At 38.4% G+C, this 72089-nt stretch overlaps 4 protein-coding genes across 7 annotated transcripts in view; 2 read left to right on the plus strand and 2 right to left on the minus strand.

Moving 5' to 3' along the window:
- Positions 1-14604: 14604 nt before the first annotated feature.
- On the minus strand, positions 14605-17793 carry LOC131336440 (uncharacterized). Of its 2 annotated transcripts, none has more exons than XM_058372289.1 (4): positions 17397-17793; positions 17163-17270; positions 15109-15310; positions 14605-14866 (listed from the first exon to the last, which is right to left on the minus strand). In XM_058372289.1, the coding sequence occupies exons 1-4, from the start codon at positions 17604-17606 to the stop codon at positions 14820-14822; spliced, it is 567 nt and encodes a 188-aa protein (XP_058228272.1). In that variant the 5' UTR covers positions 17607-17793; the 3' UTR covers positions 14605-14819. The 2 variants fall into 2 exon arrangements, with proteins under 2 accessions (XP_058228272.1, XP_058228273.1); XM_058372290.1 differs by having other exon boundaries at positions 14605-14863; positions 17397-17786.
- Positions 17794-22523: 4730 nt separating this feature from the next.
- Positions 22524-24676, plus strand: LOC131336438 (uncharacterized). Its single transcript, XM_058372286.1, has 2 exons — positions 22524-22946; positions 22998-24676. The coding sequence occupies exons 1-2, from the start codon at positions 22646-22648 to the stop codon at positions 23768-23770; spliced, it is 1074 nt and encodes a 357-aa protein (XP_058228269.1). The 5' UTR covers positions 22524-22645; the 3' UTR covers positions 23771-24676.
- A 1149-nt stretch (positions 24677-25825) lies between these two features.
- LOC131336439 (uncharacterized) lies at positions 25826-28890 on the minus strand. Of its 2 annotated transcripts, none has more exons than XM_058372288.1 (4): positions 28450-28890; positions 28217-28324; positions 26331-26532; positions 25826-26084 (listed from the first exon to the last, which is right to left on the minus strand). In XM_058372288.1, exons 1-4 carry the CDS (start codon positions 28663-28665, stop codon positions 26041-26043), a joined length of 570 nt encoding a protein of 189 aa, XP_058228271.1. In that variant the 5' UTR covers positions 28666-28890; the 3' UTR covers positions 25826-26040. The 2 variants fall into 2 exon arrangements, with proteins under 2 accessions (XP_058228271.1, XP_058228270.1); XM_058372287.1 differs by having other exon boundaries at positions 25826-26087; positions 28450-28867.
- Positions 28891-65836: 36946 nt separating this feature from the next.
- LOC131335953 (toMV susceptible protein tm-1(GCR26)) overlaps positions 65837-72089 on the plus strand; it is a 16936-nt gene continuing 10683 nt past the window's right edge. Inside the window, exons 1-4 of one of the 2 annotated variants that reach the window (XM_058371514.1) lie at positions 65837-66146; positions 69156-69803; positions 70358-70564; positions 72036-72089. The exon at positions 72036-72089 is cut by the window's right edge and continues 162 nt beyond it. In XM_058371514.1, coding sequence (XP_058227497.1) covers positions 66012-66146; positions 69156-69803; positions 70358-70564; positions 72036-72089 — 1044 coding nt within the window. In that variant the 5' untranslated portion in view covers positions 65837-66011. The remainder of the gene's footprint in view (positions 66147-69155; positions 69804-70357; positions 70565-72035) is intronic. The other variant, XM_058371515.1, reaches the window with a different exon arrangement.

Below are 72089 nucleotides of genomic sequence, written 5' to 3' on the forward strand. Positions count from 1 at the left end.
TAGGACCATTAGTAAGCTGGGGGTTGGGAAGAAAAGGCTAAGGCAAGAAGCAAGCCCGGTCCAAGAGGCCTGGGCCTGGGGCCTCAAATTTTGGCCCCAAAAGAGGGGCCTTTATTAGGAATAGTTATATATAATATTTGTTTGCAATAGAAGCCCGCTTGGTTCAGTGGTAAGATGCGCATCCTTCCACACATGGTGGTTGGGTTTGATTCCCACCCAAAACACTTGTTTTAAGTTTTTTATTTTTTTTTCCTAAAAACGAAAGCCTTGTGAAAAACCAAGACTTGTCGCTGTTGGGTTTCGAACCTATGATCACAAGGACACAACAAGACCGTTGAACCGAAGTGTGTTGTCTGTAAAATTTGGTTTGAAAATTTATACATAGAGAAATTATCTCTTATTGTTTTTAATTGTGAAAAATTTAAGGCCCTACTTGATGATTTGGCCTAGGGCCCCCAATACCTTGGGCCAAACCTGGCAGGAAGGGATGGGAAGTCCTTTAAGGAAAAGAGTTTCACGGTCCCTAAAACCCTCAACGGGAAGTTCGTGACGAAAGGAGAGGACTTTCGTAAGCCGAAGAAACAAAAAAAAAATTCAAAAATTTGTAATGACTTTAGATTGTTACGAAAAAATCACTGATAAAAGAAAAACTCTTTGATAAAAAGAATTAGTTTTAAGCACAAGAACATAAACAAAATAGAAGTAAAGGTTAAGAGAGTTGGCATGTGTAATTGTGAGAGGCACGTCGAAGACTCTGTCCTAAAGTCGTTATGTGCTCCCTCCGTGCAGGTTCTAACGATCACAAACGACTCCAAGATTCACCCCAAAACTCAAAGGTATCTGGTATAATGCACAGATGCAATAGATGGATTTGCCAAGTTTGTATCAATCGGCCAAAAGTAGTATGTAAAATATAGAAGAACAAAAGAAACGTTATATTTGAGGGGAGAGAGAGAGAGAGAGACTAACGTTGTGTGTGATGTGGATGAAAGGAATCCAAGTATTTATAGATTCCTAGGTGTCTATTCACAATAGACACACCTCTTCAAAAAAAAATTTCGACAAACAAAATCATCGCATATATAAATATATCAAATAAAGTAAGCACATACAACCCGAACAAAAGATTCCAGTGAAAAAGCACAACACAAAGTAGAAACCGAAACAAAGCTTCAAACTGAACGAACCAATCTGATAAAAAAGAAAACTGAACAGAACCAAACTACACACCCAAACACGACCCAAACATACAACACAACTATAACCTCAACGCCGAACACACAGTCAATAAATCTTGCAAAACAAGGATTAGAAGCAAGCGAAATAGATAATTCAAAGGAATGCACAACGTTGAGGGACGCAATATGCATGAGGGTCAGCTTCAATAATCTGTTCTCGCTTTCGCTTTCTGATGTAGGACAAAAATAGAGAGTTTTTGTATTTTATTTTTATTGTTTTAGAACAAGATTTTGGCTAGGAATATTTTCATTTAGGTCAGAATTATTAACTTTCCGTATTCGGTTTGATTTTGATTTCTACCTTTATTAGGATTATTGGTCGACAAGAATTAGGATTTTATTTTAATTAATTAGGAAATATCTTTTATTTTATGCTGCTTGTTTTAACATGATTTATTATTTCTTTTTCGGTAGGATTTCTAGGGTTAGTGTCTTATAAAAAGGGCTATAACATATTCAATTATGCAGTTTTTTATCAATAACATTCAGACTTTGTCTTTTCTTCTTGTGGATTCAAGAACTGCTCGTGACTACGAGTACCTATCATTCATTTGATTAGTACACAACTAGTCTTTTATGAATCCCACTGCATCAAGTGATAACAGAGCCACGCTTTCCCCGTTCGATGGCATTCGTCTGTGGAAGATACACAAACCCTATTGATGATGATCGTAGGGAAAGATTTAATAGGACTCGCACTAAATGATTTGCCCATGGTCAATTTGTTAAACGCAAAGTTGATAGAAATCGCATTAAGGATTTGCCCGCAACCAACCTATTAACCAAAACGTCTCTGGAGGATATTCTTATTATCAACTTGATAGTGAGGATGAATTTGAAGACGAGTTGTTTAAGGATTATTTTGGAGATCGGTCGAAGAAGCGACATTCAAGGTTTGAAAGGTTTTATCGCACAGATGATGACTTTTCAGGTACAACCAATAATTCCTAGTCTTAATGGATATTGTCATCCTGAGAATTTAATTTATTGGTTTCATAAAGTTGACAAGTTTCTTGAGTATATGGAAATTCCGGAAGAAAAGGAAGTTAAATATGTGGCGCGTAAATTATATGGCTCTGCTTCCACATGGTGGGAGAAATTGCAAGCCAACCAAAGACGAGAATTTAAACAACCTATCAAGATATGGCTCAGGATGAGACAATTGATGAGTGATAGATTTCTTCAATCGTATCATGGTTAGATATTGTATGAAGAGTACCGAAGAAATCTCGAGTCTAAGCGATTGTCCTAAGATAATTTTGACTTGTCTTATTCTTTTTCAAGTAATAAAAATTATACTGTTGCGGCTACTGAAAACTCGAGGACACATCATTGAGATTGTTGGGTTCGAGTCAATCAAGCTTTAAAGGTCAACAAACCCATAAAGATCTTTCAATCTTAGATTTATCACGTTTCAGCTATTATGATGGATATGAGGTAATCAAGCTTTAAAGGTCAACAAACCCATAAAGATCTTTCAATCTTAGATTTATCACGTTTCAGCTATTATGATGGATATGAGGTAATCAAGCTTTAAAGGTCAACAAACCCATAAAGATCTTTCAATCTTAGATTTATCACATTTCAGCTATTATGATGGATATGAGGTAGTAGAAGAGGAATGAGATCGAGTTGAATTCAGCAACGAAGACGAAGTTGGTGATGAAGAAGAAATTGGCAACGCAGAGGATTGTTTGAGTGTCCCTACGGTCGAAAAACAATTTGCTCTAGGTGGAGGTGCAACCAATGAGGTAATTGCAGGCAAGGATGAAGTTATTGCAATAGCGTACCGAGTACATGAACTAAAAGAAGAGAAAATTCATGAATTAGAGCCCACAATTTCTCAACATTATGATGCCTACCCCAAAGTTGAGCCATGTGAGACACTCAAAAGTGTGATTGGTCCTATTGGTAAATTTGGTACAAAATTTTATAATGCCAGATCATTCCTACTTGATGTACCAATTAATTATGTGATGGATCGACATAAAGAGAAACTGGAATTTCAGCATTACGTTCAGTTTGTTGATTTTCTTGGGTTGGAGTAGTTTGAGTTTTCACTCAATTCTCGTACCGTGGATATTGTCAATCAATTGAAGTGCGCAAAAAAACCACCTTGGCGAGTGTACTTTTTTCTAAATTTTTTTTGGAAGACGAACGAGAGATTGAAGTATTCCAAATATCTATTTCTTTGGAATGGAAAGTGACAAGTTTCTAATAAGAACTCGAGGGCAAGTTTTTTTGAAGAAAATGAGACTGATGTAGGACAAAAATTGAGAGTTTTTGTATTTTATTTTTATTGTTTTAGAATAAGATTTTGGCTAGAAATATTTTCGTTTAGGTTATAATTATTAACTTTTCATATTTGGTTTGATTTTGATTTCTACCTTTATTAGGATTCTTGGTCTACAAGAATTAGGATTTTATTTTAATTAATTAAGAAATATCTTTTATTTAATGCCACTTGTTTTGGCGTGATTTATTATTTCTTTTTCAATAGGATTTCTAGGGTTAGGGTCTTCTAAATAGGGTTGTAACCTATTCAATTATGCAACTTTTATCGATAATATTCAGACTTTATCTCTTCTTCTTGTGGATTCAGGAGCTGTTCGTGGCTACGAGTACCTATCATTCGTTTGATTAGTATGCAACTAGTCTCTTGTAATTTCTATCGGATAAGGAAACCTCAAGGCTAAGCTGACAAGGCTTAAGCACTGGAGATGTAGTCACACAACTAGATTGGGATGGGGAAAGAGGACCCCCTGTCATGAAGAAAGGGCTGGTAGAAGAGGGACAAAGAGGTTCTGACATATCACCCAAAGAAGCAACACCATCCTGGGCGCTAACACAAACTTCCTAAGAGGCAACCTTAACACTAACTTCAACAGCTGAGAGGCTCAACATGTAAAAGAATTTGAACTTCTTATTCGGCCCTCGAAGACAAGTTCGGCTAACAAGAAGAAAGTCACGACCCATAATACTTTTTCTTGCGGTTGCAATACTCTGTAGGACTACGGCGCTTCATACCACCAGGTTGAACCGAATTCTCACCGTCCTCTTTCCATAATCCTAGCTTTTCAGGCTTAGCCAATGACCTAGGAGGAACCTTCAGACACAGCTCTCAAAGTACCAGCCACAAGAGCCTCTCATGCCTCCATTGCAGTATTAGACTTCGAAGATTCCCCAACCTCACTGCCATGATAATTTATATCAACCGAAGAAGCATTCCCACAAGACGAACTAACTATCTCCATATCCTCCGCCTCTGAATGGTCTCAAACGTCATGTACTTCTTCCAACGGTTCATAATTCGGATCAAAGATATCACGCAACCTAACTCGGGCAGCAACCTTGGCTTTTTCCATAGCCGAAAGAGAACTCCTTTTGCCTCTGGAGTATCCATGTCAAGAGTAGCAATACCCTTACCCTTAGTCTCTTTGGAGAGACTACGCCCACTTTGGCGCGACCCCATTATAGACCCCTTCTTCAACCTAATCCCCTTAATCAACATAATAACTTGCAGACAAACTAACACACCAAAGCTTTCCACTGATAGCAACTACAAGGTTGTTTTATAGGAATATTCACAAAAGGATAACAAAAAACAAAGCAATCAAAGGCACTAATTCCCCAAGAGCCACTGATTTACACAATCCACTTCTAAAATGGGCGCGGACAAAGACAAAACCTGGATGAAACATAGACTGAAGCATAGAACAGAACCACTGAATAAAGTTTTGAAACTTTTAAGAGCATCCGCATCAGCCTCTCTATATTTTGGAGCAATTTATATTTTAAAAAGCTAATTTATTACTTTAGCTACCCACTTTTAAAATGTCTACTATATCAAACTCTCTATATTATCACTATCCCATTAAAAATATCATTTTTTATTCTAAAAAAAAAAAGAATTATTCTAACATCCGTCCAAAAAAGTTGGATAATAAGTAAAAAAGTGTATTGATATCCGAGAAAGGTGCATTATTATACGTGAAAGTATATTTATATCCGTGAGATATCCATTGATATTCGAACTTGTTTGGAATTATGGGTATATTATCTTCCGCCTAGTGGACGGAGGTTAGCAAAACCGAAAAAAATATAAAAAAGAAAGAAGAAGCAGCAAACCAAACTCAATCCCCAGATTAAAAAAGAAAAACCCTCTCTTATCAGAGCGATGAAGACCAACGTCCATCGATCCTGAGGCTTTCTCGTCTTCTACTTCTTGCGATTAGGTTTTATCGTCTTCGTTTTCAATTGACAAGGATTCAAGTTGTTCTACTTGACGATTCGAGTTCATAATCTTCAATGACGACAACTGCGGTAACCCTACCACCTTCTCTCGCATTTCTCGTGTCTAATTTTCATGCTTTGGTGAATGTTAAATTGGATGGAGGAAATTACTTGTTATGGCGTATTCAAGTAGAAAACGTTATGAGAGCCAATGGCTATTTTGACTACTTAGAAGGCACAGTTGAATGTCCACCTGCTCAGATTCAAAATACAGAAGGGGTTCTTGGCCCTAATTCTGCACATACTCTCTGGAAATTGATAGATTCACAACTTCTGTCGTGTTTGACTGCATCTTTGTCCCAAACCACACTATTATATGTTCTAGGGTTAACAAGTACTCAGAGAGTTTGGGAATCTCTATATAATCGGTATAATTCTCTGTCACGAAATCATGCACAAGAGCTTAAGAATAGGCTGTATTGTCACACCAAATTGACCACAGTGGAAGCTTATATTGACACAATCAAGGACTATGCTCAAAAGCTAGCTGCTGCGGGCAGCCCTCTTAATGAAGATGATCTAATTTTTCATACAATGCGGGGTTTACCTAAGTCATTTAATGGATTTAAGACTGCTGTACGAACTCGCGGGGATACTATCAGTTTTGAGGAATTGGTTACCATGTTGAAAGGAGAAGATCTTCAATTACAACAAGAATCTGAAGTTGATACCACTACTGTACTTGTTGCTAATCATTCAAACCAGTCTCAAGGTTCTAATTCTGGAGGGTCTTCTATGTCACAACCTATGTCCTCATCTACATCATCATTTGGACAGCCTCAAATGTTTCCATCACAGTCATATGGTTCATCTCAGATGTTCTCATCACAGCTGAATGGTCCATCTCAGTTTGGTTTTCCATCCTCACACGCTCAGTTCATGCCTCAACAATATTTTTCTCAATTAAGGAATTTTTCTAGAGGAAGAGGTCGAGGACCAAGGTCACTTTGTGATATTTGGGGAAGGAACAATCACATCACCAACTTTTGTTACTATAAACCGCAACAGCCTTTTGACTACTCTAGTTTACAGTGGAGAGGATCTTATCCCACTAATTCTTCTTGGGGCCCTAATCCTCCTTGGATTCCTATGTTTCAAACAGGTCAATCATTCTCAGGCATACCTATGTTCCAACCAGGCCAATCATCTTCTGGTTCTTCCTCAGGAATACCTATGATTCAACCAAGACAATCATTCAATTTTAGACCTTCTACTTCATCAGTGCCACAGCTGGGCTATCCAAGTGGTTCAGGAGAGTATTCTGGTTTTGGAGGAAGACCTGGGGTATCTTCACAGTCTCATCCACAAGCTAATCTAGCTGAATTTTCTGGTTCCTTTGCTATGCCAGTGTCTTACACAGGATCAAATTATGGTTCAATGGGAAATTCAGTTGGAATGCCTTCTCAAGTCTCTGGTCATCATTCTTCTGCAACCACATCCAGTGCTACACATCCATGGTATTTTGATAGCGGTGCTACAAATCACATCACCAATAACTTGCACAATATTGAATAACCTCAGCCTGTTCATAACATTCCTGGAGTGATGGTTGGAAATGGATCAAATCTGCAGGTTTCTCATGCTGGTAAGGATATACTTCCAATACCTGGCTTTGATACCATAAGGAAAAGTAGAGAAAGAAAGAGTAAAGTAGAGAGAGAGAATTTAGTTGTTGATCCTTTTTGATTGTTATCTGAAATGAGATACATTGTTGGACTTATATCACAAGATGCTAGCTAAGCATACAACTCCACTACTTGTCTAACTAACTGAACAGAAAACCCCCTTCTCGAACCGCTAACTAACTAGCATCTAAACATTATTAACACACACTAATGATTCTGTTTAACAACTCTCTACATGCCTACAGAGTACAGAGGTTTTGTTTGGGTTCGGAACTTCCATGGACGCCACTTTCTCTGCAAAATCCCAAAGTCTCTTGGTAAGTTTTCCCCTTCGCTTCTTCCCCGTCCTGCTCTTCCTCTATTCGGCCCCCTTTCTTCCTTGTCCGAGCTGCTCTCGATTCCTTGGCCTCGTTGAGGTACTCTGATAGAAAGAAGTGGATTTCTCACCAATGCGAGTGAACAGTTCCTCGTTGAAACACACGAGGAATTGTACTCCTGAGGCTATTTCCAAGAGGCTGATAACACACGGGTTTTGGGGCTTTTTTGGGGAGTTGGCTTGCTACTTTAGTTTAGAAGAGGGAGTAAAGAGGGAGATGTGGATGCTCTAAATAAATAGGAATTTCCAACAGCTAACACCAACCTCCATTGCTCCTCTCTTTCTAAAACCTTCATCCCTTTCCTCTCATTCTTCATCCTCTTCATATCCAGCTTCATCCCTGTTGTAGACACCCCAATCTGATTTCCTGATTGTTTTACTTCGTTTTTCGGTTGTTTGTTTCCCCAATGATGATTCAGGTCGAAAACAGTTTTGAGAGAATGGAATGGCTTGAGCTTGGTGTGTGTGTAACCCATCTTTAACCCTAAAGACCCTTAAAATCAAACTTTGACCTCAGTTTTGACAATCGCGCGACCCACTGGGTCTCTTGCGCGATGGTTTACTTGCCAGGTGGTAGTCAAAATCAAAGTTTTGACTGTTGACCTTCGCGGTGCTGGTCAAACACTCACGCAATTGAGCCCGTCCCTCGCACGATGGTCAACACCTGTCATTTTCACCTTTTTCCAGCTGGATTGCGTGATGATCAGGGGCCTATAGGCCTATGTAACCCCGTTTCATCGACTGAACAGCGTTCTGCAGGGCAGCCCTTGCACCACCTCTCCCCCCACTCTCCCATCACTTTTGGCACCCCACTTCTCCACCAAGTAATTGCAACCAGCCTTGTTGGCTAGTTGCATTGCCTTGTTTAGCCACCAACCAACACTTCTTTCTATAAGTACACCCCCCCCCCCCAAGCGCTTCATACTTCACCTATCCTCACACAATCATTGTCCAAGCCACACCACCTCATTCAAGCCATTTTCAAGACACTCAAGCAAAGGTATAATACCTTTCTGTTTACTGTTTAGACCCCTGAGGGGGGCTGGCAGGGTCAAAGCTGGTAATCAATACCAGTCCTGGCCCTAAAGCTAGCAAGGTTTCAAAAGCCGTGGCCAACAAATCCCTCGCGCGATGGTCCTACTCACTCGCGCGACGGTTCTGTTTGCACGAGATTGGACCACGTGGGGCAGGGATGCTGGTCTTTAAGTTTCTGGTCATATTCATAGTCTCTTTCAAGTCTTTTTTTAGTATTAGCTCACTGCTTTGCATGTTAAAAATCATAGTTTAGCTTAGTTTACAATTTCACTTGGTTTGGAATGCCCTTGGGATGCTCTTGAACGTGTCTCAGAGCCCCAAGCATGCAAAGCAGTTCCTGGAAGTCCAGTCAGAACCCTCGCGCGCGTGTTTCACTCGGTCGCGCGATGGTTGGCTGATTTCCAGAGACTGCCCATGCATGGGCAGCTTGGCCTTGGCCTCTGTTTAGTCACCCCCACTGTTTAGGGGTTGTATTTCCAAATTATTGCTGCCTATTGTAATATTATTTACTTTTAAGTACATATAAACTGCTTGGTTTGCACCTGAGTGAGCACTAGTTCTTCCAGAGCCCAAAAGGGGATAAAATTCAAACTGTTGGTGAGGCATCAACGCTCGCGCGAGTGTATGGGACTATCGCGCGATGGTTCATTTGCATGCAGGTTGATCCGTGCATGCAAGTCGGCCATCGTTTGTGCCGATCTCATACAAAGCCCTGTTTTGGTGTTTTGACCATAAGTGTTGGGTTTTATCCCACTTTTTGTTATTATTTAACATTCTATCCATCCATGCTATATCTATCACATCTTGCAAACGTGTTACAGTATTAATCCCCAATTAACTGTTCCCCCGCTCTAATTGGCTAAAATTGATTAATAAAACAGAATCGCAAACAAAATATCTTTCGCAAATGCCTTAGTAGAGACCGATCTCCGGATTGGGTGAGAGGGGTGCCATAAAACCCTTCCCCTCTCGTAACCTGGCTCCCGAACCCAGATATGGTTATGACGGACTGGTTCCTTAACTTTTTCAAAACAAAATAGCGCGGCAAGTGCTTCGAAATACGGTTCCTTGGGTGTCGGACCTTCAAACCCAAGTGGCGACTCTGTATTTTCGAGAGCGCTTGACGTCCAGCTAAAAAAAACAGCGCTCCCGCGAACCGGTATTTTTCTCTCCTTGGGAAGGGAACGGAATCCTTTTCCCAAAAAGAAGAAAAGGGGCACGCATGCCCACACTTGTCATCTTCTGATCCCCTTCCCTCATCTCTCTCTCTCTCTCTCTCTCTCTCTCTCTCTTTACCCTCTTCTACTTCTATTTCTCCTTCTTTCTTTTCTCCCTCATTATCTTTCTGAAAGAGTTTTCTTTTCCATGACTCAGGCACCAATTGCTTTATCTCTGATTCTTGACATTTATTGTGCTAGTATTTCTAATGCCAAGAGTTTTATAATCGGTGATGGACCTCTTTTCTCTATCAATTCTAGGATTGTGGGTTCTTCAATTAAAAAATTTTCATCACTCATGTGCTGCAATCTCATCTTTCATTGAAGCTCTTGAGTGGGCACTTGCTCATTATTTTCCACATATTAGTACTAAAACAAACCATGCTTCTACTTTCCAACACCTTGAAGATACTTCCGAGTTACCAGCCATGGCCACCCCTCTTTTCTATGACTTTTTTCTTGGCTCAGTGTTTTCATTCCTGCAGGATAATGCTCAGCCATCATTTATAACTTGCTGGTTGATTTTAGCCATGGATATGTTGCTTTGATGATGGAATTATGCTTTATCTTTTAGGCTTGTATTGTGTCTCGACTTCTATCTTGTTTTAGGCTTGTGTTGGGCATGTCTTAGCCTTGTATTTTGTCTCAGACTAGTAGTTTAGCTCTATTGTTGCTCTATTGTTTTTTGCATGGGTTTGTACTCCAACTCTCAAACCTTTTGTACCTCTTATTAACTATGCTATTCTCATTTTACCAAAAAAAAACCTCATCCACAAAGCTCGTCAAAGAAAAAGATGACAATCGCTAAAAAAATCTAGAGGTATGGCCACTCAAAAATACTATCTGCGGGGTGTACGGTGGAGGGAAGGAGGGGGAGTGAAGGATGTGCACAGGATAGCAGTGGAAGTGCAGGACGAGAAGCTTGGTGGTCGACTCCACAGGTTAGTCACTCGAGGGGCCCACCTAGGCTTCTCCCTTCTTCTCTCGTCAGAACGGTAAGTACCCTCCCTGCTCTTATTAGGGTTTGACATTAGGGTCTTTGCAAATCATGGGTAAACAAAAATCGGCTAAGAAATTAACTCTAGGGGACTTTCACGACCAATTGATAATGGGTATGGTTTTTCTGATGTTGAAACTGTCTATTAATGAGGAAGATGATGATAAGGCTAATGATAATGATTTAGTGGTGGCAATGGCAATTGACAACATAGTTCAGGATGCGACTATGGTGTCGATGGTCACCACTGATGCATGGCCGAAACTTGGCACAGTCAACTCCAGTCCTGGATTGAAACCTTCGGCCAAGGCAGCTAAGCATGGTGCAGGAGTGATCATGACACTACCTCAAGGTCCGTCTACTAGACCTTCGAGTGTGGTTACAACGGGTGTGGAAACGGACGCTGAGGATGTCGTCACCCTAGGCAATGGTTTTTTTGTGTTCAACTTTAGGGACACGGAAACTTTGGACTCCATTCTTGAGAACGGCCCATATTTTTGTGGGGGCAAACATATTGTGATTAAAAAGTGGCATCCTAGGATGCATCTTACTAAAGGCACCTTCTCTAGTGTTCCGGTTTGGGTTAAACTCTACAATGTTCCCCTTGAATCATGGACCGAAGATGGATTGAGTTATATTGCTAGTTATATCGGTAATCCCCTTTCCTTAGATGATTTCACGCAAAATCATAGTCAGTTGATGTTTGCTCGTGTCTGTATTGAAGTGGAAGCGGCAAAGGAGATTCTCAAGTCCTTTGTTGTTAGTTTGGGTTATGGTGAGCCATATGAAATTAGAGTAGAGGTTCCTTGGAAACCCCAAGCCTATAACATTTGCAAAATTTTTGGCCATACTACCAATGCTTGGCACAATCTAGCCCAAAGCTCCTCCTCCTCAAGTGTGGAAAGCCAAGGAACCAATAGGACAGGAAGTCCCCATTGCTCAAGAGCAAATTTTCAAGGAGCAAGTTGGAAACGAAGATAAAGCATGGGAAGAAGTTAAGAGGAAGAAAGACCATAGATCCCCTCTGAGCATGCCTTTGGTTACCTCCTCTCCTTGCCATTCGGGTGCCTCCTCCGATGTGCTAAGGAAAGATGATATGGGGAATGTGCCTCCTTCGGTGATGGTATCTTAAAGTTGTTTTGATGTGCTGAAGTCGTGTGACACTAACGATTATTCATGTGTGACGGACCAAGTGTCTTATACTTCTCCGATTGTACCCATCCACAATCAGGCTAATAAAAAACAAGAGGTTCCTGTGGCTCCCCGTCGGTCTACAGGTTTCCGAAAGCCTCCAAGTATTCCTTTGGAAGGCGACTTCGTAGGGCCTAGTCATGGCTCAAATCCGTTGGTAGGAGAATCTTCATCCTCTCGAGTGAAAATAAAAGGAAGCTTCACGAGAAGATAAAAATGTTTAAGGCTTCGAGGGCTTAGGTAGTTGGGGCTTAGGTGGTTAAGGCTTGCCTTTTAGAGTTGTGTTGCTTCTTTGAAGTGTGCATTGAGCGTCATCGGATATCTCTTTTACGTTCTTTAGATTTTTTTTTAGTTTTTATTTGCTTTTGTTTGCCTGAGGTATGCCCCCTGTAAACATGAACATTCAGTTATCCTTCTTTAATATCAAGTTAATTTACCCCAAACAAAAAAACACTATCTGCCCTTTGAATACCTAGAGAGAGAGATACATAGTGAAGACTACATGGCCCAAGATCGTAAGAGTACATTGTTGAACACAACATAATGGAGAGCAAAACGAGGCTTTGTGTAAACAATAAAAATGCAAAATCAGCCCTAATTCAATCCTTGCATCTATCTCCAAGCTCACTCAGTCATTTGCTCCATTGGTGGGGTACAAAAAGGGACTCGTCCTAGGTAACAAGCAGGCAAACATAATCGTTGAATGCTAAGCTGACTTCGAATCTACGGGATCTTAGAGCATCTCTAGTGGTGCTTGTTAAGCCATTTGTTAGGCTAATATGAGTCAACTTAGCAAACAAAAAGGTATTCGGCTTCTCCAATGCATATGTTTGTTTTGTTGTTAACGGTGTCAATTGTTAGTTTTGCTGCTACTTTGGGAAAGTTACTAGCAACACCAAATGGGGCCAACTCCATTTAATTTTCTTCCCACTAGTCTCTTCACTTCATAAGGTGCAAGTCCATTGCATTGTGTAAATATGCATACTAGCAAACATATTTAACAAGCCCCATTGGCATACTATCTCATCTTTACAAAACTAGCAAACTCTAACAAATACAATTGGACCCCACATATGCTTAGGTGTCCAGCAACCTAAAAACACTAGTTAACAAACACATTTAACAAGCACCACTAGAGATGCTCTTAAAAGCCATAGACCAAGGGGCGAAGGCTTTTATAAATAGAAGGAAAACACTATCATCAACAACAAAAGAAAGCAAGATTTAATTGAACCCAAACTATCTAAATCCAATTCTTCCTATCGCATTTCCTCTCACCTTTTTAGCTTTTAATTATATTGGTGTGTGGAATGGATGGATTTATGATCCACTACAATAAAAGTGACAAGTACAAACCATAGTTGTCAATCCCGTTCCGTACCGGCCGGTACGTACCGGAATCGAAGAAAACCGGTACCCTAACACCCCAATACCGTTCCGGGCCAAATACCGGTCGGTACCGGCTGTTTCGGGAAATACCGGCCGGAAAACAAATACCGGAAATTCCGTCCGGAATGTTTGCAGTTTTTTTTTTTTTTCCTGTGTTTTCTGGAACGCTAAAAAGGGAAAAAAAATTTGGTTTTTTTTTTTTTTTCTGGAACGTTAATTAAAAAAGGTTTAAGAATTTTAGCAAAATATGGGTTTATCTATAGTACGTGCGCGAGGCTCAAAATCCCGGATTTGCACCCTCCCCTGCGCGCACCCGGTTAATTGGTTTCCGAATCAATTTTTCCAAATTGCATTCGGCCATGGTTTGTTTTCCCGAGCGCGCGAGACCTCTCCTTGGATTTTCATTCACAAGCTAACTAGTGTGCAAAGTCTTTTAAGGTGGAAAAGAGTTTTGTAACTAAGCAATGTGGGACAAAAAGGCAAACACAATATTTTATGACTTCACACCAAAATCCCAACAACAACAATTTATTTATTATGATCGTGAATCAGTAACGTCTTATGACAAGTATTATTGTTAATAGAATTTTTCTGCGCGATTTATACACTTGCAATGTTTGATTTTGGACTCCAAATGGTGAATTTTGTTGTCTTAATATAGATATTTTATGATGAATTTCATGATATGGGAGATTTTTTTGAATTATAATTATATATAATTATTATATATATTGTAGTTGCGGTAAATCCGAAACGGTACCCGGTACCTGACCAGTACCGGTACGTACCGTACCAGTAGGAAAACCGGTACCCTGTCCGAAACGGTATTCAGAACTATGGTACAAACTACAAAGTTCAGAAAATAAAAAAATATTTAAAAAAATCTGCTGTTTTTAGCTTGTTCTTAGTTTCTTAAGAGACTTTTTTACCAAATGTGGTTCAAAGTTTTAGTTTTTCTTTTTCTCTAGACTAAGATTGAATAGAAACACAACTGTTCAATGAAATCATAAAAAACATCACTTTACTAAAAAAGGAACCCGACTTTAAAACGTCCATGCAATGTACGTGCTACTTTTGAATGCATTTTCATTAGCTCGAATAATCAGGTAATGAGATAATGAAGCTTATTTGTTGCTTTTGACTAGCTAAAAACAAGTCTCTCATATATAGAGGACTAAATCACAAACATGTGGCGTGGCAACAATAAAGTAGACTACTGCCACATTTCCGAGCAAAAAAAAAATTGGGTCCAGTAAAGCAATCCTGTATTTGGTGAAAGATATCCTCACATGTATCATAGAGAATTGCTTCAGCTCTTGTGCATCAATACACCAACAACATAACAGGCCATAAATAGGACGATGACATAATTAATTTTCCTCCCAACTACCAAAAACGTCATTATCAGTCCAATAACTTACATCGTACTTCCATGTGATGAAACAAACATAGTAAGCATTAGTGACCTTTCCAAAACCATTCATTCCCATGATTGCCTGAACCTTCTGAAATGAAAAAAGAAGGAAGAAAAAATAAAATCCAAGTTAGATAGTTGTAGAACTCCGTAGAAATTACTTCTCAACACCTACACAATTAAATGAAATACCAGCTTATATTGTGTCCAAGAAACAAAGCACGAAAGAAGATAAGATCTAATTCCTAAGCAAATATACTATCCCATACAGTATTAATGGGTTATATCAGCAAATTACTGGAAGAAGGTTTTGAAGGATGGGATCTGATTTACCTTGTTCATCCTCAGGAGGTTTAAGCCTAAAGGATAGCACCTTCACATCATTTGCCGTCCACCACACCACAGCTTGATAGATCTTAATCGTCCCTCCATCAGCAAGATCCTTGGCCTCGAAGGTTAAATATAACATGATAAAAGCGCATAGCTTAGACAGTGCCATTAAAACCTTCACAAACTCCAGCTCACTATTTGCATCCTGAACAGCACTAGATGTCATCATGAGGTCGCTATTACTATTAATTGAATTTAAAACATGAATATAGGACTGTTTGAGCCAAACCGATGACGAAGTTACAAGCTCCCCCGGCCGTGGTTTTTTCCCCTTTTATATATAGATATATATTTTCACAAAATGGCATCTGACAATTGGAGTAACATTGCCAAAACACGCTTAGAATCCTTAAAGATAGCACTAGCATTGCTATCTCTCATTAACTGTTGAAGATGCTCTGAAAAAGATAGGTACAACTATTTTTAAGTAATAAATGTATAATTATATTAGTCAAGTAATATATAAGATAAAAAGAAGAAGAGAAGCAGCCCATGAGACCATCTGAGTTCTGAGAAGTTTATTATAGCTTTAGCTTTATGTACATAGATTGAAACGAAGATTTATCTTTGAAATCCAAAACCATCGCATAATTATACTGCATTTGTTCTACCATACATTGGACGATCATTTGATACTTCCCAGCTATGCAGCACAGATACGGGATAGGACACGACACAGACAAGCGTACAAGTCATTTCTCTGAAAATTAGGACATAGACACGGACACGTCGGGGACACGTCAAATGTAAAGTGTATTTGTATTATAGAGGTATATTATGATTTCATAAAAACGCCAGAGATATTTTTAGGTGTCCTTAGCATGTTCCAAAATCCAAAAGTGTTGCCAACATGTCCTAGAGTATCTACAAGACTACAATGTGTCTACCTAAAATAAATTCCATAAAATCATTAGAGAAGTATTTAGGCATGTCCAATACGTGTCCGGAGAGTGATAAATTCAGTAAAATCATTAGACAAGTATTTAGGCATGTCGAGCACGTGTCCAGAGAGTATCATATCGTGTCTGTGACCGACGCGTGTTAGACACATACGTGAGGCTAGTAGCCGTGTCTGTGCTTCTTAGCTTCGCAGTATATATTTTCATAGATGTTTAAAAAAATTCAAAGAAATAGAGAAATAGATAATTTTATCTCACATTCTATTTTTTTGTAACTTGAATGCGGTCTGATCATGTGCTTTTCTGATAACCAATCAACTGATTCTTTGCATGGCCAAAGTGGGCTACAATGTGCCCTGATTTGATTAAAAAAAAAAAGGGACCATAATCCAGTCTCCAAGAAATAAAAGGCCAATGTGTCCTCTCTCTCGGGGTGTGTTTGGATTGAGAGAGTTGGAAAGAAAAAGAAGCAAAACTCTTTCCCCCAAATCACTTGTTTGGAAAGAAAGGGAGAGAAATGGAGGGATAGAGTTTCCCATAAACCCTCACTTTTCTAATCTATCCAAAATGGAGAAATTTGGAGAGAAGAAAAGTAATTACTCATTTTGCAAAACAATAATTCTAACACCACACACAACTACACACCCAAATACACACTCAGAATAGAGGTGGGTTCCACACACATTGGGTGTGTAGTGTGTGCGGGCTCCACCCCTATTGTGAGTGTGGGTGTGTGATTGGGTATGTAGTTGGGTGTGATGGTAGAATTATTGTTTGCAAAATACCCAAATTGAGAGAAAACACAATCCTTTCTTTACTTGTCCATCCTAAGTTACCAAACGGACCAAAGAGCTCCAGAGGTAAAAGTTCCTTAGCAATACTATATGTGCATACCAGATTTACAAAACACTATGGGAAACAGAAACAAAGTTATACTTTGGGGATATTAATTGTAAGAAATTTTTTATGAGAAAGAGAAACAAATTCTGTGGGTATGTTATAAGCATTTTCCCTAAGTTTTATGCCTTAAACAGCCAGGGTAATCCATAAAACAGGAAAAAAAGCAAACTGGAAAATAAGCAAAACAGAAACAAAGACCTTGAAGCGACGGTTGTATTCCTCCACCGCAACCTGCGAGAACATCTTGAAATCCAAGCCAGTCTTGTCGCTTATGACCATCCGATAGGCATAACGTACATCAAACCCCTAAAAAGAGTTCGGGGGGGAAGCACCAAATTGAAACAAAACAAAAACAAACAAAAAAACGGAAAACAAAATGGGGAAGAAAGAGTATTATAGGGGCCGCGTGTGATGTTTTGTTTTATTACTTACATCGCTCTTCTCAACTGGTACGGTTATGTCTTCATTGTCACAACCACTATCATCATCACTCCATGAATACGCCCTTGGTGATCCTGAAGGAGGCAACTCCATGTCTGGTTTTTTGTCCCCAAACAACTGAACGAGGCCAAACTCATCGTCGCATAAATTTGAATCTGAATCTGAATCCGGAAAATCCAGATCAAACAATGCATCCCACATTTTCGAGCAACTCACGCGGCAATCAATAAACAGAGAAAACCCTAGCCACCAAGCCTCGCCCTAAAATCCGTGGGGATGGATATATATCTTCTGTCCCGTCTCTCCAATGGCCCGGGATCCTCCGTCCGAGTTTCCCTAACCTACCCTTCTGTCCCAGCCTTTCTTCGGCGTCACGTTGCCCACTCCAAGTGTCTTTAACTTTTATTTCCTTTTAAAGCATCTTCAATTCAATATTCTATTTAAAAGTATCAAAATATTATATTTTATATTTTATTCATAAAATGATTTTAGAGTAAATCACTATTTTTATTTACTTCAACCACAAACTTTTTATTTATACATCTAAAATCACTTTACGAAAAAAAAATCTTTTTTTATACTCTCATAAGGATATAGTTGGTATAAAAATTTAGTAAAAAAAGCTTACAAGGACAAAAATGTCTTTTAAAAAAGTGAATAGTGTTATAGAGATGATTTTCTATATTTTCTTTTACTCTCTAAATATAGAGGATCAAAATCCAATACTCTCAAATAGAAGAGAGTTGAGAGAATGGATTAGAATGCTTTGATACTCTCAAATAGAGATATATAGTATAGGTAGGAGATGCTCTTATAATTCCTTTAGGGAAAAAATCAAAATGATCCATGTAGTTAAGTGTTTGTGTCAACTTGGTGCCTGTAATTTTAATTGGCTCGATTTGCACTTTATACTTTCCATTTTGTTCCAATTGCTAACTGCCGTTAAGCCTTTTTAACAACAATTAGAGGTGGAGGTAGGGGTCGAGGCAGAGATGGATGCAGAGGTGGAGGATGAGGCAAAGGAAGAGCCAGAGGCAGAGGAGGAAAGGCAATGATCAGTAACAGGCCATTGTTACCAACATGGGACTACTCAAAACTTCAACATTCCTAGTTAGGAATCAGTGCATGGGCCAATTGTAGAAAAATGAATTGAATGACGGGGCACTATTTTTTGTAACCACTTGGGTTGTTAAGTTAGATTTATTGTAACCTAGTTGGGTGGTTTGTTATGTCTATATATTAAGTTATGACTTGCTAAATTTGGAACTGAATTTATATAATATTCTGACTTTTGAACATAATTCTTTATCATGTTGTGACTTTTGGATCTATATCATGTTGTGACTTTTGGATATCGTTCTATATGCATTTTCAGTACTATGCAAAAAAAATAAAACATCTCAATATTTTTCCACAAGTTGAATGGTAGACAATATTAGTGGTTATGTTGTTTCATGGCTGATCATGAAAATGCTGAATTGGAGGGCAATTTTTTGCAGAAAATTATAACCAAATTTCTTCTCAAGTGCCTCCTTATCAATGGATTATGAAAAAATGAGCTGTATTTTGGTTCAGAGGTATATTAGGGAAAGAGGGGAATGAGAGAATTACTGTTTTAACCCCCAAAAAATGGGCCATTTGATTTTGCTGTTAAAAGAACTAACAGCGAACTAACGGCAGTTAGTAATTGGACTAAATTGAAACAAAATAGAAAGTACAGAGTGTAAATCGAGTCAATTATAACTACAGGGATCAAGTTGACATAAACACTTAACTACATGGACTATTTCAGTTTTTTTTCCCATTCCCTTTTAAATGAATCAGAACACGGCCAAAAACTTCCCACGAACGCCCAGGTTCATCCAATTAACAATTTAACACCAATTCTATTATCTTGATGCTGATTTCGGAGGTGTGCACTAATCAATCAATTGGGCTTATTTGGCTTCAAAAGTCAAATAGTAATTTTTTTTTGTTTCAATTCAAATTTTTTTCTCATTTGTTAGTTTTGTGTGAAATTTTTGTGACTTATTGATTTGTCTCGACGAGAAGAATCGGAAAAGTAAAAAAATTTGATTGAAACTCATAATTTTTAAATAAAAAAAGGAATAAGTAAAATAAATTGTCTTATTGATTTATTTTTATCTTTATTCAAAAAATTATGAGTTTCGATCAAAATTTTTTACTTTTTCGATTTATTTCGTTGAGACAAATCAATAAGTCACAAAAGTTTAACGCAAAACAAACAAATGAAAAAAAAATTCAAATAAAGACAAAAAAATAAGTCACCCTACTTTTCAATCCAAACCCACCTGTTCGAAATTTAAAGAAAAAATTAACTTTGGAATGAGGAAAAATTTCCCAATTACTGCAACTGAACATATGCACTATTTACCAAAAAAAAAAAAAAAACTGAACATATGCATTATCTAGAAAGTGCTTTGATGGATCTGAGCCAGTTTACGGGTACCTTGACTAATCCTGGGGAACCAATCCCACATCCACTTGCGAGAGTCCCAATTAAAGTCAAAACAAAACTATGTATGGACTGACCCTAAAGAAGTTGATAGCACTGAAGAGTTTCGATAAAAAAGATCTCAGTGCAGGTTAACAATTAAAGGGTGGTTTTTGTTTAATAAGTTAAGTAACTTTTTTTTGTCTTTATTCAAATCATGATGCATTCTTTCAAACTTAATTTTCTTCTTTATTTTGTGTGTTTTGTTCGTCGTAATTTTTTTTTTTTTTTGATTAATCATCCATTTCAACGAGAGGGTCTAAAAAGTACAAAATTATGACTAAAAGCAAAAAAAAAGTTTACTAAAGACGAAAAAAGTATTAAAATGGTTGCCTTATTTGTCTAAATTACCATCTTATTTGAATTCTTTCAACATCGGTCTATACTTTTATATTTTTTCGATTCCGAGACGAACTGTTAATTCCAAAAATTATGACAAAAAATTAAACAAAAACTTACAAAAGTAAAATATATCAAAATAAGTTTTAGACTTATAAGTTTAAAAGAACACAGCTAGTCTTTTTAACTTATTTTTGTCTTTTTAAAATAATTATGAGTTTCGATACAAAAAAATCTACTTTCTTGATTCGTTTTGATAAGACGAATTAATAAATCACAAAAGTTGATGCAAAATTGACAAAACAAAAAAAATTGAATAAAACCAAAAAACTAAGTCATTATTTAGCCAAAACCACCCAAATACTCATTAGAATTTTTTTATTTTTTTACAAAAAGTGCCGAAGTGTAGTTTTTCTACTGCACTTGGAACAAATATTGTTTCTCTTGGATGACAGGTGATAAAGAAAGAGGTCTGATTCATTTAAGGGAACTAATAAAAGGGAATAGAAGGGAACGGAATGGGTTAAACTAAGAGCATCCCCAATGTTATAATCAAATAAAAGGTTTTTAAAGTTAATAATGTTGGTGTAAAATATGACTCATCATACTATAATCAAACTTACCAACCTTCTTAGAAATAATCAAATTTTGGGCACAGAGATTTTGTTTGGGTTCGGAACTTCCATGGACGCCACTTTCTCTGCAAAATCCCAAAGTCTCTTGGTAAGTTTTCTCCTCTACTTCTTCCCCGTCCTGCTCTTCCTCTATTCGGCCCCCATTCTTCCTTGTCCAAGCTGCTCTCGATTCCTTGGCCTCGTTGAGGTACTCTGATAGAAAGAAGTGGATCTCTCACCAACGCGAGTGAACAGTTCCTCGTTGAAACACACAAGGAACTGTACTCCTGAGGCTATTTCCAAGAGGCTGATAACGCAGGGTTTTGGGGCTTTTTGGGGGGTTGGCTTGCTACTTTAGTTTAGAAGAGGGAGCAGATAGGGAGATGTGGATGCTCTAAATAAATACTCTCTCCGTCCCAAAATATTTGTCCGGTCCGCAAAACGGGCTGTTAAAAATAATACAATTTTTGCAAGAAAAAATCAAAAGTTTTTTAACAACTAACTAGATATCAATGAGTATTTTTAATTTGTGAAAAAAGTTTGAATTTTTTCTTGAAAAAGTTGCATTATTTTTATCACTCCGTTTTGTGGACCGGACAATCATTTTGGGACAGAGGGAGTAGGAATTTCCAACAGCTAACACCAACCTCCATTGCTCCTCTCTTTCTAAAACCTTCCTCCCTTTCCTCTCATTTTTCATCCTCTTCATATCCAGCTTCGTCCCTGTCATCTTCTGATCCCCTTCCCTCATATCTCTCTCTCTCTCTCTCTCTCTCTCTCTCTCTCTCTCTCTCTCTCTCTCTCTCTCTCTCTCTCTCTCTCTCTTTACCCTCTTCTACTTCTATTTCTATTTCTATTTCTATTTCTACTTTTCCTTCTTTCTTTTCTCCCTCATTATCTTTCCGAAAGAGTTTTCTTTTCCATGACTCGGGCACCAATTGCTTCATCTCTGATTCTTGACATTTATTGTGCTAGTATTTCCAATGCCAAGAGTTTTATAATCGGTGACGGACCTCTTTTCTATCAATTTTAGGATTGTGGGTTCTTCAATTAAAATTTTTTCATCACTCATGTGCTGCAATCTCATCTTTCATTGAAGCTCTTGAGTGGTCACTTGCTCATAATTTTCCACATATTAGTTCTAAAACAAACCATGCTTCTACTTTCCAACACCTTGAATATACATCCGAGTTACCAGCCATGGCCACCCCTCTTTTCTATGACTTTTTTCTTGGCTCAGTGTTTTCATTCCTGCAGGATAACGCTCAGCCATCATTTATAACTTACTGGTTGATTTTAGCCATGGATATGCTGCTTTGATGATTGAATTATGCTTTATCTTTTAGGCTTGTATTGTGTCTCGGCTTCTATTTTGTTTTAGGCTTGTGTTAGGCATGTCTTAGCCTTGTATTTGTCTTAGACTAGTAGTTTAGCTCTATTGTTGCTCTGTTGTTTTTTGCATGGGTTTGTACTCCAACTCTCAAACCTTTTGTACCTCTTATTAACTATGCTATTCTCATTTTACCCAAAAAAAAAACCCTCATCCGCAAACTCAAAAACACTATCTGCAGGGTGTACGGTGGAGGGAAGAAGGGGGGAGTGGGGGATGTGCGCAGGATAGCAGTGGAAGTGCAGGACGAGAAGCTTGGTGGTCGACTCCACAGGTTAGTCACTCAAGGGGCCTCACCTAGGCTTCCCCGTTCTTCTCTCGTCAGAACGGTATGTACCCTCCCTACTCTTATTAGGGCTTGACATTAGGGTCTTTGCAAATCATGGGTAAACAAAAATCGGCTAAAAAATTAACTCTACGGGACTTTCACGACCAAATTGATAATGGTATGGTTTTTCTGATGTCGAAATTGTCTCTGTTAATGAAAAAAGATGATGAGGCAGATGATAATGATTTAGTGGTGGCAATGGCAATTGACAACATAGTTCAGGATGCAACTATGGTGTCGATGGTCACCATTGATGCATGGCCGAAACTTGGCACAGTCAACTGCAGTCCTGGATTGAAAACTTCGGCCAAGGCAGCTGAGCATGGTGCAGAAGTGATCATGACACCACCTCAATGTCCGTCTGCTAGACCTTTGAGTGTGGTTGCTCGGCATCCTTCTGTTCAAGTGGACAAACCAGAAGGTGAAACTACTACTTGGACAAAATGGAAGATTTTACTTACCAATGAAGTTAAAATTGGAAGGCTAAGTAAACACCTTAAGAAGGCTCCAATTGTGTATGAGAACGGTCAAGTCATGATTCCGACTAATATTTTTGAAAATGGGGCTATGAAATGGAAAAATGTCATTGTGAGCTGCTTTGTTGACAAACAATTATCCTACTTTCAAGTTAGATCCTGGGCACAACAGGTGTGGAAAACGGACGCTGAGGATGTCATCACCCTAGGCAACGGTTTTTTTGTGTTCAACTTTGGGGACACGGAAACTTTGGACTCCATTCTTGAGAACAACCCATATTTCTGTGGGGGCAAACATATTGTGATTAAAAAGTGGCATCCTGGGATGCATCTTACTAAAGGCGCCTTCTCTAGTGTTCCGGCTTGGGTTAAACTCTACAATGTTCCCCTTGAATCATGGACTGAAGATGGATTGAGTTATATTGCTAGTTATATCGGTAATCCCCTTTCCTCAGATGATTTCATGCAAAATCATAGTCAGTTGACGTTTGCTCGTGTCTGTATTGAAGTGGAAGCGGCAAAGGAGATTCTCAAGTCCTTTGTTGTTAGTTTGGGTTATGGTGAGCCATATGAAATTAGAGTAGAGGTTCCTTGGACACCCCAAGCCTGTAACATTTGCAAAAAATTTGCCATACTACTAATGCTTGCACAATCTAGCCCCAAGCTCCTCCTCTTCAAGTGTGGAAAGCCAAGGAGCCAGTAGGACAGGAAGTCCCCGTTGCTCAAGAGCAAATTTTCAAGGAGCAAGTTGGAAACGAAGATAAAGTGTGGGAAGAAGTTAAGAGGAAGAAAGACCATAGATCCCCTCTGAGCATGCCTTTGGTTACCTCCTCTCCTTGCCATTCGGGTGCCTCCTCCGATGTGCTAAGGAAAGATGATATGGGGAGTGTGCTTCCTTCGGTGATGGTATCTTAAAGTTGTTTTGATGTGCTGAAGTCGTGTGACACTAACGATTATTCATGTGTGACGGACCAATTGTCTTATACTTCTCCGATTGTACCCATCCACAATCAGGCTAGTAAACAACAAGAGGTTCCTGTGGCTCCCCGTCGGTCTACACATTTCCGAAAGCCTCCAAGGATTCCTTTGGAAGGCGACTTCGTAGGGCCTAGTCATGGCTCGAATCCGTTGGTGGGGGAATCTTCATCCTCTCGAGGTGAAAATAAAAGGAAGCTTCACAAGAAGATAAAAATGTTAAAGGCTTCGAGGGCTTAGGTAGTTGGGGCTTAGGTGGTTGAGGCTTGCCTTTTAGAGTTGTGTTGCTTCTTTGAAGTGTGCATTGAGCGTCATCGGATATCTCTTTTACGTTGTTTAGATTTTTTTTTAGTTTTTATTTGCTTTTGTTTGCCTGAGGTATGCCCCCTGTAAACATGTACATTCAGTTATCCTTCTTTAATATCAAGTTAATTTACCCCAAACAAAAAAACACTATCTGCCCTTTGAATACCTAGAGAGAGAGATACATAGTGAAGACTACATGGCCCAAGATCGTAAGAGTACATTGTTGAAGACAACATAATGGAGAGCAAAACGAGGCTTTGTGTAAACAATAAAAATGCAAAATCAGCCCTAATTCAATCCTTGCATCTATCTCCAAGCTCACTCAGTCATTTGCTCCATTGGTGGGGTACAAAAAGGGACTCGTCCTAGGTAACAAGCAGGCAAACATAATCGTTGAATGCTAAGCTGACTTCGAATCTACGGGATCTTAGAGCATCTCTAGTGGTGCTTGTTAAGCCATTTGTTAGGCTAATATGAGTCAACTTAGCAAACAAAAAGGTATTTGGCTTCTCCAATGCATATGTTTGTTTTGTTGTTAACGGTGTCAATTGTTAGTTTTGCTGCTACTTTGGGAAAGTTACTAGCAACACCAAATGGGGCCAACTCCATTTAATTTTCTTCCCACTAGTCTCTTCACTTCATAAGGTGCAAGTCCATTGCATTGTGTAAATATGTATACTAGCAAACATATTTAACAAGCCCCATTGGCATACTATCTCATCTTTACAAAACTAGCAAACTCTAACAAATACAATTGGACCCCACATATGCTTAGGTGTCCAGCAACCTAAAAACACTAGTTAACAAGCACCACTAGAGATGCTCTTAAAAGCCATAGACCAAGGGGCGAAGGCTTTTATAAATAGAAGGAAAGCAATATCATCAACAACAAAAAGCAAGATTTAATTGAACCCAAACTATCTAAATCCAATTCTTCCAATCGCATTTCCTCTCGCCTTTTTAGCTTTTAATTATATTGGTGTGCCGAGTGGATGGATTTATGATTCACTACAATAAAAGTGACAAGTACAAACTACAAAGTTCAGAAAATAAAAAAATATTTAAAAAAATCTGCTGTTTTTAGCTTGTTCTTAGTTTCTTAAGAGACTTTTTTACCAAATGTGGTTCAAAGTTTTAGTTTTTCTTTTTCTCTAGACTAAGATTGAATAGAAACATAACTGTTCAATGAAATCGTAAAAAACATCACTTTACTAAAAAAGGAAACCGACTTTAAAACGTTCACTTTACTAAAAAAGGAAACCGACTTTAAAACGTTCTTGCAATGTACGTGCTACTTTTGAATGCATTTCATTAGCTCGAATAATCAGGTAATGAGATAATGAAGCTTATTTGTTGCTCTTGACTAGCCAAAAACAAGTCTCCCATATAGAGGACTAAATCACAAACATGTGGTGTGGCTGGCCTGGCAACAATCAAGTAGACTACGGCCACATTTCTGAGCACAAAAAAAAAAAAATTGGGTCCGGTAAAGCAATCCTGTATTTGGTGAAAGATATCCTCACATGTATCATAGAGAATTGCTTCAGCTCTTGTGCTTCAATACACCAACAGCATAACAGGCCATAAATAGGACGATGACATAATTAATTTTCCTCGTAACAACCAAAAACGTCATTATCGGTCCAATAACTTACATCGTACTTCCATGTGATGAAACAAACATACTAAGCACTAGTGACCTTTCCAAAACCATTCATTCCCATGATTGCATGAACCTTCTGAAACGAAAAAAGAAGGAAGAAAAAAATAAAATCCAAGTTAGATAATTGTAGAACTTCGTAGAAATTACTTCTCAACACCTACACAATTAAATGAAATACCAGCTTATATTGTGTCCAAGAAACAAAGCACGAAAGAAGATAAGATCTAATTCCTAAGCAAATATACTATCCCATACAGTATTGATGGGTTATATCAGCAAATTACTGGAAGAAGGTTTTGAAGGATGGGATCTGATTTACCTTGTTCATCCTCAGGAGGTTTAAGCCTAAAGGATAGCACCTTCACATCATCTACCGTCCACCACACCACAGCTTGATAGATCTTAACCATCCCTCCATCAGCAAGATCCTGGGCCTCGAAGGTTAAATATAACATGATAACAGCGCATAGCTGAGACAATGCCGTTAAAACCTTCACAAACTCCAGCTCACTATTTGAATCCTGAACAGCACTAGATGTCATCATGAGGTCACTATTACTATTAATTGAATTTAAAACAGGAATATAGGAGTGTTTGAGCCAAACCAATGACGAAGTTACAAGCTCCCCCAGCCGTGCTTTTTTCCTCTTTTATATATAGATATATATTTTCAGAAAATGGCATGTGACAATTGGAGAAACATTGCCAAAACACGCTTAGAATACTTAAAGATAGCACTAGCATTGCTATCTCTCATTAACTGTTGAAGATGCTCTGAAAAAGATAGTTACAACTATTTTTAAGTAACAAATGTATAATAATTATATTAATCAAGTAATATATAAGATAAAAAGAAGAAGAGAAGCAGCCCATGAGACCATCTGAGTTGTGAGAAGTTTCTTATGGCTTTAGCTTTATGTACATAGATTGAAACCAAGATTTATCTTTGAAATCCAAAACCATCGCATGATTATACTGCATTTGTTCGACCATATATTGGACGATCATTTGATACTTCCCAGCTATGCAGAACGGACACGGATACGGGATAGGACACGACACAAACACGCGTACAAGTCATTTCTTAGAAAATTAGGACACGGACACGTCGGGGACACGTCAAATGTAAAGTGTATTTGTATTTGTATTATAGAGGTATATTATGATCTCACAAAAACGCCAGAGATATTATTAGGTGTCCTCAGCATGTTCCAAAATCCAAAAGTGTTGCCAACATGTCGTAGAGTATCCACAATGTGTCTACCTAAAATAAATTCTGTAAAATCATTAGAGAAGTATTTAGGCATGTTCAATACGTGTCCAGAGAGTGATAAATTCAGTAAAATCATTAGACAAGTATTTAGGCATGTCCAGCACGTGTCCAGAGAGTGTCATATCGTGTCTGTGACTGACGCGTGTCAGACACAGATACGTGAGGCTGGTAGCCGTGTCCGTGCTTCTTAGCTTCGCAGTATATATTTTCATAGATGTTTAAGAAAATTCAAAGAAATACAGAAATAGATAATTTTATCTCACATTCTATTTTTTGTAACTTGAAGGCGGTCTGATCTTGTTCTTTTCTGATAACCAATCAACTGATTCTTTGCATGGCCAAAGTGGGCCTAGAATGTGCCCCGATTTGATTAAAAAAAAGGGACACAATCCAGTCTCCAAGAAATAAAATGGCAATGTGTCTCTCTCTCGGCGTGTGTTTGGATTGAGAGAGTTGGAAAGAAAAAGAAGCAAAACTCTTTACCCCTAATCACTGGTTTGGATAAGAAATAGGAAGAAAGGAAGAGAAATTGAGGGATAGAGTTTCCTCTAAACCCTCACTTTTCTAATCTCTCCAAAATGGAGAGAAAAGAAAAGTAATTACTCATTTTGCAAAATACCCAAATTGAGAGAAAACACAATCCTTTCTTTACTTGTCCATCCTAAGTTACCAAACGGACCTAAGAGCTCCAGAGGCAAAAGTTCCTTAGCAATACTATATGTGCATACCAAATTTACAAAACACTATGGGAAACAGAAACAAAGTTATACTTTGGGGATATTAATTGTAAGAAATTTTTTATGAGGAAGAGAAATAAATTCTGTGGGTATGTTATAAGCATTTTCCCTAAGTTTTATGCCTTAAACAGCCAGGGTAATCCATAAAACAGGAACAAAAGCGAACTGGAAAATAGGCAAAACAGAAACAAAGACCTTGAAGCGACGGTTGTATTCCTCCACCGCAACCTGCGAGAACATCTTGAAATCCAAGCCAGTCTTGTCGCTTATGACCATCCGATAGGTATAATGTACATCAAACCCCTGAAAAGAGGGCGGGGGAAGCACAAAATTGAAAACAAAACAAAACAAAAAAAGAAAACGGAAAACAAAATGGGGAAGAAAGAGTACTATAGGGGCCGCGTGTGATGTTTTGTTTTATTACTTACATCGCTCTTCTCAACTGGTACGGTTATGTCTTCATTGTCACAACCACTATCATCATCACTCCACGAATACGCCCTTGGTGATCCTGAAGGAGGCAACTCCATGTCTGGTTTTTTGTCCCCAAACAACTGAACGAGGCCAAACTCATCGTCGCATAAATTTGAATCTGAATCTGAATCTGAATCTGGAAAATCCCAATCAAACAATGCATCCCACATTTTCGAGCAACTCACGCGGCAATCAACAAACAGAGAAAACCCTAGCCACCAAGGCTCGCCCTAAAATCCATGGGTATGGATATATATCTTCTTGTCCCGTCTCTCCAACGGCTCGGGATCATCTGTCCGAGGAAAAGATCCTCTGTCCGAGTTTTTCCTGTCCTACTCTTCTGTCCCACCTTTCTCAGCTGCCACGTTACCCGCTCCACTTCTCTTTAACTTTTTAACTCTGTGATCTGGAGTATTCCCTTTTAATTTCCCTTAAATGAATCAGAACACGGCCAAAACTTCCCACGACGCCCAGATTCATCCAATTAACACCAATTCTATTATCTTGATGCTGATTTCGGAGTTGAGCACTAATCAATCAATTGGGCTTCATTGATTTTATAAAAGTCAAATAGTAATTTTTTTTGGTCTCAATTTAATTTTTTTTTTTCCATTTGTTAGTTTTGTGTGAAACTTTTGTAATTTATTGATTTGTCTCAACGAGAAAAATCAAAAAAATAAAAGAATTTGATTAAAACTCATAATTTTTAAATTAAAAAAAGAATAAGTAAAAAAAATTATTTTATTGACTTATTTTTATCTTTATTCAAAAAATTATGAGTTTCAATCAAATATTTTTACATCATTTCGTAGAGTTCGAAAGGGTCTTTGGAAGGCTTGTGGATTTGAGGCAACGATGGTCAAGTATTCAGAGAGGTGTGCGTGGATTCGGCAAGAGCGTCTAGATTTAGGTATGTGGAGTTCAAACTTATAAAAGAGTTCTTGTAACCTCGTGTTTAGTAGTGCTTGATTTTTTCCCGTGTAAAAGAAACCAAACTAGTCTATTGCTGCTACTCGCTAATTTCCAACATATGCCTCGGTCCACGATTTTTTTTAAGATAAGAGAAGTAGGAAAAAAATAAAGAGTGCCGCTATTCGCAGCCCTTTATTTTCTCCCGTAGCCCACTGCATTTCGGTAAATGGTTGTTGAAAATCATAAATAACATTTCGGTAAATTGTTGTTGAAAACAAGATTATATTTCGGTAACTACATGTCGAAAATATGTTTAACTTTCGGTAAACAACTGCCGAACATGCATTTTTGGTAAACATCTGTTGAAAAAAATATTATATTTTGATAATTGGATGCTGAAAATATATCTCAATTTCGGTAACTAATTGTCGAGTATAATTGGAAATTTTTAACGGGCCATGGGAGTAAATAGAGGGCTGCGAATAGCAGCGCCCAAAATAAACAACGACAGCACTAAAGAAAAAATATTAAAAAAATAAGGGAAATTTTTAAAAATGGTCCCTCTAGTTTGCACGAGTTCTCATTTTCGTCCCTCTACTATTAATTGTATCAATTTTAACCCCATAGTTTTCATTCCATCTCAATTTCGTCATTCTCCCTGACGTCGTCCATGAAACAAACGGAATTGAAGGGCAAAATTGTCATTTTCTCTCACAGAGGGACCAAATTGAAATTTTATGCAAACCAGAGGGATTATTTTTAAAATTTTACATTTTACTTTCTTTTTTTGCAGATAAAATAAAAAAAGACCATAAGTAATGTATTTGACAACTTAATTATTTTTTATTGGGTAATCAAACTATATTGAAAATTTTATATTTCATTAGACATTACAAAAATATTAGAAAATGCCCAAATCAACCTCTTAGCTAATGTCTTTGTATCATGTTCATATAATCTTCTTATTTTTTCACCCAATAAAAAAAATGTTTAAAATTCGTGTTTATTTGTTATATGAGTGATCTTATGAGTAAGTCCCAAAATAAATACACTTATGCCCATATTTTAATGTATTTGATCTCTTAATATTTAATAGTGTTTCATTGCTTAATTAAACACAATTACAAGATTTATAAGTACTACTAAACAACTTTTTCTTTTTAATCATGTGACAAAAAAAATAACGATAGTGAAAATTCAATTGAAAAAAAAAATTTAAGACCAAGACAATTAACATAAGGGTTGTTTTTCGAATTTTCTCATATTTTTTGTGATGTATATAATAAAAACTTTACAAAATTTCAACATATATTTTATTATTCAATATAAAATGAGATGAGAAATATATTATATATGATGTATTTTAAATTTATTTACAAAAACAAAAGTAAAAAATAAAATTATAGAAATAGTTCCTCTAGTTTGCATGAAATCTCAATTTAATCCCTCTGTGAGGAGAAATGACAATTTTGTCCTCCAATTCCGTTTGTTTCATTAACGCCGTAAACGAGAGGGACGAAATTGAGACAGAATGCAAATTACAGGACTAAAAGTAACATAATTGATACTAGAGGGACGAAAATAAAAATTCATGCAAACTAGAAGGACCATTTATAAAAATTTCCCAAAAAATAACAAAAATAACTAACAATGTGCCAACCATGACACGAGATTGAATGTTTGAACCCGAAAGAAACCCCCCAAACCTCTATTTCTCCTCAAAACCCATCAATCTTCACCTAAAACATTGCACAACTACTAAACTTCTATCTTGCAAACATCACATGGCTACATAAAAAGTGCACAGAACAATTGTTGTACATCGGGTTACAAAAAGAAACAAACGGGGCCTAAGTACCGGGATTTTTATTTTCATTTTTAACAAAAAGTACATAAACACTCCTCAACTATCACTTTATCCCACGGAGACCCCTTCACATTTAAATCGCCCATGAAGACCTTCTCAACTACTCCCCATTACCCAAGTGACACCCTTCCGTCTCATAACCGTACTCTCTCTCTCTCTCTCTCTCTCTCTCTCTCTCTCTCTCTCCTCACCACTTCTTTTTCAAATCCTATTTATGGGTTTCGTACCCATTCTCAAATCTTTACATGGGTTGGAATTATTTTTCCAACATCAAGGTTAATTTGTTCACATTTCTGTCCAATCATACACACATCTCTTCTCTCTCTCAAAACTCTGTCCTCATAACTTCTTTCTCGAATCCAATTTTTGGGTTTTGTTACAATACTCAAATCTTTATCTGGGTTGGAGTTATAGTTTTCCCAAAGACCAAGGTTGTGTTTACACGTTTGTACCTGTATCCATATAAAAATTGCTCAAATCAAGCATTTTTCGGTCATTTTTTTTGCTAATTTCTCGCGGGCACTCTTAAAATCACATTCTGCACACATTGAACGGTTCGGATCATAAAAATTTGATCGAAAACTATAAGATTTAGATTTTGGGTGTTTTTTTAGGTGTTTTTTTGAGTGTCCCCGGAACCGCCCCGATATATATATATTGGATGCACTATCTCTTAGGAATCAGAGTATTTCTAACAATTCAGTAGGGTGACTGATGAACTATTGGATGCACTACTTAAAGAGGAAAGTAGAAACACTGATGCACTACTAGCACTATGCTAGAATTGGAAAGAACGAATAGCAAAAGCACTATATCATTATATAATAATAATCAATACAATTGGTCTTATCTATACCATAATTAAACATTTTATTGGAAAATCTAATAACATTACTTCTAGAATACATGATCAGCTAAGTAATTTACATTGTCCAACACTAAGCAATTTTAGATGGTACAAAGATGTTTATATATCTAGAGTAATGCTTAGAGATGTTTTTACTCCTTCAATTAGTATTTTAATTCTGCTATCATCATTTGAGCATTCTGTCAATGGCCACCTAAGTTGTTATCTATCCGTTTTGTAAGTCCTAGTGTGAGGCAGTCATGAAGGATAGGATTACGTAGTGTTTACTCCTCATGGTATCAGAGCCAAGTAGGATATAGTTGAAGGAGTAAACACTAAGTAATCTGTAAGTTGTTTTTATTCCTATTGAATTTTCAATTGGTATTTTAATTCTGCTATCATCGTTTGAGCATTTTGTCAATGGCCACCCAAGTTGTTATCTATCCGTTTTGTAAATCCTAGTGTGAGGCAGTTGTGAAGGATAGGATTAAAACTAGGGTATGCGTGTATACAGGATAGGTCTTAAACATGGTTGTCTAGGATTAAAATATTGAAAGAAGAATCTCTAGGATTAAGTACAATGAATAGATTATTCAAGTGTAGCTCTTCAGCCAGCTCTCAATAGCTTCGTTATCTGAATTTCCAGACATAGTCAATCAAGAAGAACATGAGTACCAAGATTTAGATACAGAATTAGGAAATTGGAATATACTCAAAATCCCAGTAAAAGAAATTTACAAATCAAGTTTTTTAGAAGATACTTTTAAAACTGATCAAGTAGCAAAAACTGTAGAACAGGTTTATGCTATTACTAAATAAGAAGAAAGATGCACACTTCTTAGTAAAGAATCAGTCAAACGACACCTCGAAAGAGGATATAGCTATATTCATGTAGAATTAGTACAATTAGCTATTAAACCCCTTACAAGAAAAGGACTAAACTCTTCAGTCTTATTATCCCTAAGAGATAATAGATTCACAGTCTACAGTGATAATCTGTTATGATTAATGGAGTCAAGCTTACATAATGGTCCAGTTTATTTTAACTGTTACTCTGATTTACCTCTTAGTCTAAAAGATAAGAATATTTTGAAAGCCTTAACTTTAAATATTCAAACTGCCGGAGCAATTACTTAAATGCTCGAAGGAAGTCAATCAATTGCCTTAATTTACCATATTTATTATAAATGTATAAAAACTAATTTGAATATTCATGCCTTAGACAAAAGTCCTAAGGATAAAACTGTACTCATACAAAGTAGCACTAATGCTAATATACACCCAAAACCATCTCCTGGAGTGATATCCAGTTACCAGCCACTTGGCTCAGTGAAAATGAAAGTTACCCACAAAAAATGCAAAATGATACGATTGATCTAGACTATATTCAACAATACCTAGATGGTACGGTTAGGATAAATTTTGATCAACAAAGAGTAAATCCTCCTCTTAGAATTAAAGAACTAAACAGATCAAATAGTTCAATAGCTATGTCTAGGCAAGATAGAAATTTACTTGATCCTAGAGTTAAGCTAAAAGGTGTTGAATTAAGTTCACAAATCAGTAAACCGTGTTATTCTACACAGTCAAAATTTGAAGAAGACACCTCCTAAGGTCTCCAACTCAAACTGATTTTGAAGAAGTAACCTCAAACCCTGTTGATCCATCTTTATTTGTCATGAATAAAGAATTTAATATTGATATTGACAAATTATTCTTAGAATTTAAGTCAAAAGAAAATAAGCAAAGAAGAAAAGAATATGCTAATAAATATACATCTTGTCAACAAGAAAAGATAATAGCTCATTGGGAAAGATTTATGGAAGATACAAGAAATGAAGTCTATTTTTTCGATTACTTAGAAAAATATTATAAAAATGCCAGCACTATTACAAAGTAAAACGGAAAAAGAATTCTTGTCCTATTTCTCAGGATAGTATCACATCTCCCACCAATGAGAACCTTTGCAAACAAGAAATAGAAGAATTTAAAAGAATAAATGTAATTACTAAAGATTCACCAAAAGAAGAATTGTTAATTGACTTAATTAGTAAAATGGACGATTCTAAATTAAAACAAAAATATATTATAAGACTTAAGCAACTCTTGTTGCAAAAATCACAACACATTAAACCAGTAGTAAAAATTAATGATACTATAGATCGAATAAATAAAGAAGTTACTTTACAAGACCTAAAACAAGAAATGAATCAAATTAAAAAAGATATTACCAAATTAAAAGAATCTGATAAAAAAAATAGAATTAGATAAAAGTCTTGACAAAATTCATAAAATTAATCAGTTGTCTGATCATCAAGATGAAGATATTGACTATCAAGATTACCAAAAATGGTATGCTAAAGTCAGATTAATAATAAATGATTATGAAATAGAAGTCAGTGCTTTTGTTGACACTGGCGCAAACTTAAATTGTATCCAAGAAGGTTTAGTACCTACTAAATATTATCACAAAACGACTAAACAACTAAGCTCTGCAAATGGCAGCAAAATGCGAATTAAATATAAGTTACCCAAAGTTTATATCTGTCAAGATAAAGTTTGTTTCAGAACTTCTTTTGTTTTAGTTCAAGATCTCACTGATAGAGTAATTTTAGGAACACCTTTTATCTACCTACTTTATCCTTTTTACAACCAATGAAGAAGGAATTATTACTAAACCCTTTGGCCAACAAGTAATATTTAAAGTTCTTAACAAAACCAGAACAAAAAGAACTAAAACAATTGAAAAATCACTCTATATTTCCATCTATTAACATATTAAGTCAAAAAAGTAACCAATTAAAATTCCTACAAGAAGAAATTAGATATAAAAGAATTGAAGAACAACTTACCAATAAATTTCTTAACCAACAAATTGAAATTTTCAAAAATAAACTAGAAAAAGAAGTTTGTTATAACCTTCCTGATAAGCACCTAAGATTGCTTGATCGTGGTGCTTAAGTCCGTTAGTTAGAAGTGTTTTTAGTTATTATTTGTCGCTTTTATTCAATATTGCTCGTAAGGTAGTTTATTAAGTGTTTCAGGCAAAACGCCCTTAAAAGACGTATTTTAATTGCAAAGCCAACCCCCAAGTTAGTTCAAGTATCATCGCCCGGTGGAACTTGTGCCAAAGTGACCAAAGAACGAAAGCGAGAAGCGTCGGGCAAGCCAGTGGTCGTCGGGTGTCAAGTTCTGGAGGCTAGCTTTCCTTTCTGAAGATAAGCTCTGCGTATCGATACGAATTAAGGGCCGTATCGATACGCGTTCGTTAATTGGGCAGGCAGAGAGTTCTGTATCGATACGGCCATAAACCGTATTGATACGGGCGCGTTATGGGGAAATTGATCTTTTCAACTTAGCGATGTGGTATCGATACTTTTCATAATCCGTATCGAAACGGGGAGCTTTCGGCCAGATATTTTGTTACTTTTTGGACTTTCTATTTATGGAATACTTGCCTTTAATAGTATGTTTCTTAGATATTTGATGAGAGAGAAACCCATTGTGTATAAATAGGGGCTTTATCTCTCTCTTTTGGGAGCTAGCCCATTACTAACTTTAGTGTTTTCCTCCATTAATGTTCTTTTAAGCTTTTCAAGAGTAATTTCCATAGAACTCAAGTAAGTTTGTTATCGTTTGTTAATTTCTCGTTAATTAAAGTTGTTCGTACGACTTGGATCATTTATAATATCAAGTTTGTTTTCCTTTTTATCGGTTAAAAATCATGTATCGCTTTTATGCTTTCTTTTATGCTTTAGCTATGTGTGAGTAGTCGATAGGCCAAGTCTCGGGATAATCTTTCCCGAGTACTTAGGTGGTTACTTGGTTCTCAAATCCTCGAGCTTAAAACCATGATTTTCGGAATAGAGCTTAACTTGCATCTCTGGTCTAAACAAGGGGTGTTAACTCCTTGGTAAGATATTTAGCCAAGCGGTCTTGGCAAAAAGCTTACCGAGTACTCGTGGCCTCCTATGTGTTCGACAAATATTAAAAACAAGTTGGTTCGTCTCCGTTTAATCACATCTTTCGTTAAACGAAGTCATTAAAGCTAAATCCTCCGGGCGTGAGCACGCGGTCGTGACTCTCGCCTGAGTTATAATTGAGAAACGGTAACGGCTTAAGTCAAGGGTTAGACGATCCCTAGACTTGCCTCTTTTAGTTTATAAAGCTCGTATCTAATATGTTGCTTTAGCCTTTCCACCATTAAAAGCAAAACCAAGTTGGCCGTCTTAAACGCCACAATCCACCATATAAAACCTACAATCCGATTAAGTTATATTCGAATTCCTTATGGTACGATCCCGGACTTTCCGGTTATTATGCTATCGACGATCTAGCCCTACGCTTGAGGTTTTTCTCAACCTTATTTGAAGGCGAGGTTTGAAGGCTAAGCATTTTTGGCGCCATTGCCGGGGATTTCTTATTTTAGCTTATTTGGAGGATTGACAAACCACTGTAAGCACTCCGTTTATTTTTCATTTTGAGTAAATTGAACTCAACTTAGCGGATACCTCTAACTGAGCCACCAATTCGACTTGAGGTTTAACAAAGCTAATTTGATCATCAATTGCCTTTTTACTGTTTTTATTGCTTACATATAGCCGTGGAGGTGGTATAACCCCATGAGACTATTTGTGAACGAGGCGGCAGCATAGCCCCTCTAGTCTTCTTAATTGGGCTGTGCAAGTTGTATGCTCAATATTTATCATAGCCCTTTATCGAATCGGCTACATCGATCTGCATCTCGTGAGTTATCACCTCCGTTAAGGCCAATGGCAGATCAACCGACAGCTCGTACTTTGCGCGATTATTTAACGCCAGAAAGAGGTCCACATGTCTCCCTCATAGCCATTCCCACTTGCACTCCTGCCAATGCGTTTGCTTTCAAGCCAGAGTATCATCGGGTTATACCAGAGTTTCGGGGGCGTGAATTGGAGGATCCCTATGCTCACATTCGGGAATTCGAGACTATCGTTAGCACCTTCGTGACCGGGCCGGGACAGCTAGATCAAGCTCGCCTGAAGTTATTTCCCTTCTCGCTCAAAGACAAGGCTAAGCAGTGGTTCCATTCTTTGAAGCCCCGATCTTTGCTCACATGGGGGGAAGTGCAAAACGTGTTCACTACAAAGTTCTTTCCCGTTAGCCGAACTAAGCTTCTCATGGACCAAATTCAGAACTTTAAGCAGAAGGAGAGGGAGGTCTTTTATAAGTTTTGGGAGCGATATAAGGATCTACTTGCCGTTGTTCCACACCATAATTTTTCCATGTACCAAGTGATCAACTATTTTTATCTGGGTTGTGATAGGGATTCTAAGCAGCTTCTCGATACTATGGGGAGTGGAGATTTCATGGGGAAAGATCCCGATGCCGCATGGGAATTCTTGGACGCCTTGGTAGAAAGGGCCCAAACTTGGCAATACATTGATCCAGGCGATCAAGCAATGAGAAATCAAGGTCCGGGCGGTTCTAGCAAGTTTTCGGTAAGCGAGCATAATGGACTTGAGACAAGGTTGGATGAGTTATCACTAAAGTTGGACAAGATGAAGTTAGACTCGACCTAGGTTAAAGAAGTAAATGAGGTTCGACAAGTGGAGGAAGTGTGCGTCATTTGTGAGACTACAGGTCATTCGACCGACAACTGTCATACCATCCCCACCCTCCGACAGCACTATAATCAACTCCCCGAAGAAGTATGTGCACTGAATCAACGATGGGATCCATACTCCAACACTTATAATCCGGGGTTGCGGTCTAATCCGGCTTTCCGTTGGAATAATTAGAATGAAATGGGAAATTCGTCAACTTCTCAAGCTCCTCCGCCCCCTCAGAACCAAACATGGAGGCAACCTCAACTTCAAGGTCCACCCCGTTTTCCTGCAATCCAAGGCCCGCTAGGATTCATACCATCGGGCCAATTCCAAGGGCAAAATCCATTTCCACAACATCAAGCACCACCTCCGCGTCATTCTTTCGAGGATACTATGAATGCTTTTTGTCAGATGCAAACTCCCACCAGCGAGCAAACTGCTCAAGCTATGAACGACATCCGTAATCAAATGGGTAAATTAACAACGGCTATCGGGGTATTGCAACAAGAGAAAGGCAAACTACCTACTCAACCTCAACCAAACCCTCAAGGCTAGCACTTTGCGCAAAGCTCTTCGGTGACTTTCCCCGAGCAAGTAAAGGCCATAATATCGTTGAGAAGTGGGACGACGGTTGATAATGCTCAAGTGGAGCCGTCGGTCGCGCCAATCTTGCTACCTTTTCCTGCACCATCAAAGTCGACATTATCAGATGGGGAATCTCCCGAGCAAGCTCCTACAGAAGATGAGAAGGGAAAGGCAAAAGAGAGCGATGTTCCGCCAGCTTTCATTGTGCCCGCACCATATCCTAACTGACTAAAGATGCCGGCTAAGCCAAATCTGAATACTGATATCTATGATGTGCTTAAGCAAGTGACCGTTAATCTTCCTTTGCTCGATGCTATTAAGCAGATTCCATCTTACGCAAAAAATTTGAAGGAGTTGTGCACTCACAAACGGCAGCCCCAAGTGCAAAAGAAGGTGTTTTTGACCGAGCAAGTGAGCTCGCTCTTCCAATGGACCCTTCCGCCCAAGTACAACGATCCAGGGTGTCCTACGATATCCATCACTATTGGGGGTAAGGTTGTTGAGAAAGCTCTTCTTGATTTGGGCGCAAGCGTGAATCTCCTGCCGTTCTCAGTGTGTAAACAGCTCGGTTTGGGGGAAATGAAGCCGACTCGGGTGACTTTATAATTGGCGGATCGAAGTATCCGAGTTCCGAAAGGGATGGTGGAGGATGTCTTAGTTCAAGTTGATCAGTTTGTGTACCCGGTTGACTTTGTAGTTCTCGATACGTGCCCCGTGTCGGCGGCTCAATCATCCGATCCAATTATTCTCGGGCGCCCGTTTTTAGCAACATCCGATGATGTGATTCATTGCCGGGATGGTCGACTGAATATGAGTTTTGGTAACATGAAAATGCAAGTCAACATGTTCCATATTGGGAGCTAAATGGGAGATGATGAGGATGTATGCGGAGTTAGCATGATCGATGCACTCGTTCAAGACCATGTTGATAAGTTCGTTTGCAAGAACGAGTTGGAATTAGCACTTACTTCCGCCGAGGTCGATTTTCTTGATGCCCCCGAAGTTGCATACTTATGCTCTTTATTGGATGAGGGAGAAGTGTGTGGTATCAATCCATGGATCCCAAAATTTGAGGAGTTGCCTCCTATTGTGAAGCGGGCCGTTCCGTCTAGCGTGTAACCCCCGCCACTCGAGCTCAAACCATTACTGGACACTCTTAAGTATGCTTATCTTGGCGATGGCCGAACATACCCGGTGGTGATCTCCTCCTCCCTTATCGATCTTCAAGAGTGCCAATTGCTAGCTAAATTAAGGAAGCATTCCAAGGCTTTAGGGTGGTCTATAGCCGACATCAAAGGAATCGATGCATCCCTTTGCTCCCACCACATCTATCTTGAAGATGATGTCAAGCCATCTCGCCAACCTCGATGGTGGTTGAACCCGATCATGAAGGATGTCGTGCAAGCGGAAGTGCTCAAGTTATTGGACGTAGGCATCATTTACCCGATTGCTGATTCTCAGTAGGTTAGCCCGATTCAAGTGGTACCGAAGAAGTCCGAGGTGACGGTTGTGCGAAATGACAAGGATGAATTAATCCCAACGCGTGTTCAAACCGGTTGGAGGGTGTGCATTGACTACCGGAAGTTGAATGCTAGCACCAGAAAGGATCATTTTCCTCTTCCCTTCATTGATCAAATTTTGGAAAGGGTGGCCGGTCACCAGTTCTATTATTTCCTAGACGGGTATTCAGGCTATAACCAAATTGAGGTGGCTTTGGAAGATCAGGAGAAGACAACGTTCATGTAACGCCTCGAATTTTGGGTACGTTAAATAAAACATTTTATTGAAATAAAAACTGAGTCTGGCTCTTTTATTACAACAAAACATGAAAGAGGAGTACTTTTATTACAAACGGAAGGAAACTAAGGCTCCTAACTACAACTCCGCTTGTTCTTCCATCACAGCTAGCTCCTCGGCTCCGAAGGCTTCCAAGGTGTAAAGCTCGCCCTGCTCATCTATGAGATCTGACATATTATACCCGCGTCGCCACCGGTATAATATGCCAGGGTCACTAAAAAGGCAACACCGTGAGCCAAAAAGCTCAATAGAACTATCCAAACCCTCTAACCCTTAACTTATGAACGAGGAACATAATAACAACAATTCCACTTAAATCATGCATATAGTCCATACAAGTATTCAGATCCACAATCCTTACTTGTCTAACGTTGTGTTCATTACTAAGACTCATTGTAGACCATGTTATTACTTCACTTTCCTTTTTACCCAAAAACTCCTTTTTAACTCACCCAACCTCGGTTCCGCCGCGCCGGGTTCCCGAGTATCCTCACAATGGTTCCGCCGCGCCGGGTTCCCATTGGCACACAACCGCATTGGCTCCGTACCGCGGATAACCAAGCACACACCCAACCTCGGTTCCGCCGCGCCGGTTTCCCGAGTATCCTCACAATGGTTCCGCCGCGCCGGGTTCCCATTGGCATAACACACACAACTCACATAATGCACCCAAAACCGGTCATTATGTAGTTTCAAAATATTTCTTCCCTCGGATACACATTTTTATCTTCGTTAACACACCCTAGGTGCCATGTCTCTATTCTCTTGGTTTTCGTGTCACGTTACATACATAGACTCCGTGGTGTAGGACTTTCCACATAACAAGCATTTATAAATTTCCAAAATGAATACAACAATATTATTCAACTCTTGACCACACAACATGCTTGAATCAAAATAACAACATCATGCATCTTATGCATCTTTAAACAAAGATAACCTTATCTACTTAAGCTTAATGATCAAAGTTACTTTCAAATGAACTTATTTTAGGGTTATGATACAAAACTAATTTATACTTAGGAATAGAGATAAGAAATTCCTACACTATATTTGGGGTGGACGATAAGAATATTCTACCTTGCTTCTTGGCGGTAGTAGTCGGCTAAGAAGATTCGGTCGTCGGTTTTTTGGATTTCGGCGGCGTAACGGCGTCGGTTTGCTTCGAAAGGAAGAGAGTTGTACTTTCTCTTCCTAGAAACAACTTTCTAACTAACTAAGTTACTTTTAAAGATCTAACGGTGGTTTTGGGAGGTGGTTTGGTGGTTTCTCTCAAGAACACTCAAGAACACAAGAAAAGAAGAACTTTGAAAGCAAGAACTTTTGGAATTTTTAGAGAGAAGTTGGAGCAATGGTTTGAGGTGTGAGTTTAAGCTTTGGAATGAGCTTCTATTTATAGGCAAGGGCTCTCCCTCTCTCCCTCTTGGCCGGCCCCTCTCTCTCTCTCTATGTCACACTTTATTTCACATGACATGGTTTGATTGAAAGGTTGGAAGCTAAATTGGTAGGCTTGCATGGCTAGGTTAGTCCTTGGATGGGATACTTGGAAGATATGTTGCAATGGAGGAGACATTGGTACAAGATTCATGGCTTAAACAATTGAGTTTTGTACAATGGAGGTTAATGGGGTTAAGATTTGGCTAGGAAAGGAATCACCAAAGATTTGAAGTACTTTGAAAGACTAATGTCACACATCAAATCCACCTTCTTCTTCCTTCCTCTTTCCTCCCCTCTCTCTCCCTCTCTCCCTCTCTCTCTCTCGGCCTCTCTTTCCTTTCCTCTCTCCTCTCTCTCTCTCCCTCTCTCTCTCTCTCATGTACTAGCTATATATGTATATATATGTATGTACTAACATGTAAGAATACATTTAGACAATAGGTACTTTTGGTACAAAAGGGTAATTTAGTCTTTAAAGGGTCAAGATTTCCCCAATAAACAATTATAAAGTACGAGTACTTTAATTAATAAAATAATGTACTTTTGTACTCCCGGGAATCTTAACAAAATATTATTTTAATGGGTTAAGTACTTTGTTTGAAAGATGAGCCTATTACCCAATGGTTAATAGAATCCCTAATGGTTATTATCCAAGGGATAATAAGGTTCGGGTACTTTAAATATTAAACTATGTTTTGGAAATGACTACATGTCCTTTTGTAAAATCCCATGGTTATATATATATATGTACTTACCAAATAAAATAAACAGAATGCTTTTGTCCAATGGGTAAAGATTACCCTAATGGTTATTATCCAATGGTCCATAGTTACTTGGGTACTTTTATTAGAAAAAATAATCAAAAGTACTTTTCAAATGTCATTTCTTTAAAAGATCAAAGTACTTGTTTAAATCTTTCAAAATCCTTTTAATATAAAGAAATGGGTTTCTTTTATCCAATGGATAATAGTTCCCCTAACAATTATCGTCCAATGGATAAAGAATAAAACCAAAATATTAAAAGAAAATAATTAAACAATTACTAGTCTAAGGTTCAAACGGTTCAAAAGGTTCAAGATGGGCAAAACGGTCCATTTACAGTTAGGGATAAGTAACTAGGTGACTTCCTAGTTTGGTCACTCCATCAAGCCGGTTAGAAGCTAACTAGGCTTGCTAGGTAGGGCATATAAGTCAAGAAGCGATCCTTGAGGGTCCAAAGTGCGATTAGGGTTTCTAGTCGAGAAATACGATGATAAGGCGATCGATTGTTTAAATACAAACCACAAGGAAATCAAACAAGAGAATCAACGAGCAATTAAGAGAAATTAAGAAATTTCAAATAACAACGAGATTTTTATTGAACGAAAAACCGGAGTTATTACAGTTCACGTGCCCATTCGGGACCTTTACTTATCGTCGTATGCCGTTCGGGCTTTGCAACGCCCCCGGTACTTTCTCTCGGTGTATTATGGGACTTTTCAGTGACATGGTGGAGAAGATTATAGAGGTGTTCATGGATGACTTTTCAGTGTTCGGTGATTCTTTTGAGGCTTGTCTTACCAATTTGGGGTTAGTGTTAGCTCGGTGCGAGGAAAAGATCTTAGTGCTCAATTGGGAAAAGTGTCACTTTATGGTGACTGAAGGCATTGTTCTTGGCCACATTGTATCCTCCAAGGGCATTGAGGTCGATAGAGCTAAGATCGATTTGATTGGTAATCTACCTACTCCAAAATGCTTGAAGGACATTCGTTCCTTTTTGGGGCATGCCGGGTTCTATCGGTGGTTCATAAACAATTTCAGTGCTATTGCTCGGCCGTTGTGCCATTTGCTCGCCAAGGATGTGCCGTTTGAGTGGACGCCGACTTGCGAGGCTACTTTCACCAAGTTAAAGTCCAGTCTTACTTCTCCACCTATTGTGCGATCTTCGGATTGGGAATTGCCCTTCGAGCTAATGTGTGACGCCAGTGATTACGCTGTTGGAGCTGTTTTGGGCCAACGGAAGGGGAAAGAGCCGTATGTCATCTACTTTGCAAGTAAGACGCTCAATGAGGCTCAAATGAACTATTTGACTACGGAGAAGGAGTTGCTTGCCATAGTCTTTGCGTTGGACAAGTTTCGGTCTTATCTAGTGGGAGCTCCGATCACCGTGTACACCGATCATTCCGCTCTCAAGTACCTTTTTATGAAGCAAGATGCCAAGGCGAGATTGATTCAGTGGATTTTACTCCTACAAGAGTTTGACCTCACTATTAAGGACAAGAAGGGTGTAGAGAATGTGGTGGCCGATCACTTGTCTCAGCTAGAATTCGAAGATCATACATCGCGCATTCCTAACCTGTGACTCTTTTCCCGATGAGCAGTTATTTGGAATCTCCACGGCTCCATGGTATGCGGATATTGTGAACTACTTAGTTACCGGTTTGATGCCCGCTCATTGGAATATGCAAGAGCAACGTCGGTTTCTGGCAGAGGTGAAATGGTTCTCCTTTGACGACCCGTACCTTTTTAAGTATTGTGCCGACCAACTCGTCCGCCGTTATGTACCCGATTCTGAACAACAGAGCGTGATAAAATTTTGCCATACGGAAGCTTGCAGCGGCCACTTCTCGTTTAAGAAGACCACCGCGAAAATTTTGCAAAGCGGGTTTTATTGGCCAAAGTTGTACAATGACACATTTGCCTTTTGTCGGGGTTGTGCTCGGTGCCAACTTTTGGGGTGCGTGACACAATGCAATGAAATGCCGGTTACACCCATTTTAATCATTGAAGTGTTCGACTGTTGGGGAATCGACTTTATGGGGCCATTTCCATCGTCCTTTGGGTACCTTTACATCTTGTTGGCGGTCGACTACGTTTCCAAATGGGTAGAGGCCATTCCTACGTGCACGAACGATCATTCTATTGTGGTCAAATTTCTGAGGGACAACATTTTATCACGATTCGGGATGCCAAGGGCTATAATCAGCGATCAAGGGTCTCATTTTTGCAACCGGTCAATTTCAGCACTTATGAAGAAGTATTCCATCGTGCACAAAGTTTCAACGGCTTATCATCCGCAAACCAATGGCCAGGCAGAGTTGGCAAATCGGGAGATAAAAAACATCTTAGAGAAGACGGTTAATCCTAACCGTAAGGATTGGTCAACACGTTTGATCGATGCCTTGTGGGCTTACCGTACTGCTTACAAGACGATTTTGGGGATGTCACCTTATCGGCTTGTCTATGGGAAAACATGTCATTTGCCGGTGGAGCTTGAGCATAAGGTGTATTGGGCAATCAAGAAGCTCAATTTCAATCTATCTACAGCCGGTGCCCACCGGAAGCTTCAATTGACAGAACTCGAAGAGATGAGATACGATGCTTATGACCATTCTAGTGCTTACAAGTCTAAGATCAAAGCTAAGCATGATCAGAAAATTGCAGTTAAACACTTTGAGCCGGGTCAACAGGTTTTGTTGTATAACTCTCGTTTGCATCTTCACCTTGGTAAATTGCGCTCACGTTGGGCTGGTCCTTATGTTGTCAAAACTGTTTTCCCTCACAGGGCGATAGAACTAGAAAGCATGAGTAATGGTTCCTCTTTTAAGGTGAAAGGCCAAAGGCTTAAGCCTTTCCTTGGTAGTTTCGAAGTTGGGGAGCCCGATGAAGTTTTGGTCGATCCAGTTTACATGGATGGCCTTTCGGTATAGTTTTGTGTCCCATTTATTTGCACGGGGAGCGAAAGCGTAACCACTGAACTTAATTGTTTGGCAGACCCTGCCCCCGGGTAGGGGGTACCCTCCATTGACTTGGGTATATGTAGCTCCGCACGCCGCTACTAAAAAAAGGATCGTGTGCCCTGCTACGGTTAGTAAGGGCAATTTTAGTATCAGTGACATAGGGCTTTCATTAGCTTTTCTGATAGGAGTAATTCATAGTGCACCACTCATGTCTTCCAGATTAGCCCCAACGGGGGCGGTATAGATCTTAGGTTAGGCCTTGATATTCCCGTGCTCCATTACCGCACTTGGCTCTATCTTGTGTCTGCCTAGTTACGATCTTAGGGGACGCTGGACTTCATTGTTTGGCGGAGTCCAACTGTGACTTGGACGCTACGAGCTCTGATATTAAATTATGTATGTTTGTACATTTGTAAATACTGCTTTTATGTTTTGTTCTTATTTATCATGTTTCAGGATGTTCTCACGAAGAGATTTCACCAACGCATCATTGTATCGGGCTTTAATTAGTCCTTCTTTGTCGTAGTTTGTCGTTAACAATCCTTGCTCACCAGATATGTCCCTATCTGGGGCAGCTTAGGTCTTTAGGTGAGACTTGATACTCCCGTGCTTTGGCACTAGCGCCTGCCTTGTCTCACTTTGTTTCGATCATAGGGAACGCTGGGCTTAATTGCTTAGCGCGGTTAGGCGGTGAATTTTACTTCAGGCATGATGTAACAAGTTTCAATGGTCTAGTATAGCCACCCGTGTCTTGTCTACTTGGTGGGACATGGGAAAAAAAGTATGACTCGTGAGATTGCATGAAAATCGGGTGGTGTTCTTTGATGTTTTTCTTTGTATATATGTTTGTTGGCGCCCGGATAACACGAGCCGGGCGGTTCTAATGTCATTTGGCTCTTAGTAGGTAGTTCGGGCTTAAGTCTTTTACAGGGTGTACGTGCTACCACACCAGCCTTGGTGGATTGGATCTAACGTCGGAGTGATTGAGGCATTCAGGAGCCCTAAGCATGGGTGCGATTACGTGTCGCGATTGTTCGTCCAATAAAGTTTTGGCCATGATCCTGTGTGACTAGCTGTGGTTCCGTTGGAAGAGCCGAAGGAGTCGACCTTGAAAGCCGTTCGGATGACGAAAGGAGCCGGTGACGCAAAAACCTCCAACTTGGTCGAGGTATAAGGGGGTTGACATTCCCCCGTAGGTACGATCTTTTGTTCTTTTTTCCCTACTGTTGTTCTCCATGCTATGAGGGCATGGCATATTTCAAGTTGGGGGGAGGGACATAAACCGGATATTTATGTTTTTATGCTTTTTGTTTAAATTTTTCATTTTTGGTAGATCAATCCTTCCGTTATTACAAAGTTAGTAGAATGGAGCAACTTAGCACTTGGTCATTAGTTCGTTAATTGGCAAGAGTTCATGTAAATATTTTTGGTGAACTTGCACTGTCCAACTCGTATGCATGTTGAAAGAGTGAGAAATTAGGTGTTGAGTGTGTTGTGAGCAAGTTTGACCCATATTCCGTTGTTTTTCACATTATATTCTTAGTGAGGTTTAATCTCATGTCATGCCTAAACATGTTCGTTATCTACTTTAAATCGTTTCGGAATCTATGGCATATTTGGGAAATGATACAAGGCCATCTTTGTTTGATTAAAACCAAAAGAGAGTCCCATTGTCCTTTAAAATAAAGCCTAGTCCGCATCTCGCTCTTATCCATAGGAAACCGGATGTTCGGGTGGATGGTTGGAAGTTGGTTTTGAGCTTTGCTGGGCTGGCTCCAGGTTTTACAGGCTCCGGGTATATTTTTAAAGTGGCTTCAGGCGTCGGCATTGGCTATCGGGTGGCAAAGCTGCACTTCTGGAATTAAGCTCCCCGTATTGATACGGATTAAGGGCCGTATCGATACGCGTTTGTTTCATAGGGAGTCAGGTTATTCCGTATCGATACAGATTAAGGGCCGTATCGATACGCGTTGGTTAAAATCGAAATTTGCAGTTAACCCTAGCCCGATCATCTTCATCTCTTAAACCCATTTTTTCTCACTAGCCCACCATAACCGCCCAAGTTCTTCAAGAACTCAACCCCAAATCTCCCATGTTCTCCCTCTAATCTTCACCAAAACTCCATAATCTTCCACTAAACCTCCAAGCTTTCAAGGAATTCCAAAGGATTTCAAGGTTTGCAAGTCGAATCCTACTAATACAAAGGTAAATCCACTTCCTCTCTCTATATACGCAAAATCTCCCATTTTCTTTCTCTATAATAGCTTCAACCCTTGATTACCCACCATATATTGCCATGCATTATTATTTTGAACCATTTTACCATGTACTCTAACCCCCAATTCTGAAATCACCCATGAACCCTTTCCGAGATTTTTGAAATTTTGATTGGATTGGGGACTGAAATTGCACTGCCGTGTTACCATTATTGTATTGAATTTTAGAGGTAAAATCTGTGTTGTACAACTCAGAGTTTTGTGAATTTTGACTGGCTGCCTGTTGTTGTTGAAACTTTTGCGTTCCTGGCTGCATTCTGGGTTGTTTTCTGTAGTGTTTTGTTTCAAGGTTTGGGGTGTTGCTCTGGTTGGTAGGTTGTTAGTGCAATGGTGAGAACAAAAACTGTGGCTGCCAAGGGTAAGGGAAAAGCTCCGGCTTCTTCGTCGCAACAAGCGAAGGAGATAGTGCGGGAAATGGAGGAGGAGGAGGAAATGATCACAAATCTGCAACGGGGCCGAGCTAAAAGAAGGACGGCTGCTGAGATATGAGCAGCAACTCAAAAGAAATGGGAAGAGGGAATTCGCAACCGGGGGTTTAAGAATGAGCGACATGTGGACGTCGACAACCTTAGCATTGAGAATCCGTTTGTTCGTCGCATCCGTGACCAAGGTTTGTCTTACTACCTTGCCCCTAATCCTAGTTATAACAAAGAGCTTGTCATAGAATTTTACAAAAACATCAAGATTCTGCCCGAGGAGAATGAGAAGAAGGATGATGCTAAGGTAACATCGAAGATTGGAAAGATTCCTATTGAGGTGACTTCAGGGTTTATTGCACGGGTTTTGAATTACCGCCAACCACCCGCAAATGACGTGAACTATCCGGATGAGGAGTATGTGGCGGACGAGGCCATTGTTCAGGAATTGTACAAAAATCCTATGGAGGCGAGTCTCCCTCATGTGCCAGGAAAGTTCAAGGATGTTTATCGGCTTGTCAATCAACTAGTGCACCACAATTTCAATCCGAGAGGGACGGAGAACAAGCCTGATAGTTACGAGGAGGGGATGATTCACGCGTTCTTGAATCCGAATGTGGTGTGTGATTGGGTGAATGTCATATTTCAGGAGATGATCGATTTCAAAGCCAAGGTCTCAACGAATTCTAGGTTGCCTTTCCCACGTTTGGTGACCGTTATTTGTTTGGCTCAAAAGGTTCCTGTTTCAAAGTTTTCGGAGCTTGAGAAGCTCAATCCGGGGGATATTAATAGTTCCATACTCACGCGGAGTATCTCTCAGTCCCGACCAGCTACCGCTGCTGCCCCACGTGGGGCGTACTTGACTACTTTGCCACCAAAGGGTGCAAAGTTGGCTACTTGGAATAAATTGCTATTTTGCCAAGGGGTGGCCACTATGGGATGCCTAAAGAAAATTAAGAAGGAAACCCGAGCCAATGTAAGGAGGCAGCGGAAGATAGATCACAAGTTGGATTGGGTTCTGAGTCGAGGAGTGGGGCAAACCAGTGAGCAGTATGTACCATTGCCAGAGGAGCCAGATGCAGATAGTGATGATTTTGCTGGGGATGAACCTGTGTTTGTGGACGATGAGTAGGCTTGGTGGAGTAGTTTGAAATCCCTCTACTTGGTCGGGGTGCTTGGTGGTTGACAGCCCACCTCTTATCTTTTATTTCGTTGTTTTTAGTCTAGTTTAGTTTAACTCTGACTTAATAGTTTAGCAAGTTTTTGTTGAGGCCGGCATGTGGCCTATGACTTGGTAGTTGGAGTTGGAGGCGGCCAAGGGTAGTTGAACCAAGCTAGTATATGGCCGCCACCCCATTTTGTTAACCGTTCTTTGATTAAACCAAGGTCATTACAAGCTTTAAAGCCCTTAGTAGATCCCTAATATGCCTTGATTCCATCTTGATTTATCGCATGATAGTTAACATATTTGGTATGTGGCATGTTTCTTTCGTCAATGGAATTTTTAATTGTGTAGTCGTAAGTTCTGTTAATGGTGCTCTCCACTTAAAAGGCACGGTATTTTTGTTCCCCGTGCCTAATTCGAGCACCTTTCTTGTGGGATTTGGTTACTCTGACTGGAATTGGTTAAGTTATAGCTTCGTATCCGTCTTTTGTCTTTTGACGCTCATTTTGGATACTTGATTATAACTTGCTCAATATTTAGTTGATCGCTCAATTGTCGGCTGTGAGTTGTTTTGAAATAATTAAGTTATTTTAACTCTTGCCAACTAGTTGCAGGTTGAGTAGGTGCTAAGTAGTTTTGTCGGAAGGATTGTTAGCTTTACTTTCTTTCCTTTAGTTTTGATTTTGTTGCTAGGGGCTAGCAACGCTCAAGTTGGGAGGTGTGATAAGCACCTAAGATTGCTTGATCGTGGTGCTTAATTCCGTTAGTTAGAAGTGTTTTTAGTTATTATTTGTCGCTTTTATTCAATATTGCTCGTAAGGTAGTTTGTTAAGTGTTTCAGGCAAAATGCCCTTAAAAGGCGTATTTTAATTGCAAAGTCAACCCCCAAGTTAGTTCAAGTATCATCGCCCGGTGGAACTTGTGCCAAAGTGACCAAAGAACGAAAGCGAGAAGCGTCGGGCAAGCCAGTGGTCATCGGGTGTCAAGTTCTGGAGGCTAGCTTTCCTTTCTGAAGATAAGCTCTGCGTATCGATACGGATTAAGGGCCGTATCGATACGCGTTGGTTAATTGGGCAGGCAGAGAGTTCTGTATCGATACGGCCATAAACCGTATCGATACGGGCGCGTTACGAGGAAATTGGTCTTTTCAGCTTAGCGATGTGGTATCGATACTTTTCATAATTCGTATCGATATGGGGAGCTTTCGGCCAAATATTTTGTTACTTTTTGGACTTTTCATTTATGGAATACTTGCCTTTAATAGTATGTTTCTTAGATATTTGATGAGAGAGAAACCCATTGTGTATAAATAGGGGCTTCATCTCTCTCTTTTGGGAGCTAGCCCATTACTAACTTTAGTGTTTTCCTCCATTAATGTTCTTTTAAGCTTTTCAAGAGTAATTTCCATAGAACTCAAGTAAGTTTGTTATCGTTTGTTAATTTCTCATTAATTAAAGTTGTTCGTACGACTTGGATCCTTTATAATATCAAGTTTGTTTTCGTTTTTATCGGTTAAAAATCATGTATCGTTTTTATGCTTTCTTTTATGCTTTAGCTGTGTGTGAGTAGTCGATAGGCCAAGTCTCGGGATAATCTTTCCCGAGTACTTAGGTGGTTACTTGGTTCTCAAATCCTCGAGCTTAAAACCATGATTTTCGGAATAGAGCTTAACTTGCATCTCTGGTCTAAACAAGGGGTGTTAACTCCTTGGTAAGATATTTAGCCAAACGGTCTTGGCAAAAAGCTTACCGAGGGCTCGTGGCCTCCTATGTGTTCGACAAATATTAAAAACAAGTTGGTTCGTCTCCGTTTAATCACATCTTTCGTTAAATGAAGTCATTAAAGCTAAATCCTCCGGGCGTGAGCACGCGGTCGTGACTCTCGCCTGAGTTATAATTGAGAAACGGTAACGGCTTAAGTCAAAGGTTAGACGATCCCTAGACTTGCCTTGTTTGGTTTATAAAGCTCGTATCTAATTAGTTGCTTTAGCCTTTCCACCGTTAAAAGCAAAACCAAGTTGGCCGTCTTAAACGCCACAATCCACCATATAAAACCTACAATCCGATTAAGTTATATTCGAATTCCCTGTGGTACGATCCCGGACTTTCCGATTATTATGCTATCGACGATCTAGCCCTACGCTTGGGGTTTTTCTCAACCTTATTTGAAGGCGAGGTTTGAAGGCTAAGCACTTCCTAGTGCCTTTTGGTACCGGAAAAAACATATAGTGACTTTACCATATATAAAAGAATTTAATGAACAAAAGATTCTTACAAAATCTAGACTTATTCAAATGAACCCCAAAGTAATGAAAACTTGTAAAAAAGAAATTAATAATTTGCTTGAAAATAACATTATTCGAAAAAGTAAATCACCATGGTCATGTCCAGTTTTTTATGTCAATAAAAATGCGGGAAAAGAAAGAGGTGTACCATGATTAGTCATAAATTACAAACCATTAAACACGGTATTAGAATAGATCAGATACCCAATTCCTAATAAAAAAGATTTAATCAATAGATTAAGGAAAACAGTAATCTTTCAAAATTCGATTTGAAAAGTGGATTTTGGCAAATCCAACTACACCCCAATGATAGGTACAAAACAGCTTTCACAACACCTTTCGGACATTACGAATGGAATGTAATACCTTTCGGATTAAAAAATGTCCCAAGTGAATTCCAAAATATAATGAATGAGATATTCAACCCATTTAGTCATTTCATTATAGTCTACATAGATGATGTTCTCGTCTTTTCAAATTCAATCGATGAACACTGGAAACATTTAAATTCATTCGTTGCTATTATTAAGCATAATGGATTAGTCATCTCTGCTCCCAAGATTAAATTGTTTCAAACAAAAATAAGATTTTTAGGGTATGATATTCACCAATCAACTATAGTACCAATCAGTAGAGCGATTCAATTTGCTGATAAATTTCCTGATGAAATTACTGATAAAAATCAATTACAAAGATTTTTAGGATCCTTAAATTATATAGCAGAATTTTATAAAGACCTTAGAAAAATATGTCAACCCTTATTTGAGAGATTAAGAGACAATCCCCCTCCTTGGTCATCCATATATACTTCTGTAGTCCAGAAAGTCAAAAAATATGTCATGACATTACCATGTCTAGGAATTCCTACAGTCAATTCCTTTAAGATTATTCAAACTGATGCATCTGATATTGGATATGGTGGCATTCTTATTCAAAAAGTCCATCCTACTTCTCCTGAACAAATTGTTCGTTTCCATTTTGGTCTTTGGAATAAAACACAAAGCAATTATAGTACTATTAAAAAAGAAATTTTAGCAATGGTATTATGTATTTCTAAATTTCAAGATGATATATTAAATCAAAAGTTTTTTGTCACACCCCACTCCGGGCCAGCACTCCAATGAGCCCAAACCGACGTGAGGATGCAACATCAACCACCAATCCATTTCTACCATTCAAGTTCTAGCAATTAAGTTAACCAACAACCATTTTATTGATAATGCAAAACTTAACGTTCTTACAAACACAGTGGAAGTCTTAAGAAAGTATTAAACTATACAATGAACCAAATATAAACATAGGCTGCAACTACATCCCTATTTACAAAATTTTACCAAAACTCGTCTAGCCTTCCCGACACGCTACCCTAAGCGAGGGTACAACCACACGACAATCAGTAGTGGATATCTACAACGCCTACAAAACTGGATTCCAAAATGGAATCCGAGAGTGTTTATGAGACATGGATGCAATTCCATATTATAGGTACAACTAAAAGATATATTCCAACCAGTCAAACAGTAAACCAAGCAATTAAAAGCAACACCGGGTACACAACCAATAATTTAAGGCATTAAGCTAATCACCGGGCACACAGCCAATAATTTAAAGCATAAAAGCCTTTTGACATAAAGCCAATCACCGGGCACTAAGCCAACAATCAAGTTCAATTCAATATATAACAACATTTATGAATCAAATACTCACCTTGTACTCCAAAAAAAAGTACAACTTATGGTTTCGGTGCTCCTTGATTCACCGACTCGTCACCTATCCACAAGCTAAACATTTTAGTATAGAAATACTTTTAAGGCTTTAACAAATGCATTAACAATATCCTGCCTCAGTTCAACAATACAATACAACGTTTAATTTAGTCAAATTCGGTGTCCAACTCTTATTTTCTGCAATTATAAACACCTATCGCTGTTCTTTAAAACATGTTTACAGTAATACTACAACTCCAGCTACCAATACACAATTACAACACCTATACTTCATACATTTCAACTTCCAAAACAGTTCCAGCATGTTCCAAAAACAGTTTCAGCATGTAGCACGTGTTTCCGGCACTTTCAGCAATTCTATGTTGGAAATACCAAAATTCAGCCAGACAATCTATTATATTTTGGCCATACTTTTCTATAGGTTTCAAAGAGTACTACAAGACCACCACTACTAGCAAGAAGACTTTTAGTACATCAATCTAGATATAAAATTTGCTCAAATTGGACTCCGGAAGACTAAGATATGCTCAATTGAAATTACATAACAAGAAACACGAAATTATGATTTCAACAGGATAGTCTACGATCGAAAGCTCATTAAAAATCACATACTCAATCTTTTCCAATAATTCCAACACTAAAACATCACCAATTGATCAATGTTTAAGACTCATGAGAACCCATAGTCATTAAGCATATTCAACTATGATAAAATTGATGAACAGCACAGCTTCAAAAGCTGCCCAGAATTCCAGAATCTCCAAAACCTGAATTTTAATTCAAAAACTGCTATAATCTAGAAAGAGTCACGGCACAACCCATACATATTGAGAAAGATATACGAATCTAGTTTCGGAATCAAGAAACGGTGCGTAAAACCGATACCCGAGCAAGAAGTTATGCCCGTTTTTCCAACACGTGTCTTTGCTGTCTGCACAGACGCGAATCAGACACCAGTTCAGTCCACGAATTTTGTAGGCCAAACCACTTTGAGTTATTTTCTGAAATTTTAACAAAAGGCAATAGACTCACAGATGAACCTTCAGGAGTTTTTTCAAGAATTTAGAAGATTTCTAGGTACCTTGAATAAATTCGTCAAAACAGGACAGATTATCAACTTGTTCAAACACAGTTATGCATGTTCATCATAGACATGAATTTTCTGAAATAAAAACTCAATTCCAACCTCAAAAACCCTCTCCCATGGCTTCAATTCAGAGCATATTAGATGCAGAACAGGAAACCTAACATGAGAAATAGGAAATTTAATACTTAAAGAAGATGGAAAATACCTAGTTAAGCTTCAATTTGACCTAACAAATCTTTGCCAGATGACAGTCAATTTTGAGTATTTTTTATTTCGATATTGAATATATTAAAGGAGATCAAAATTTTATTCCGGATTTCCTTACTAGAGAATTTTTATTTAGAAAATAATTATTATTATTTTATCTGCAGTTTAACCATGGCAGAAAAAAGTAAGAAACCAGCTCAAACCACCAAAAACCAACTTGCTCTCCCTCAGCTAATTTAGCAAACAGGTATCAAGTTCTTAGGCAAATCCCCAAAACTGGGTACAATTCTGCATTAGCATACATTCCATCATCTAGTCAAAGTGTTGTACCACACAACCAAAATATTTCAGTTGATCCCTTTTGTCCAACCCAGTCTATTCAAACAAGTCAACTAAAGTCCTTTTACCCTACAAGAACCACAGAATATGTTCTTAAACCAGTCAGCACCAACTTATTTTTCATTGAACCAGTTCACAAAAACATTCACAACCCAATTGAACTAGTAAAAGCCTTTTTCCCTCCTGGATGGCATTTCATTCTTGCTCATCCAGACAAGACACTTTTCTTTTACAAAGATATTCTTCTACATCACAAGTCCAATGTAATAACACCTATTACAGATCGAGTCAATCCAAATAAAGTCATTTACCATTCTCTTTATATTCATAATATTGTCAGCCTGGATGAATGGGGACACCCATCATTACTCAGAGATCTTCCTAATCATCTGATTCAGTATAATTATTACAATTATATTGATTCATGGTTTAAGGTCATCCTTCATGAAAATGAATCTTTTACCCATTCTTGGTTCTTTTCATTTGATCATAAGTTCAAATCTGTGATTCTATCTTGGTTCTTTCGATGGTGGAATCAGAATGGAGCCATTCCTGACCTCTTACCACTTGAACTTATGGATCAAGTCGATTACTTTTCCTCCATGTATTAAGTAAATAGTCACACTAGTCAGTTCCCTGCTCTCTTACTGTTTATGGCAAAATACAAAGTTCCATGGATTTCAAATGGCGATACAATATCATCAACAAAACAGTTACTCGCCAATATCTCGTTAAATGGTGGGATGCATACAAGTATCAATGGATCATTGACCAAGTCAAAGAAGAGTTCCCAGTCAAGGTTCCAACTCCAGTCAAGGTTCCAATTTAGGTTGCACAAATTCAACCAAGTAACCAGGTAGTAGTTCTTCCACAACCAAGCTCACCTACATTTTCCACTATCAGGCTTGGAAGCCCAACACCTAGTTCTTCTCGACCTTCAAAATCCAAGTCAAAAACCAAGTGCTCACAATTATTAATATTAGCCCAGCAGCTAATAGCTTAAGCTAGTCAAGAAGAGGATGATAATTCCTCAGAAGAATCAACCACGGCAACATCCTACAAAAATCCATATGGGTCAGCTTTCCAGGATGCTCAGGACCCATTTGGCCACTAATCTGAAACATTATCATGACAGCAAGCACTATTTCCAGTAATCATGATAGTCAGCACTACAGAAAAACAAGTTTTTCTTGCTTTTGAAGAACAGTAAAATTCTACTTTTGGTCATTTCAGCATCGAAAGTGGAGACAGTCAGCATCTTCAAAAGACAGCTAGAACCTGGTTTAGTCACATCTCTACCGAAAGGGAAATGTTACCTACTTTAATCACATGGCTGCGTCACGCAGCAATTGTAAATCTCACGTCCTTACTTTATAAAAGGAACCGAGATGTAGTAACAAAGTTAAGTCAGGAAGTTTAGTTTAGAGAGAGAAGTCAGTATTTTCAGAAGCTCTGCTTCTTTTGTAATCACCCTAGTCAAGAGCTGAGTTTGTTAATACTCCAGCTTTCCTACCCACTAAACCACTTGTAAACCTTCAGTCATGTATCTTTCCTGATTCAGCAATTGACATCAGACAAATTCAGTAAGTGATTTCTTACTTCACTTATTATATGCTTAAATATAGATTATTTTATTAAGAATATGTTATACGTATATATATTGTTTCATTAGTTTATAATATACTATACTTTATATATTATAATATACTATATCAGTATGTTATAGTTTAAGTATATAATATACTATAATTTACAGTTTAAGTATATGATATACTTTATAGATTATAATATACTAAATGGTAATCAGTATGTTTCCCATTTTAGTTTTATAATGGAATCAATTTGAATAATTGCATGATCTCTCCGTAGTGTTTTGCTTTTCCTTTTCTTTCCAATTCTAGCGTAGTGCTAGTACTCATTGATGTTTCCATTTTTCCCTTTAAGTAAACCGATTGTGTCTTTCACCGATTCCCACATTCAATTAGTCATACTCTGATTCTCTTGTTCTTCCATACTCTGATTCTTTTGCTTTTCGTTCTTTCCAATTCTAGCATAGTGCATCAGTGTTTCTACTTTCCTCTTTAAGTAGTGCATCCAATAGTTCATCAGTCACCCGACTGAATTGTTAGAAATGCTCTGATTCCTATGTTCTTCTATACTGTGTCTGTGCTTCCGCCCCCTCATGTTATATATATATATATATATATATATGTGTGTGTGTGTGTGTGTGTGTGTGTGTGTTATATTGGATAGTTTGTGTATATTTGGGTATGGTAAGGACAGTGGCATCGCCCAGGAAGTCGATAAACATGGTGTTTCAGAGATTTGGCGATGGGAGCAATTAGAAGAAGCTGAAGTACGATGTTCAGGATGATTGCGAAGGGGAGGGACAGTGGAGATGTTGTAAATTAGGGTGGAGAGGACCAAGAATGTGCTAATCTTGATGAGCGATACGAGCGGCTGCCACCGCGCCTCGGCAGAGGCAATTCAGGACGCGTTTAGGTTGGAGTTGGCAATGAGTATCAGGTGGCTGACCCATTTCTTGATCTTGGTCTTGATTTATTTTCTTTGCCTTGACCATTTCTTACCATAATTTTACATTACAAGTTTTTTGGGAGATGCTCCGGTTGTGGTGGTTTAGTGGTAGAGAGGGATAGTGTGGTGGTGGTGAATCAGTGAGGAGAGAGAGGGATGGGGGTGTTTTAATACAAGGGTACAATATATAAAAAGGGTATTTTAGTCATTTCCTTTATTTTGTTAACGTAGTTAGCATTATTTTAGTTTCCAGTAGTTGATGGGATTTCTATGAGCGATTTTAATTGCGAAGGGGTCTCTGTGGAACAAAGTAATAATTACGGGGGTGTTTATGTACTTTCACCTTTATTTTCTTATGTTTGGGTAAATTTTAGATACACCCATTGTACTTTGACCGATTTGCAACTTCACCCCCTCCACTTCATTTTAAACATGCACACCCCTTGTACTTCAGATTAGTTTGGAACTGTTAAGAGTTCCGTCAAAAGTAACGGAAAGACTCAAATACCCACTCGTTCCCCTTTCATCATCATTTGCGTATTTTTAATTTTCTCTCTCTACCAATTCCTCTAGTTCTTCTTCAGTGTTAAAGAAAAATAGCTAGGGTTTGGAAGATTGCAAATTGTCTGGTTGTCTAAATGGCAACAGGGTGGATTGGGATACCCAATCCCTGAATCCAATATTCCTTTATTCAATCACTCTGATTCTCAATTCCATTGTTCCCACTCTTTGAGCAATTCGAGTCATACCCAATTTGTGCCCACCGATTTCGACATCTTGAGCTATTTCCTTCTCATGAACAACAATGGGTTCAATTTTGTTTTCCCTCAAATGCAAATCAATAAAACCATGTCAAGCACCCCGAATCTTGATTTTTTGGTGACCCGAGATGAACATAGTTTCTTATTACCCGATTTCTCAATTCATCAACTCAAAAAAGGTATTGGATTGATGAAGTAGGAATTAATCAACAAATTAGGAGGAGGAGACGGAGTCAGGTGTTTTTGTAATTGAGATGAGTGCTTTGCAATTTTTATGCGCAAGCAACAAAATTTTGCAGATTTTTTTTGGCAAGTTTCAACATCACCATTTGAAATATAGCTCCAATGGCAAAAGAAAAGTGGACTTTGATAAGAAAATCAAAACGGGAAGTTGCCAACTTTTACTCTCAACCCTCAATTTGATCCAATAAGAGATTCATCAATCCTATTAGTAGCAGTCATTTCCAATTTGCTAGAGAAAAAAATCCTCCATCAAAGACGAAGAGGATAAATCGAGTTGAAAGGAGGAGAGAGAAGAAACAGAGATCAGGACGGGAGGAAAAATCAAGATCGAACTGAGGTCGAGAGAGATGTCGGTGGTGAGTAAACATATGGGCATCAGAGAATGGTTTTGTACATAGAGGATAGAACTTTTGCCGGGTTTTGTTCTCTCTCTCTCTCTCTCTAACATTGATCTTTATTTTGTTTTTCTTCTTTTTATGTAGTAGGGTTTGAGGTTCTTTTAGAGAGAGAGAGAGAGAGAGAGAGAGAGAGGAAAATAGTAAAACTTGTCCAACTTAGCAATTTTTACGAAGAAGATGAGAGGTGATAGAGGATGGGTTATGGTTGTGGTGTGGGCGTGGGTGCTCTGTTTTTTTAGTCCTACCAGTAGGAGAAATAAGATATATAGGATGTAAATGGTTCTTAGGGGCAAATTGGTCCTATAGAATATGTTTTAGGAGGAAAAGTTCCCTCCAACAGGCCATTGCCTGTTTTTTCTTTTCATTACTTTTGACGGAATTTTTAATAGTTCCAAATTAGTCTGAAGTACAAGGAGTGTGAGTAATTAAAAATCAAATGCAGGGGTATACTTGAAAATTCGGTCAAAGTACAAGGGATGTATTTGAAGTTTACCCCTTATGTTTTCTTCAACACTTTCTTCTTACTCCGTAATTCTTTCTTCTCTTTTTCCCAAACATAGACCCGTCACCCTAAGATCCGTTTTTGGTACGAAAATCTTTGTTATACACCTCTATTTGCTCCCACATCGGGCACAGAAAGTCCATCCACACAGATTATTTGTGCACAGATTATTCACAAATTTTACTATGGGGACCATTACGGATCCTATACAAATGATCCGAGCCATTTATTAAATGTAAAATATTTTTTTAAGGATTTTCTCAAAAAATCAGCTTAATCCGATACCAATAGATACTCGATCCAATTGTCTAACTTTTCATTTAAATTTTGGGATAATGAAAAGTTAGACGATTGGATAGAGCATCTATAGGTATTGGATTGAGTTGATTTTTTGCGGGAACTCGAAAAAAATATTTTACATTTAAGGAATGGGTCGAATTATTTTTGTAGGACCCTTGGTGGATCCCACAATGAAATCTGAGCACAATCTGAGTACAAATTGTCTGCTTGTAGCAAGAGTCCGGGTTCCAACTAGTGTAGTCCAGTTTGCTGGAAAAAAAAAAAAAAACACTAGTGTAGTCCAGTATGAATCATTTGTGGATAATTGTGAGTCATTTTCGAGTTCACACTAATTGTAACGCCCCGAATTTTGGGTACGTTAAGAAGACAATTTATTGATAAAAAATCTATAACGCCCTGAATTTTGGGTACGTTAAGAAGACAATTTATTGATACAATCAAATGGAGTCTGGCTCTTATTACAACAACTACTCTCACAAGAGTTCAATATTTTACACCAATGGAGGGGGATTCTAGGGTTCCTAACTACAGCTCCTCAGCTCCTCTATTCTTGCCAGCTCCTCAGCTCCAAAGCCTCCACGGTGATCTGCTAACCCTGATTATCTACAAAATCTGACACATTATACCAGCGTCGCCACCGATATAATATGTCAGGGTCACCAAAAGGCAACACCGTGAGCTACAAAGCTCAGCAGAGTAATCCCATACCCGCTAACCCATAACTTATAAACAAGCTATAATACAACATCAATTTCCACATGATACATATATACGCAGCTTAACAATGACACATCCACATTCGTTAATCAACTATCGTTGGTGTCCAAGAGTTTCGTGTTTCTCCTACGCGACTCATCGTAGACCGTGTCAACATTTTCATTTACAAAACAATCTTTCAAAAACCATTTGTTTAACACAAAAACATTTGCATTGGCTCCGTACCGCGGATAACCAAGCTACACACCCAACCTTTTTAAAATCATTAGCATTGGCTCCGTACCGCGGATAACCAAGCCACACATTTTCAAAATCATTTGCATTGGCTCCGTACCGCGGATAACCAAGCTACACACCCAACCTTTTTAAAATCATTAGCATTGGCTCCGTACCGCGGATAACCAAGCCACACACTTTCAAAATCATTTGCATTGGCTCCGTACCGCGGATAACCAAGCTACACACCCAACCTTGGTTCCGCCGCGCCGGGTTCCCAAGTATCCTCACAATGGTTCCACCGCGCCGGGTTCCCATTTGCACACAAAAATATTTGCATTGGCTCCGTACCGCGGATAACCAAGCATACACACCCAACCTTGGTTCCGCCACGCCGGGTTCCCAAGTATCCTCACAATGGTTCCGCCGCGCCGGGTTCCCATTGGCACACAAAAAATATTTGCATTGGCTCCGTACCGCGGATGACCAAGCATACACACCCAACCTCGGTTCCGCCGCGCCGGGTTCCCGAGTATCCTCACAATGGTTCCGCCGCGCCGGGTTCCCATTGGCACACAAAAATATTTGCATTGGCTCCGTACCGCGGATAACCAAGCATACACACCCAACCTCGGTTCCGCCGCGCCGGGTTCCCGAGTATCCTCACAATGGTTCCGCCGCGCCGGGTTCCCATTAGCACACAAAAATATTTGCATTGGCTCCGTACCGCGGATAACCAAGCATACACACCCAACCTTGGTTCCGCCGCGCCGGGTTCCCAAGTATCCTCACAATGGTTCCGCCGCGCCGAGTTTCCATTGGCACACAACCTCACAATGGTTCCGTTTTTCCCGGATCCCATTGGAACACACACAAAACACACACCACACAATGGGCTACCACGTCCGGCCACATTGCGGTTTCCAAAACATCTCATTCTTTTCAAAACACGCCTTTTATACACGCACACATCTCACATAATGCCACCCAAAACCGGTCATTATGTTGTTTCAAAATATTTCCTTCCTCGGAAAACATTTCTTTTAATTAACCACACCCTAGGTGTCATGTTTTCTACTTTCCCGATTCTCGTGTCTCGTTACATGCAAAGACTCCGCGGTAGGACAAACGTAAGCAAGAATCATCCTCACAAGATCATCCAATTCTATATTACTCATCACGCTCAATTACTACTTATAGCATAACGCCACATGTACGGACGCCTTTGGAGTGTATCACTTATGCTTTATTCAAAGCACAACGCCACATGTACGGACGTCTTTGGAGTGAAATCACTTATGCTTAATCACACCACAAGTAATACAAGCAATTCATATATGCATTAATCATCTTAAAGATCAAAATACAAATACTTATAAATAAACGATAAGTTCTATCTTAGTAATTCAAAACGACAGCGTAAGTAAGTAATTAGGAAGTAAGTAAGGATTTCCTTACATATACGTTGAGTTAGGGTCAAGGGGTTCTACATTATACTTTCCAACATACAGTTCTACGTTATACGTTGAGTTAGTGGACGAGGGACTCTACCTTACTTCTTGGCGGTAGTCGGCTACGGAAAGTACGTCGGTGGTCGGACGGAGTAACTTCCTACGGTGGTCTCCGGTAGCTTCGAAAGAGAAAGGTTTCTCTCGAAACTTCTACTTGACTAACACTACTACTACTTTTGGATCGAGAGGGTGGTCGAGTGGCGGTTTAGTGGCGGCTTAGGTTGAGTTTCTCGAAGAACACTCAAGAACAAAGGAAGAACTAACAAGAACAAAGAAAGAAACAAAGAATTCTAGAGAGAAGGAAGAGCAAAGCTTGAAGGTGTGAATTGAATGAGAAACATGGGGTGCTATTTATAGGCAAAACCTTGGCTCTCCCCCTCTCTCTATGGCCGGCCCTCTCTCTCTCTCTATATCTCCCATGGATTTTGCTCCATCAAGTCATCAAATCAACCTTTCAACCAAGTCATAGCTTGTCCAATCTAAATCTTAGGTGTAAGGCTATGTAATCAACTAAGATCTTAGGCTTTTTAGGTAGTCATAACCTAGGTTTAGCTTGTAGTCAAGGTCTAAGGCTAATAAAAGCTAGGATTATGTCATAAAGGTCCATCATAGGTTGTCATTAGGCATAAAAAGACTAAGGCCTAATATGGTAGCTTGCAAGGCTAGTTTAGTCCTTGGATTGAACTATGGGAGATTTGTTGGAAGGATAGGAGACAAGGGGTACAAGATTTGTTTTGAACAAATCCTAGAAGTACAAATGGGAGTTATATTTGGTTAGGAAAAAGATTCTCCATGGACTTGAAAGATGAAGAAAGATCATGGAAGATCAAGGTAGGTACAAGTCTACTTCCTTCTTCCTTCCTCCTCTCTCTCTCTCTCTCTCTCTCTCTCTCTCTCTCGGGTCCTCTCTCTCCCTCTCTCTCTCTCTCTCAAGTACACACACACACACACACACACACACACATATATATATATATATATATATATATATATATATATTAGAAAGAATAAGAAAGTACAAGATTCACAAAATTTAAAATCCCAATAAAGAAATACAATTAGGCACATGCCCCTTTAAATAAATAAACTAGGGTACTTTGTAATCTAGGAAGATCAACTCCCCAATAAATTAATCCAATTGGGTACAAAACCCCAATATAAAATAATATAGGAGTACTTAGGAAAAAGATTTGGGCTTTTACTCAATGGATAATAAATCCCCTAACTTTTATTGTCCAATGGACAATAGCTACAAGGAAAACTTTTATATTAAAATAATCGAGGAGTACTTTTTAAAGTATGTGACAAAAGCCCTATATTAAATATGGGTGTGGTACCAAGTACCCCAATTAAATAAAAATGCTAGGATTCTCCCCATTAAAATAATAATAAAGTACAAGTCAAATCAACTTTATTGGAAAGTTTTCTTGTCACATCGGTACTTTATTTGGTCAAAAGTCTCTATTATCCAATGGTCACTAACTTTCCTAACGGTTATTACCCAATGGATAATAGTTTCCCTTGCGGTTAATAACCATTGGACAAAAGAGTACAAGTACCTTTTATAAAAATAAAATTTTGAAAAGACTACATGTACTTTTATAATAAAAAGTTTATTATCCAATGGACAAAAATTACCCTTGTAGTTATTAACCAATGGATAATGGAGGGGTGGAAGAATACCCAATAAACAAGATTAAAAGTACTAGCACATGTATTTATAAACCCATTAAAATATTATATCCTTGTACTTACCAAAATATAATAAAGGAAAGACTATTGTCCAATGGGTAAAAATTACCCTAACCATTATGGACCAACGGATAAAGCAAAAGATTCAAAAGGTCCAAGGGTTTCAAAAGGTCCAACTAGTAACTAGGTAAGTCGGTTGCTTGGTTCCTCCAAGCAGTCGGTTGGAAACTAACTAAATTGGTCACGTAGGGTTTCTAGTTGAGACCAAAATCTAACTACAACGAATTTTACAAGAAAACATATAGTCACTCAAAAGAAAATAAGTAAATTAAATAAAATTCAAATTTTTAACGAAATTTTTATAGACCAAAATTCAGGGTCGTTACACTAATGATGTGAACCATTCAATTTTTAGAACTTATCGAGACCATGCAAAAAATTAAGGGAAAATTTCAAAAAAGCCCCTGAACTTTCGGATAACTCGCAAAAAAACACCTGAACTTTCACTATTAACAAAAAAACACCTAAACTTAACATTCCGTTAACAATTAAACGCCTGCCATCCAATTCCGTAAATTTGTAACGGATGGAGCTAACGGAAGATGTTAACTTTTTATTTTTTTTACTTTTTACATTCAAAAATTACTTTTAACTCTTTCTTTTTTATTGGTAAATAAATATGCAATAAAGTTCTTTTTTTTCTTATTATTTATCGAAAATTACTTTAACCCTATTTTTTATTTTGCAAATTTTACCTTTCCCCCTCTCTCTCTCTCTCCCTCCCTTTTTTTTTTATTAGAATCAACTCCACACCACCAATTAACCCACAACCAACCGCCAAAACTTTAGCCACAATTTCAGAAATTCAAAAGTTCTTTTAACCTCCAAAAATTACTACTTTTAACTCATTCTTTGTAACCTTTTCTTTTTTTTTTTTTTTTACTACTTTTACTTCCAAAAATTACTTTTAACTCATTCTTTTTTTAGTCATAAATAAATATGCAATAAAGTTCCTTTTTCCTTACTCTTTTCCAAAAATTATTCACCCCTATTTTTTAACTATTTACGAAAATTATTTTAACACCCCCCTGCTTCCCCGCACCCCGCCCCGTTTTTTTTTTTTTTACTTTCAAATTTAACCCCACAACCAACTGATAGAGGAATTTTGGGTTTCTCCAAACTGATCGGTGGAGAGAAGAGGGGGGAGGATTTTCATCAGTGTGGAGAGAGAGAGAGAGAGAGAGAGAGAGAGAGAGAGAGAGAGAGAGAGAGAGAGAGAGAGAGAGAGAGAGAGAGAGAGAGAGAGAGTATTTGAAAGTAAAAATGGGTCTTAAAGTTATTATTGTAAATAGTAAAGATTAGAGTTAAAGTAATTTTTGATAAATAGTAAGAAAAAAAACTTTATTTCATATTTATTTACTACTAAAAATAAAGAGTTAAAAGTAATTTTGGAAGTAAAAATATAAAATAAAAAAAAAACAAGAATGCTAAAAAAAAGAGGTTAAAAGTAATTTTTTGAATTTCTGAAATTAGAGCTAGAGCTTTGGCAATTGATTGGTGGAGTGTGGTTAAAGTTTTAAAAAAAAAGAGGGAGAGAGAGAGAGAGAAGGGGAAAGGTAAAATTTGAAAGTAAAAAAAAAGATGGTGGTTAAAGTTATTTTTGTAAATAGCAAAAAATAGAGTTAAAGTAATTTTTGATAAATAGTAAGAAAAAAAAGAAATTTATTGCATATTTATTTACTAATAAAAAAAGAAAGAGTTAAAAGTAATTTTTGAATGTAAAAAGTAAAAAAAAAGAAAAAGTTAACGCCTTCCGTTAGCTCCATCCGTTAGGACTAGACGGAATTGGATGGCAGGGGTCAAATTGCTAACGGAATGCTAAGTTTAGGTGTTTTTTTGTCAATAATGAAAGTCCAGGTATTTTTTTGCAAGTTGTTAAAAAGTTCAAAGGTCTTTTTTAAATTTTCCCAAAAATTAAGTTGATCGAATATCGTTTGATTTGATTTTAAAATGCATTTATCTTCCAATAATTGTGTTAAATGCATTTGTCATTTGACACAATTATTTAAAAATAAAAGCATTTCGAATCATATACAACAATATTTGGTGATTTTTGGCGTGATCAATAATATCGACGAGATCTAAAAAGTGAATGATTTCGATCATTGTCGTGAATCCAGAATCAAAATTGGACCGGATTGATTGGAACCCACACCGAACAGGACCTTTGCCGACTGGCACCCCCCACCCCCCCCACTGAAGCCTCGCCCCAGTCTCGTATTTAGCCGGAGCTTCTCAGTGTTACCCCATCTGTAATACTCCCACAGAACCCAACTTGACAAAGATACACTGCAATCCCAATCAAACTCCGAAACTCAGACCAATAAAATGGTAAATCAGGTCAACAGGACCCTCCAAGTTTTTTGCATCGGCACAGCTGATACGAAGCTTGAGGAGCTCCGATTCCTCTCCGATTCCGTTCGATCCAATCTCAACAACTTTTCCGCTCATTCTTCCTCCAAGGTACAATTTATGTACTTCATTACTTATATCCCTCTTATTTCTCTATCCTCCTTTCCTTACACACTCTGCATTCACACATACATGTTTCTGTGTTCTAGTAACACGTTTGGTATTATCATACGTGTTATCTGAATCAAACGTATCAACTGTTGGCTGTTCGGTATTTGTAATTCGGAAAAAAGGAAAATGGGATTCTCACGGTCTGTTGGAACTAATAATCACAGCTAGATCCAACCTTTCGAACGTAATCTAATAATGAACTTCGCTTTTTCTGTTGTTTCAGTTTTTTCTCCTTAGTATCTTTTCGCCCTGATGAAATATGCAAACCTGAGCTTGAAATAACGTATAAAGGTAAACTTCATCATTAATTCCCGTCATTTTTGAAATGCATTACGTTTCATCATCAAAATATTTAAGTAAACTACTAATCTTGTTTATAATTTTGGAACTTAATATAACTAACTCTAATATCCAAATATTCTAGGAAAAAAGAAGGGGAAAAAAAATTCTAATCCTACAAATTCAAGAAAAGCTTCATTTTCAAAAGTTGCTATCCTCATCAATCAAGCAATTTCTCTCTATCAGATTTGTTGTTTCAATCACTACTCTAAATGTAATCAGTACTGAGTGACATAGCATCATGTAAGGAAAGAGGGAAAAAAATGAAGAAGTTAGGGTATGTCTTGAATTTAGAGAATCAAAGGAAGAGAGAAAAATAGAAAATAAATCTTTCCCACTTTTTGATTTGGAAAGAAACGGAAAAAAAATAACAGAACAAAATATTAAACACAAGATTTTTTTTATACTTCCCTTATTACTTATTTTCTCTTCTCTTCCTGTCTTTCCCCTGAGGGGCCATTTGGGAGCCAATTCCTTTTTAGATTTTCATCTTCAGATTGTGAATTAAGATTTTGGGATCCAGTCAGAATAGACTATGAATTCGTGTAAGTGTTTGGATGGTGTTTGTAGGATAACTTTTGCATCAAAGTAGTGTTTGGAGTAAAACTTGAGGAATAGGTTCTTAAGTTATTTTTTAACCATGTTGCCCTTGGTTAGTAATATAAGAAGTAATTTCATAAAAATGTTGGGGTAAGTTATTGGTGTTTGTGTGTGTAGGCAAAATGAGAATGCTAAAGCTTCTCTTGGGATGATTCTCAAATTGTGTCTCCATTGTTCAGCTTTGAGAATGAATTCAATCCGTAATTTTCTCCCAAACGCCGAAACATCCCCCATGTTTCAAATATTGTGTTAACAAGAGGTTGTAGGAGGAATACTTTGACAAGCCCACATGAAACTTGGTGAAGATAAGACGAGCAAAAAAATATAAGAGCTTGGTTAAGTTCATTGTTCCATCCTTTCCTTTCTGGATTTGGTTTAGCATTCAAATTCTGGTTCAGAATGTAATTAGTTAGAATTTTGGGGTCTCAATAAGGTAATTACTTCACCCTTATTCCTGGAACAATGGAGATGCGAGACATCCTTTTTTGAAGTAAATGCAACATGGATCATGTCTGTAAGTGTTAAATTTACAATTGTCTGTTATGCTAGCCGAATAGTTTTGAAAATTGCAGTTGCCATTTATTAAATCACCCAATGATTGGACATTCTGTTTACAGAATTTGGCTACCAATCTTTGCAACATGTATTGGCTTGTATTTGAACACAATCTCTTTTTGGTTCATGCATGATGGAGAGGGAGATAATGGAGATGTAAGATATATCTTTGCAACTCAAGATAAATCTTTGCATTTCATGCTTGAGTTGTTGCTGGCGCCAACTTTATAATCCAGGCCATCAAACCTAAGTTGGACGAAGCCGGAGTGTCATTTCAGAGGGACAAAAGCATTTCCAGAAATGAAATTTATTCTATAATACATATACACGCTTAACACTAGCAAGTGTGAGTGACTGTGGTATGAATATTAGTCTTTCAAGAACTGTAAGATGTTGTCACAAGAATGACCAAGTAATTTTTAAACAAGACCAAATGGTTAATCAAGTAGAAAAAGTATCAGCCCATTTGCCGGTTAAAGAAAAAGTATCAGCCCATAGCATCTGATTATGGTATGAATATCATTCGCTGCAAAGTTGTATGATATTTCTCAACAATGACCAAGTATATATATTTTTGATCGGCAACCAAGTGATTTTTAATCAAGACCAAATGGCTAATCAAGTAGAAAGTACCATCCAATCAAATTAATCCATTGAATAACAGAGTCCTTGCTTTAAGCGATGCATGCCTCTTCATCAAGGTTTAGAACCTTCTGAATGGTTGGGTGGAAAAGGACACTGCCAATCTTATCACTGTGAGTGTCTCTGAGTTGGTTCTCCCATGGGATGCTGCTGCTATTATTTTTGATATCTTCAGTCTCTTGTTCTGAGTTGGGCTTGGCTTTGCTTTGGAGTCCCAGGGAGGGGAATGAGGCAATAAATTGGATGGCATCTAGAAATGCAGGCTCTCTTAACCACATGTGGGTTGCTTGCTTCTCCTTAACCCGAGATCTCTCAGATTCTTTCCAATGATAGGGAAGGTGTCCCTAGCTAGATTACTATTTCCTTGTTTTCTTTTTTTATTGGTCTTTCTTGTTTCTGCTTCTCCTTGTATTTTGGTGTTCAAGAAGGACCAAAAAGAAGTAAAAGCTTACTTGTTTTTATCTTATCAAATGATTAGTTTAAAATAGATGACAAACCAAGTGAATTAATCAACTATTGTGATCCATAATGATAATTTCCAACTAAATTTTGCGAGAGTTTTGGGTGGAGTAGTTCAATCGAGAGTTTGGTGAAACAGTAATGGAACTACTATCCATAGTGGTGGTGCTTAAAATCTCAAGGGGCCTGGGCCACCCTTGGCAGTCCCTAGCCCAATTATCTATGTAATCGAGCTACTATTAATATTGTTGATGTTATGAACATAAATTTTCACATATGATTTAAGTTTCTCATTCCCATTGCATTGATAAAACGGGTTTGTGTGGCTTTCTTTATAACTAAGGATACGTGCAGGTAGAGGTGACAGTTGTTGATGTTTCCACAAGTCAGAAAGAGGCACAGGGCTGCAGGGATTTAAAATACGTGTCAAGGAATGATGTCCTGTCTTGCTATTTTGGTTCAGGGGAGCAATCGCATAGTCTCCCAGATGATAGGGGCACAGCCATTACAATGATGAGTGAGGCTGTCGAATGTTTTCTACAGAAAGCACACAGGGACTGTGTTCTTGCTGGTGCTATTGGAGTTGGTGGAAGTGGGGGAACGTCTTTGCTATCATCTGCCTTCAGATCTCTTCCGATTGGAATTCCTAAGATCATTGTATCTACTGTAGCTAGTGGTCAGACTGAACCGTATGTTGGGACATCGGATCTGGTATTGTTTCCATCAGTTGTGGATATTTGTGGCATTAACAAGGTTAGTAGGGTCATCCTGTCTAATGCTGGAGCTGCGTTTGCTGGAATGGTGGTAGGAAGGCTCCAAGCATCTTCTTTTTCAAAGGATAATAAGTTCACTGTGGGTATAACCATGTTTGGGGTTACAACTCCTTGTGTAAATGCTATCAAAGAAAGATTGCTCAACGAAGGTTATGAGACCCTAATTTTCCATGCTACTGGGGTTGGAGGCAGGGCTATGGAGAATTTAGTTAGAGCAGGCTTCATACAGGTACTTTATGCCTGTGACATTTAATTCAGTCGAAATTCTCAAGCTTGGATTTGTTGGGGCAGAAGATTTATGTTAGATCCTGCTACTTTATTTCTTGGATGTCAAATGCTTGATTATTCTCATTACCGCGGTGTTGGATCCGAGCTAACCTGTTACACTTCTCCATATTCCAGCAATCCAGCATTAGAACTGGATCAAATAAAATAAGTAGATTTCTTAAGAATTAGGCAATTACATGGTTTTGATGACCTGTTACTGACTTGTACTTCCATATTCATGCACATGCTTCAAGCTTATTGAGATTCTTGTTTAGCTTATGACCATGCCTTCTTTTAAAAGTTGCATTAGGAAGAAGTCAATTCATTGAAGCTTTAAGTTTCATGTTCTTTTTCCTTCAACTTGGTCATTTATTCACAAGATTTTGGACACATCAAATTCTGGTAAGCATCTTCATCTTTATTCTTCTTGTTGATTGTTAATATCCTAGACTGATGTAACCAGTTTTCAGCATTTCAGAAATCATGGCGGCGTATATCTTTTCATTTTTTGTTCAGGGAGTTTTGGACATTACGACAACAGAGGTTGCAGATCATATTGTTGGAGGTATCATGGCTTGTGACATTTCACGCTTTGATTCCATTATAGAAAAGAAGATCCCTTTAGTTCTGAGTGTGGGAGCCTTGGATATGGTGAATTTTGGGGCCATAGATACCATACCTTCTGATTTTAAGCAAAGAAAGATATACAAGCACAATGAGCAGGTGCTCTTTTTTTTTTTGCTCTTTTCCTTTGTGAGTCTTTGTAGTTTAATTGTTTATTATCAATTTTTTAACATGCTGTAGTACTTGCATACATATTACTCCATCCGTCCCAAATTGCCACCAATGTACAAACTAGAGCGTAGAACAAAAGGCCAAAATGCTTGCAATACCAATAAGAGACCAAACAATAACTAGAACTTATACACATCTCTAAATGCCAAAAATATCTAACATGTCAAGTGTTGGGATTTGTCCCACATCGGTTAATTATCTCCTCCAAAACTAGTATACGAGCTTGGGCAGCCTCTCCACTCTATGCCAATTGGTTTGGAGTTGGATGCTTTAACATGGTATCAGAGCTAGGGTTTCAGAGGCTTTTCCCCTTTGTTTGTGCCATAGTTGCACTTTCTTTTGTTGTGATCCATGTGTTCCGGATCCTTTGTTTACCTCTCCATATGCGAGTCGGGGGTCGCACGTGCGGGGGAGTGTTGGGATTTGTCCCACATCGGTTAATTATCTCCTCCAAAACTAGTATATGAGCCTGGACGGCCTCTCCATTCTATGCCAATTGGTTTGGAGTTGGATGCTTTAACATCAAGGAATTTATCAAGTGTTGCTTTGCACTCCCTTGAATCCCAACTAAACAAACAAGAAAGGAAAATAATCTTAATTTTAAGCATTGTTGCATAGACATCTCGTCCCATCAAAATATCTGTGATTCTCTCTCACAAAATGAGCCACATCAAGCACAACGGAATCAACCTCTAAAGCTTTCGCCTTCTTCTCTCAACTCTAGCCCCATACCATTGTTTAAGAAGCTTCACCACCATTGTAGGGAACCACGACTTGCCCCTCCAGACATGACCCGCAACCCAAAGATCTCTGGTGATCGAACATGAACGGAACAATAGGACAAGTCATTTCTTAAAAAAATTAAGACAACACCCAAGGGACGCGCTAATTAAAAGTACGTTGGAGATTTAACTTATGGACCCATATGTTGGAGATGTATCTTATGGACCCATACAAAGTCAAAAAATAGTGGTCCTGTCAATTTAACTAGACACCACAACTATTATTAACACTGACGAAATTATTCAACGATTACCAGTATTCATGAACTCAGAACATTTATCCATAGAAATTTTGACTCTAGGCCAATTTTAAAAATTGTATTTTAACCTTCTAATGTGTCATTAACGTGTCCAGTAGCAATATATAGGAGAAGAATCACACATTTATGCATGTACGACACATGGTCGGACATGGATATGTGAGGCCGGTGGACGTGTCTATGCTTCTCACTGGGTGAATCGAAGGATCTGAATTATGTTTCTTTGTCCTTGATTTATAATTGAAACCAAAATGCGACTAGATTCGCTATATTGATGAAATTTACGTGTTGACCAATGTCTGGTAATTCAACTGTTATGGAATACACCTGTCACATGGATCTGTGCGTCATCTGCAGGTTTCTTTGATGCGAACTACAGTAGGTGAAAACAAGAAATTCGCTGCCTTCATA

This window comes from Rhododendron vialii, chromosome 8a, assembly GCF_030253575.1.
Source record: "Rhododendron vialii isolate Sample 1 chromosome 8a, ASM3025357v1".
Lineage (NCBI taxonomy): Eukaryota > Viridiplantae > Streptophyta > Magnoliopsida > Ericales > Ericaceae > Rhododendron > Rhododendron vialii.

Bases quoted from the DNA above. Each gene is read 5' to 3' on its own strand.
- LOC131336439 (XM_058372287.1), bottom strand. From the start codon at position 28,665: ATGTGGGATGCATTGTTTGATTGGGATTTTCCAGATTCAGATTCAGAT. The intron at 26,533-28,216 runs GTCTTTGTTTCT...AGTGCTGTTCAG, and splicing joins AATACAACCGTCGCTTCAAG to GATTCAAATAGTGAGCTGGA. The intron at 26,088-26,330 runs GTAAATCAGATC...TTTTCGTTTCAG, and splicing joins ACCTCCTGAGGATGAACAAG to AAGGTTCATGCAATCATGGG.
- LOC131336438 (XM_058372286.1), top strand. From the start codon at position 22,646: ATGGGTAAACAAAAATCGGCTAAAAAATTAACTCTACGGGACTTTCAC. The intron at 22,947-22,997 runs GTCCGTCTGCTA...CTTCTGTTCAAG, and splicing joins GATCATGACACCACCTCAAT to TGGACAAACCAGAAGGTGAA.
- LOC131336440 (XM_058372289.1), bottom strand. From the start codon at position 17,606: ATGTGGGATGCATTGTTTGATCTGGATTTTCCGGATTCAGATTCAGAT. The intron at 17,271-17,396 runs GTAAGTAATAAA...AACTCTTTTTAG, and splicing joins TACCAGTTGAGAAGAGCGAT to GGGTTTGATGTACGTTATGC. The intron at 15,311-17,162 runs GTCTTTGTTTCT...AGTGCTGTTCAG, and splicing joins AATACAACCGTCGCTTCAAG to GATGCAAATAGTGAGCTGGA.